A 72,089-nucleotide genomic window follows, 5' to 3' on the forward strand; every position below is an offset into this window, starting at 1 on the left:
GGGTGACTGGACTCGTCGGGATGTTGACGTCCGTGGGTGGGGTGGAATCGGGGCCCCCCGTGTGACGCCCCCTCGTCCCGTCGGTCGGTGTGTCGGGGAGGGTGGTTACCAGCCTTAAATCGTCCCGATGTACCTTGGCCGGACGTCCGCTCGGGGTACGCACGGCGTAGGTGGACGGCCCCGTCTTCCACAGCACCTGCCGCGGCGGGGACCACTTCGGGGCCAGCCCGGCGCAGAAGTTCTTTGCCCCCGCCGAAAGGTGGTGTTGGCGAACGTATACCCACTGTCCGGGCGTGAGGGGGGCAGGGGCGTGCGTGGTGGCGGGTGTCTTGTGGGCGAGGAACTGGGCCTGTCTCTCCCGCGCCTGCTCTCGCATGGCCTCGATCTGGGGCTGCAGCTCCTCTCCCCACCAGTCCTCGGTGGCTGTGTTGGCTACTCGGCACTCTCCCGGGAGTGCCAGGTTTTGCCCCTGTACGAGCTCCGCGGGAGAGTGGCCGGTAACGGCGTTGACGCGCCGCCTCAGGCAATACAGGATTTTAGGCAAGTGCACGTCCCACTTAGTGTGGTCATCCCCCAGGCGTAGCCGGAGCTGGGCCTTGATGTCCTGATTTCTCCTCTCCGTAGGGTTGGCACGAGGATGGTACGTGGGGGTAGTATGGTGGGTGATGCCCCAACGGCGACAGTCCGCCCGCCATTGCTTGCCCATGAATTGGCTGCCGTTGTCCGTCAGGAGGACCTTCGGGAAGCCGTACCGGGAGTAGACCTCCCCCTCCAACAGGTTGGTGATCGTCCGCGCCCGGACGTTCGACGCCGGAAACGCCTCCACCCATCGCGTGAATAGGTCGGTGACTACCACCAGGAAGCGCTTCCCCCTGGGTGTCCTTTGGTACGGGCCCATGACGTCCAATGCCAGCGTGTGGAAGGGTGCCTGGGGCCTGCGGGGCTGTTGTTGTTCTACCCCGTCGGCCCTCCGGGCCTTACGTTGTTGGCACGGCTGACAGCCCCGGACGTACTCCCGGACGTCTCGCGCTACCCCGGGCCAGTGGAAGGTGTGTCGCAGCGCCTCCTGGGTCTGTTCCGCCCCGGGATGCCCCGCCAGATCGTGATCGTGGTAGAAGTGCATTACCGCCGGACGGGCGGCGGCGGGCACGTATGTGCGCCAGCTCTCCATGTCACCGGGGGCGCATGTCTGCAGTTCGCCGTCCAGACACCGCTGGAAGGAGCGGTGCCCGGCCGCGCACGCGGCCACGTCGGCGAGCGCCGTCGCGTCCGTCAGCTGTGCGCGACGCACGACCTGGACGAGGCGGGCCAGGTTGTCGGGCTGGGGGAATTCCGGTGTAGCGGGGTGTTGAGTGGCGTACAGGGCGGCTGTCTCCCCCCCCTCGGGCTGTTCATGGGAAGTTCCAGGTGGCGGCAACAACTCCTCCCACGTCCCCTCGTCCTCGAACTCCGTGCACGGGTCGGGATGGCGGGACAACTCGTCGGCCAGTTGATTCTCCCGACCCGGCACGTGTTCTACATGGAAGTCAAAGGTTTGTAAGGTGAGAGCCCACCGGGTGAACTTGGACTTCCGCCCCTGCACCGAATCCAGCCACTTTAGGCACTGGCTGTCGGTCCGCAAGGTGAAGGGTCGACCCTCGAGGTGGTGCCGGTAGCGCCCCACGGCCCACACGACCGCCAGACACTCCTGCTCGTTTACGTGGTAGCGGCGCGCCGCCGGCCCAAATTTGGAACTGGCGTACTCCACGACGCGCCGCTCCCCGTCGGGACCCAGCTGGTACAGGACCGCGCCCATGCCTTCCTGGCTGGCGTCGGTCTGCAGGTAGATGTGCTCTGCGGGTAGTAGGCGAGCAAGGGTGTGACATTCCCGGAACAGACGCTTGACGGCGTTCAGGGCGTGGTCGGCCTCCGGGGTCCACCGGAACCGGTACTTGGGTGACAGAAGGTCGGTCAGGGGGGCGGTGACGATGGCAAAGTCGGGTATGAAGCTCCTGAGCCAGTTGAGCAGCCCCACCAGCTGTTGCAACTGCTTCCGGGTACGTGGGGGAGGCTTGGACTCGATCAGATCGAGCTGGGCTGGCAGAGGCCGGCACCCGTCCGCGCTCACCAGGTGCCCCAGGTAGGCAAGCTCCACCGCGCCGACATGGCACTTGCGGGGCGCGCAGGTCAGGCCGTGGCGGGCCAGCCGTTCGAGGACCATGGCGAGGTGGTGCGCATGGTCCTCCCACGTCCGCGACCAGATGATGACGTCATCCAGGTAGGCCGCGGCAAACTTGCCCACGAACCCATCCAGGACGCGCACCATCATGGTCTGAAAAGTCGCGGGGGCGTCCATCAGCCGTCGGGCGCGGTAAAGGCGGTCTTCGGTCGGTCCTCGGGGCGAACGGGTACCTGTCAGTACCCTGACTTGAGGTCCAGTGAGGTGAATATGCCTGCCTCCCCCAGTCCCGCTAGTGCGTCAGTGATGTTGATGATCGGTGGAGGGGCGGGGATGGTGACTGCGTTAATGGGCTTGAAGTTTACGCAGAACCGGAGTGAGCCGTCCTTCTTCTTGGCCATTACCACCAAGCAATTGTACGGCGACTCACTCGGTTCGATTACCCCGTCCTGCAACATCTCCGCGATCTGGGTCTGGATCGCCTCTCGTTCTCTGGGTCCGAACCCGAAGGGCTTGACAAAGCGGGGCTCGTGTGGTCGTGTCGGGATGGCGTGTTGAGTGACCGTGGTCCGCCGCAGCATGTCCGCAGCAGCGAACACCTGCGCTTGTTCTGCCAGTACCCCATTGAACATGTCCCTGTACTCCGGGGGCACCTCGTTCTGCAGGTCCGCTAGGGTGACGACGGGGGCTGGCGGGGCTGTCCCCCTCTGGTTGACACTGTACAGCGTCCTCCTTCCCCGACGTCCGACATGAATCCTACCCTCACCTACGTCGATGGCGGCGTCCTCCTGCACGAGCCACGGTAGTCCCAGGATCAGGTCATCTCTCAGCTCCGGCACCACCAGGGCTGTTGTCCGACTGCACATGTCCCTGATGTCGATTCTTACCTGGGCGCGCCCCGTCGTGAGCGCGCTAGCTCCCCAGGTGGCCAGCTGGACACCTCCCTCCTGCTGCTCCAGGTCTGCCTCGGGCACCAGGTGGGCCGCGACGTAGGTGTGGCTCGCCGCGGTGTCCACCAGGGCGTGGACGGGCTGGCCATTCAGCAGGACGGGCACCCGCATCAGCTTGTCCGTGTTGTTTCCCGCTCGCCCCAGCCGCGGCGATGGTGCTTGGTCAGGTCCCGCAGGCGGCGCTGGGTGCGTCGGGGGCGCCAGTGACACGGCGCCGCTCGCCGACGACCCGGGGCAGGACGTTGACGGGTGCTGGGGCACACCACCGCCTGGTCTGACGGGCGGCGATGGTGCCTGGTCAGGTCCCGCAGGCGGCGCTGGGTGCGTCGGGGGCGCCAGTGACACGGCGCCGCTCGCCGACGACCCGGGGCGGGACATTGACGGGTGCTGGGGCACACCACCGCCTGGTCTGACGGGCGGCGATGGTGCCTGGTCAGGTCCCGCAGGTGGCGTCGGGTGCGTCGGGGGCGCCCGTGACACGGCGCCGCTCGCCGACGACCCGGTGCGGGACGTTGACGGGTGCTGGGGCACACCACCGCCTGGTCTGACGGGCGGCGATGGTGCCTGGTCAGGTCCCGCAGGTGGCGTCGGGTGCGTCGGGGGCGCCCGTGACACGGCGCCGCTCGCCGACGACCCGGTGCGGGACGTTGACGGGTGCTGGGGCACACCACCGCCTGGTCTGACGGGCGGCGATGGTGCCTGGTCAGGTCCCGCAGGTGGCGTCGGGTGCGTCGGGGGCGCCCGTGACACGGTGCCGCTCGCCGACGACCCGGTGCGGGACGTTGACGGGTGTTGGGGCACACCACCGCCTGGTCTGACGGGCGGCGATGGTGCCTGGTCAGGTCCCGCAGGTGGCGTCGGGTGCGTCGGGGGCGCCCGTGACACGGCGCCGCTCGCCGACGACCCGGTGCGGGACGTTGACGGGTACTGGGGCACACCACCGCCCGGTCTGACGGGCGGCGATGGTGCCTGGTCAGGTCCCGCAGGTGGCGTCGGGTGCGTCGGGGGCGCCCGTGACACGGCGCCGCTCGCCGACGACCCGGGGCGGGACGTTGACGGGTGCTGGGGCACACCACCGCCTGGTCTGACGGGCGGCGATGTTATGCGGACTGGCCTCGTAGCTGGTGCGTTGGCCGTGATCCTGTTCCCTAGCGGGCGTTTCCCGACTGCGTTGCGCCGGGCCGGCGATCCTGCCATAGCGCGGCCCGTGTGGGGCACACCTCGTGCCAGTGGTAGGCCTCCTCCCTGCAGTAGCGGCATCGTGGGGGCCGGTCTCGCTGCCCCTCGGCCCGCGGGTTAGCGCGCGCGGCCCGCGGCGTGGTGGTGTTGGCCGCGGGCGCGGCGGGTTGCGTCGAGGGCCCTCTCTCCCTCACCTCGCCCCCCCGACAAGTGGCGCCGGAAGGGGGAGGGGGGTTCACGTACGGTACTACCGCCCACTCGTCCTCCGGGGCCGTCGTGGGTGGCGGGGACGCCCCTCGGCGGCGAGCTGCTGTGTCTCGCGGGCGCGGCGACAGGCGTAGGTCCCGCTCTATTTCCTTCGCCAGCTGGACGAAGTCCTCGAGCTCCCGGTCCACGGCCCCCCGCAGGCGCGGGCGCAGCTCCCTCTTAATCAGCTCTACCGTCACATCAAGCGCCGCGTTAACTGGTCCGCCGGTGTCCAGACGTCGGTGTAGCCTCATCTTGGACCAGATGAAGGTTTCCACGTCCTCGTCCGCCCTTTGCGGTTCGCAGAACAGGGCGCGTTGGCACTGGGCGCGTGCGCGGGCGGCATTGAATCGGGCCTCCAGACGTGGCGCGAAGTCCTCCCACTCCACGCCGTATTCGCCCGTCATGGACCACCAGTCCGTCGCTGGCCCCCTAAGCTGTTCCGTGACGCGTTCCGTCCACTCCTCATTGGGTACGCCGTACCTGGCCAGGCGGTCCTGGCACGCCCGTGTGAATCTCTCCGGGTCTTCATAGGGGTGCCCGGAGAATTCGGGCAGCTTGACCCGGATGTTATCCCGTCGGGTTTCACTTACTATGGTCACGGGTGTGGGCGGGTTGACTTTGTTCTCGCACGCCGCGCACATGAATAGGCCGTCGCGAAAGTTCAGGATTTCTCTAGCTTCCGTGCACGTGCGGTGCCTCGTGGTGCCGCACTGGTGGCAGTATGCTACTTCCTCGAGCTGTCCGTGGCACTCTCCGGCGTGGCAGCGTCGCGCCGACGCGACCCTGACTTCCCTCTTGATCTGGGCCATCGCTTCCCGCGCGCCGCCTTCCCGTGTCGTTCTTTCCGCCCCGCCTGTCAAGAAGTCCGTGTTCCACCACTCCCCCATGTTAATCGTGACGTCGGTCCGTATCGCGCCGCGGCTGGACGACCCGGGCGGCGGGTCGTGTTGTCGCTGTCCCGACTCCATGGTGGTGTGGCCGCGTGACGTCACCCCTCACAGCTGGTCGGAGGTGGAGCGTTTAGGGGAGGGGTGGTGAGCGGAGCGATGTGCGGGCTGAGGGGTGGTATCGGGCGGAGGAGGGGAGGGGATGATGAGCGGAGTGACGTGCGGGCTGAGGGGTGGTTTCGGGCGGAGGAGGGGAGGGGTGTTGCGCGACAGGAATGCGGGGGCGGGGGTTGTCCGGCTGGCGCGGCGCCGCTCCGTCGCGCGGTGTTGCCACGCTGCGCGCTGTTGCACTGTCCCTACTCGAGCCCTTTGTCTGCTAATTTTTCCGTTTCGTTTTCTTGGCCTGTTCGTCGAAAGAGTTTGGTGATGTTCTAGCCACACTAGTTGGGCGCCATTTTGACGCCGTCCCCGTTGCCTAATCTGAATTTACGTAAATTTAAGCTGGTAAGTTAATTTGGAATCTCAAGGGGGGGTTCCTGGCCTCGTGGCGGTAGGCAGGGATGCGGCGACAAAGGACTCCCCGGGCTGTTATGGCCTCCCAGGACGCCTTATTAATGAAACACACGAGTTCTTTTGGTGATTTATTGCGGAGCACACTCTACAGGTCACACGTTCACGTGACTGGCCGCTTCACCGTCGACCTAAGCTCCGCGCACCTGGACCTGCTAGGGTCACTGCGAGAGTATACGGACGTGGCGTGGCGAGTGAGGACGAACGGTCCCGCGACTTAATTAAGGGAACACATGACACTAATTACTGTGGTTAGTCCGCACAAGAGAATGATTGGCTTATTAAAACACGTTACCCTAAGTTACTGCGATTAGTCCCGCACAGGAGAATAAGCCACTTATTAAAACACGTTACACTGAATTACTGCGATTGGTCCGCACAGGAGAATAAGTTACTTACTAAAACACGTTACACTGAATTACTGCGATTAGTCCCGCACAGGAGAATATGCCTGAGCGGATAGTCCGCGGGGTGGCGAAGGCCACGTTAAGCTGGGTACGGACACGGTGGAATCTAGCGCGATATCACACACGTGGCCGTGGCACGTCCCAGGTGAATACTCGTCCGAAAGTTTTGGTCGCGTTCGGCGCAGTGCCGTCCTGCGTGGGCAAAGAACTATGTCCCGTGGTGGGACGTGAAAGCGTGAGGCGCAGGTGCCACGACGGGTCACCTAATTGCTTACGTAAAATATAAAAATCCCTGATGGGATACACATGTTATTAAAAGACCGTGCGTGATTGCTAACGGCCGATTTGGGCCGACCGGGGAGCTGATATAAAACGTTTGGACTATATTTACCTATTGCAGTTATATGGCGTTGGTGCAAAAATTGAAGGCTCCCCGTACGTGGGCTGCCGGCCCGGGCGAGTGCTGGATGGCGACTGCCTAACCTCCCTGGCCGCCGGGGCCAGGGAGGGGGAAAATTCCGCGGGAAAACTGCGGAGCGCGGGAAGGTGACTTCGGCCAGTTTTATGAATTATACCCTTTTAACATATGATCATTTAATTAACATTAATTATTGAATGGTTTAGATTTCTTAGTTTTTGTTTATATTATGAAATGCTTGAGAAACAATACCCTTGCGCAGTGCCACACCCGGCCGGGCGCTTTGCACACGTAGGAGGCCGTGACTGACGTCACGCCGTTCGGGGCACTGCACTACGTTGCGCGCGCGGGCGCGTTCGGGGCGCGGCACTTATCAGGTGTTGGGGACACATAACGGCCTGTGCTCTCAGAGGGAGCACTGACGGCGGCGTCAACCGCACCACGTATGCGCAAACAACTACAGCAGCTCATAGGCCTACTCAATTGGCTGAGGGGCTTCATCCCCCACTTCGCCACAGTCACGGCACCGATGACAGCCCTTCTCTCCCCCAATAACTGGTTCGAGTGGACAGATCGGGCGGACCACGCGCTGGCTGACGTGAAGCGATTGTTCCGGGAGTGCCACAAGCTCGCCCGCCTCCGCCCCGAGGAGCACGTGTTCTTGCAGACTGATGCCAGTCAGGAGGGGATGGGGACTGTGTTGTACCAAGTAGGTCCAGAGGGGGAACGGCGCGTAGTGGAATATGCGAGCGCCAAGTTCAGCCCGGCAGCATGCCACTATCATGTCAATGAACAGGAGTGCCTCGCGGTTGTTTGGGAGCTGTAGGGCGCTACAGACACCACCTGGAGGGTAGGCCCTTTACCCTTTGTACCGATAGTCAGTGTCTCAAGTGGCTCTATTCGGTACAGGGCCGCAAGTCGAAATTCACACAATGGGCCCTGATACTACAAAGCTTTGACTTCCACATCGAGCATGTTCCAGGGTGCAAGAACCAACTGGCTGACAAACTATCACGACACCCTGACCCTAACACCGAGTACCACGACGAGGGCATCCGGGAGGAACTGCTACCACCAGTGGGACACACTGCGCACACTCTGGGGACAGGCGAATCCGCGGTTATATACGCCCCTGTTTCCAACGCGAGTCTAGGCACGTGTCTCCCCGACACGCTCACGGACCTACATCGTGTTATGCTGGGGGCGCAGTAAAACGAAGAGTCAGTGGGGGAGTGGGTGGCCAGATGCGGGGAACAGGTGCAGCCGTACCACAGATGTGTTGACGGGGAGCTGCAGACACGGGTACCGGGGGACATGGAAACCTGGAGGACGTACGTACCCGCTGCTGCCCGTTCAGCTGTCCTGGGCTTTTACCACGACCATGACCTGGCTGGCCACCCAGGCGCGGCACAGACTGAAGGGGCACTGCGCCTGAAGTTTCATTGGCCCGGCATTGCCAGGGATGTCCGCGACTACGTGCGGAGGTGCCAGCTGTGTCAGCAGCGCAAGTTGCGGCGGGCCGACGGAGTAGAGCAACAGCAGCCCCACAGACCAAGTGAACTGTACACAAACGTGTACTTGAAGAAATTAAGCTTTTCTTTTTTTTAAATTACTCGTGAACGCTATCTCAGGAATTAACAATAGGGCGCCAGAGGTAATCAAGAAGTAACAACAAAATAACACTATCAATAATTATTTTTATTGCTTTAACCATAATATGAGAAACCTCGAGTCATGGATGATAACAAACAAACAAATATTAAATACAGTCTATGGGATGTCGTAGATAACCTGACTCTTGAATAAAATAAAATAAAATAAATAAAGTTCCTGAAATTGTTTACTAAGTAAAAAGTTTTGGGGTTCGCTCCGGCTTGCTCGAGCATGAAACGCCTAACCTTAAGACCTCTGAACTCGTGTACGTAAATTTGTGCTATTTTAAGTGTTTTTGCCGATAATCGCCGAAAGTCAATATTAAATTAATTTGATGATTATCCAAAGTTTATACTAATACAGTTCGCATACGTTGACGGTAAAATTTACGTCAGTGTTCCAATATAACTATGATGCAGACCATACCTTAACTCTGGATGATTAAGGTCGTTCGTAAATTACGTCGTCACTCACGTAATTTGATAGTAATTCTTCTGCATTCAATTACAGGGCGTCGCTTACTATTGCCCAGTATTTTGACATAATTTTCAGACCAGTAATGCCGAAATTATCCTCGCCACGGATAAAATACTCCCCGAGGGAATACACATCCACACGCACTAAATGGCGTCATTATCACTCTCTTTCTTCTCTCTTGCCGAAATTAAATTGTTAATTGAAAACGGCCAATCACGGCCGCGACACGTTAGCGTCCTTTTTAATTAAGCCAATGAAATGTCATTATTACTCAAGCATAGGCTCATTAAAGCTGTTCCAAACGCCGCGCGATTATTTATTTTAGCAGTTGTCATGACGACGCAGCACGAGCTGCGCGCGCCGCCAGGCGTGAAACAAAACAAAACACTGCCGAAAGTCCGGGAAGCGGTATTAACCTCGAACGTAAAACAATAACAAACAGTTTCAGTTAGTCTGATAATACCGTAGTATTACAGAACCTTTTCACACACTAGCCTTAGACATCATGGGGCCGTACCCCCGCACATCACGCGGGAAAAGGTTTTTAGTTGTAATAACCGACCTTTTTACCTGCTGGGTCGAAGCTTTCCCAGTCTCCAATGTCAGGTCGGGCACCATCTTGTCCCTACTAGAAACTGAGGTCTACCCGCGATTCGGCTTCCCGAAGATACTGCCAACAGACAATGGATGCCAGTTCATCGGGGGGCACTTGTGGGCCGGATGCCGCCGGTGGGGAATTTCCGATAACACCACACCCACATACCATCCCTGGGTGAATCCCACGGAACGGAGGAACCAGGATATAAAGGTTGATCTCCGCCTCCATCTTGGGGAGGACCATTCAAAGTGGGACATATACCTGCCCAAATTATTGTACTGTCTGCGCCGACGCACCAATGTAGTCACGGGCCACTCCCCGGCCGAACTGCTCCTGGGACAGAACCTGGCCCTCCCGGGGGAATGTCGGGTAGATGCGGCGGCTACCGAGGACCTATAGGGAGAGGAATTCGCAGCTATGAGGGAGCAGGCACGTGTTCAACAAGAACAATTCCTGGCTCAAAAAACACCACAGTCTACCCGTCCTCCGGTACAGCTTGAACCCAGCCAGTGGGTGTATGTGCGGCAGCACCACTTATCTTCTGGAAAACACAACTTCTGCATGGGGCTGGCCCCAAGTGGTCTGAACCATGCCAAATTCTTAGGCGAACCGGTCCATCCACATACACCGTTCGCACCCCTAGCTGGCGACCGGCCAAAGTGCATCGAGACGACTTGCGCCTCGCAGTCAACGACCTGACCCCAACAGGGGCGGGACCCCCGGGTGATAAGCCACCAGAGACACCTCTGAGCCCGACTCCGGGCTCCCCCGACCCGGACGTGGCTGGCCCGCACGGACACAACGATGGCCACGCAACTGCCCCATCACCTACACCAATGTCAGATACTGTTTGTTCCGTACCAGGGACTCCACCCGAGTCCACAAATATCATGGACTCCCCATTTCCCGACTGCCCTTCACCCAGCAACCATCCTCTTGCAGCGGACACTAGCTTGCCGATGACCAACCTAGCACCAACCCCTCAGGCTGAGGAGGAGACAGCTCACCTTGTCTGGCAGCCGGATGATGATGACTTGAACAGTGTAGCGGACGATGTCGACGAGCACTGGTGGCCACTGGATGTTAGCCTGAGCAAGTCCACTTTCAAAATGTCCGTTGAGGATACTATGTCAGAGGGGGAGGAGGAAGTAGCGCAGAGGCGGTATCCGCAGAGGCGGCGGCGGCTGATGACCCGCACGTGCTGCTCGCAGCAACAGCTGCAAGCTAATGGCTCGACAGGCCCTGGGGAAGGGCGCGCGTCTGATAATACCTTGACCAGGGGTGAGGGGGAGAACCAAGCCATTCCAGATATCAATGCTAGTGCTAACACCATGTAATAGGTGGGGGCCTATTAGGAATTGAAGGAAGACCAGAGCCTGGCTAGGACTGTGGATTACGTGATTGGAGCTGTTCAATAATCATATATTGTGAAATATGTCATTAAGTCCAAAACTGGTCAGAGCTGTTTTCCCACGCTTCACGTGTCGCGGCGCGAGGCCGCAGGGCGGTCTCGTGTCAGTTGCCGTCGGGGACTCGCAGGGGTCGGTCGCTCCGTAACGCAGAGCCTTCAGATTTCGTACCTCATACAAGTCTCAGCAATAGTGTAAGTTCTTCAAATCCTTTAATCAGCTCTGCGCCGACCCCACTCAGTTGCACGTCTTTTCGTGCGACTCGTTAACTAATTATTTAACCCAACAGGGAGTTTTGCATTTATTACGTAATTTTCATGTCCAGAGTTTAAGGACAGCGTAAATGAGTTACGCAGTTTCCGGCTTCAAAGCCAAGTAATCGTTATCGTCGAAGGCTCCTAGCCAGCCAAGTGTGTCGAGTTCTTACTCGTTAATCTACATATTTAACTTTCATTTAATTTAAATGTGGTACTTCTACGTGTAGTCAAACCACATCATAACTGTTTAATTAGTGACTGTAGTATGTATGTTTGTATCTAACCGGACCTACGTACTTTTCGGGACTTTTATGTTTTGCAACAGGTTAGATTGCAACTAACTGTAGAACATTCATTCGTATGTGCTGTCTTGCATACTAACATCAACCTCTGCATAAGCTGTTGCAGCATTGCAACCCCGCGATTATCCGCCGCATCTTTTACGTTGATAACGGCCACAGTATAAGTCTGCACATACCATTTTGCCAACTATCCTGGTCGCGCGCTTCGTCTACGCATAGAGACTCGCATGCCGCGACGGTCAGACAACCAGTGGCGTAGCCAGGATTTGTGTATGGGGGGTGTTAAGAAGCATGGCACCTCCCCCCCCCCCCCCCCAACCTCCTAATAAAGCGGTGGTTCCGGTGGTCCTCCCCCGGGAAAATTTGGATTTTGAGGTGTACAACAGTGCTATTTTAGCAATTTTCGTTACTTAAATTTAAATATTGTAATGTTAAAAATTTTATTAATTTTAATATGAAATTTGTTTCAGTGATGAATAAGAAATTAATTAAAGATTTTGCTAAGGGGGGGGGGGACGGTTGAACCCCTAATACCCCCCCCCCCCCTGGCTATGCCCCTGCAGACAACAGACGCGGCCAGTACTTGGACCAGTATATGTAACGGTTCTTAATAAAGTGCAGTGTCGTGTCAACCAGTTTACTATTTATTTATAAGGCGTCCTGGATGGCCTGAACAGCCCGGGAAGATTCCAATCCGCGACGCGCTCCAGCCTGCAGCCACGAGGCCGAACTCCGGTTATTGCCCCTGAGATCACTTTTCAAACTACCAATTACTTAAAAAACTTAGACAGGCAGCGAGAGTGGCGTCAATGTAACAAAACAAGTCAGTGGTTGCCAATTGGTTTTTCTTTACCTGAAAATTAAATATTTAATTGCACTTACCTACTTTTCATTCTATACACCTCAATTCCTCCACAACTGTTTCATCTCCTGCTCAAGCACTGCCTTATATGTGCCCTAAAATATGCATGGGGTGAACCATTGTTATATAGGCCTTTTCCTTTAAGACACTGTTGCCTCACCCAAAGACTCGCCTTAGCATGCCCAGGGCCTGTCTGTTATTCTTAACAATATTCTCCACTTGTTTCTTCCACCCTATAATTGTCTTGCATCACTACCCCTAGGTATTTATAGGTTAAGGCCTCACTTATCACAACTCCCTTGAAGTGTTGTCTTGTTAACATTATTCCTCCTAGTAAATCTTACCACTTTCGTCTTGCCAACATTTATCTTCCTGCTATTCCTTTATACCACTATTCCAGTCTATTAAATTCATTCTGAAAACTTCCGTCCCCAGCAACTCCATACACTACACAGTGTTCTGCAATGAGTCTTATGTGCCCTTTTATTTTCTCTCGTAAATCGTTTACCATGATGGTGAAGAGCAGTGAGCTGAGCAACTGCCCTGACAGGACACTTCCCTCCTCAGACATATCATCCATGACTCGAACCCTCTGTATCCTTTTCATTAGTAAATCCCCAATTCACTCCACAAACCTTCTGTTTTATACCACCGCCTCCATTTTCTTCTTAAATTTCTCATGGAGAATCTTATGGAAGGCCTTTTCAAAATCAATGAAACAGACATCGATATTTTTTCTGGCATCTACTCTTTTTACCAATTCCTCTATTAGGCCTGCCAGTTGTGTTTCATATGAGTAACCCCTCCGATATCCATGCTGTCTGTTTTCTAGCCACTGCCTCCTTTATATCTCCCCTACTACATTCACTACCATTTCCATGATCTTTCCTACTGCTGATGTAGTGTTCCTTCCTACTATAGTGAGTATGAAACCTCCCCAGGAGATAGTGATTGTCGCTTGAGATGTCGGAGCTGTTGCCAGGGCTAGTATTCGAGACATGATCCAATAGAAACATGGAATGAATGCATGGATGCAAATATATAGTCTCTCTGTGCCTAGGCCAACTCACTACCTCCACATGGAACCAATGTTCTCGACAAAAGTGAAGCTCTATCCGGGTGTCCTCGTTCCGACACCCAAAGCCGTATCTGGTGAGGTTGAAACCCCTATTCTCCATTCACTCTTACCTGAGTTTTGGAATAAACAAAGCCTCTTGTAAACAAACATTTTCATTGGCTGCTGGCCGCTGCTTACATTATTCGTGCGCAAGAAATAGTCCCTTGGTTACGTACCATTTGTAAGTATTTTTAAACTGCCTTTTTTATAACAATTGTTGTTATATAGCATTATAGCATTTCACCATTAATATTCAATACAGTTTAATGTGTCAGAAAGTATTTACTTACAATTATGTTAGCAGACACCGTGTGTACGGTGTACAGTTGATGCCCGGCGCAACAGTTGTATTTCGGATTCGTGCGCGCACGGTTTGTTATGGTTGATGCCGGACCGAGTTTTTTCAAGCACAGAACGGGAAAGCCTTTGAAAAGTGCACAGAAAAATATAGTGTTGAATGTTTTTAAAACATTTTCAGACAAATATCTGGATTGTCGTGTGAACGATATCGCGAGTTTAACTGTGGAAGTTGCGGGTGTTTCGAAGAGCAGTGTGCTTCGTGCGAGGAAAGAATTACAGGACACTGGGACATTAACAACTCCCAGGAAGAAAAGGAAACGAGTATCCTGTTATCAAAACTTGTGATGATTTTGTGAAAATGGCTATTAGGCGAAGGTGCATAGTTTTTTCTTCGCAATTGAACCACTTTGTTATTTTATTAGCACCGACTGTACTCAAGTGTGTGTGTTGCAACTAGTGCTTGGCACGCAAGATGAATTCAGTCTATCAATTGCTGACACGGAGCAGTGATACGACGGTGTTTGTTTATTTCAAAACTCAGCTAAGAGTGAATGGAGAATAGCTGCGGGAACAGCAGAAGGGATAGAAAGTTCATTGGTGGTTCAGCACTGCTGGGCCCTTAGGCCATGGGTCCCAAAGGCCTGCTTATCAACGTGTGATTTGCAAGGTGCAATTGTAGAGGCCAGAAAGGGATGTGGCTAATGGCTTTGACGAGCTCTACAACTGGGCTGTAAAAGCTGTAGAATCTGGGGAGCCGGAGTTGTTGGGACAACCAAAGATCTGGTGTTGTGGGTCTCCATTTCCTGAGATAATTCTTTATGTGAGCAGACCTGGGACAGTTACCCCTCTGACGTACTGTTCAACCATGTTGGATAAGCATTAAGTAAGGTGAAAAATCTAGGCAGTATTGCGAGAAGACAAATTGTAGCCTTCTCCGATGCCTCTGAGCCGCGATGAAACGCATATCCATTTATCTCGCCATATGGGGCTGCGCCATGTTCCGGCAGATCAGCTCCACTGGGGAGTACTTACCTGCCTTTAAGTGTTTAGGAACGTCTGCATTATAAGCATGCAGAGCAAAAGCTTTGGTTATCATACTGATATAATATTACTGTTCTATAGTTTGCTGGGTTCTTTTTATTTTCACACTCACACACAGATACATACATGAGATATTTAAATACATACAGATATTTACATACACACACACACAACCTTGCCTTCTTCCATTCCTGCAGTAATTTACCCTCATCTAGTGATCTGCTGAGTAATGCCATCTTGCATTTTGCCATAGCTTTTACCCGTAGCTTTACCAGTCCATTCCCTAAATAAATTTAAAGTAATATCTCTTATATTATTTATTTAAATTAAATAGTTTTGTCATTTCTTTAGCTGCCATGTTATTTTAATTTTTTTTTTGTGGCTTCGAAACGAGAATTCCACACGGTGACAAAAAAACGGATATTTCTTTCTCTTTGGAATTCTATTTTTTTTTATACCAGATCTGTTCTGTACTTGTTTTGGTTAGGTTCGCTGTGTTGAAAATAATGGCGGAGGTTTGTATTTTTAAGTAATCCAATGTATAATATAACATCTCTTTAAGTCGCTCGCTATTGATAGTATGTATATATTATGTATTTTGCTGTGAACCCAAGTGAGTAACTAGTTTGTGTAGGTTTTAGAAATTTGTCCTCGACATCAACGTATGTAATTTCTGTTTATGAATACATTGCATGTTGTAAATATACAAGGCGCAAAATCAACATACAATTCTTAAAGCATTGCGTTAAGCATGTATGAGATCCACGAAGACATAGTGCACGTTTAAAGGGCCGTCTACAATTGTGAAATTGTTTTCTAGATACACTGATAGCTCCATGTGATCCTCTGACGTCATTTGTGATATGGGCGATGGCCTGAATATGCAATAGATCTAGTAAAGAGTTACCAAATGCAGAGAAAGAGCTAAAGGTTTTAAGTGAAGTGGTTGTATGGTTGTGGGTAGCATGTTTTTCATGTACTGAATTGACAAAATAAAAAGGGATAATGAGGCTGGTACAGATTATCAGGCATGCACTGTGAGATGATTCAGGTATTATTTTTCTCTCCATTTTCTTAAAGCCTGGTTCAAACTTTGAATTAATCATTATTTTAATTTGAGAAAACAGTTATTAGAAATTCTAATGGGAAACTGTTAACTAATTAATTTTAATTTCCTTGCAGTGAGTTAAAGAATTATTTGTAGTGTTTTGTCACTTTAAATTTAAAATCTTGCAAATGTATGTTAAGCCCAACTCTTATCATTTTTTTCAGTTGTACATATATTGATCCAATGTGTGTGAACTAGTAGTAACTACAAACACATTCTTGGTGTTGCTAATAACTTGTTAAGTAAGATGTTTCAAATTTTGTAACATTATGCAATAGATAAGTAGGAGCATTCCTTAAAGTCCAGTAAATGCCCTAGGATATAGAAATTTGGCCTACCGTTGTGTGGCCAACACGGTTGAATGTACGGCTTGAACACTCAGGTGAAGTTAGATTCGAATCTCAGATTCGTTTTCCAGCGCGTACCATAATTATAGTACAGCACGATAAAACCGAACGAAAATGATCCACGGCTTCAGTGCAAGAAGGACATAAAGAAATTATATAGTAAATGTGCATTTTTAACAAGAAAAATTATTTATAAACATCTGTTTCTGCCTCTTTTACAGCCCCCCGAACTTGACACTTTTAAACACCAATAGGTAAAAATCGCCAGGTTTAAGGTGATTTAAAATGAAAAACGAATTTTCTACCTTATCACGAATAACACCACCTTAAACTACGCTACTCTGGGTACAACACAGTATACCAGATTCAGATTCATATCTGTTTCTGCCTCTTTTACAGCCCCCCGAACTTGGCAAATTTAAACACCCATAGGTCAAAATCGCCCAGTTTAAGGTGATTTAAAATGAAAACCGAATTTTCTACCTTATCACGAATAACACGACCTTAAAATATGCTACTCTGGGTACATCACAGTATACCAGATTCAGATTCATATCTGTTGCTGCCTCTTTTACAGCCCTCCGAACTTGGCACATTTAAACACCAATTGGTCAAAATCGCCATGTTTAAGGTGATTTAAAATGAAAACCGAATTTTCTACCTATATACCAATAACACCATCTTAAACTACGCTACTCTGGGTACAACACAGTATACCAGATTCAGATTCATATCTGTTTCTGCCTCTTTTACAGCCCTCCGAACTTGGCACATTTAAACACCAATTGGTCAAAATCGCCAAGTTTAAGGTGATTTAAAATGAAAACCGAATTTTCTACCTTATCACGAATAACACCACCTTAAACTATGCTACTCTGGGTACATCACAGTATATCAGATTCAGATTCATATCTGTTGCTGCCTCTTTTACAGCCCTCCGAACTTGGCACATTTAAACACCAATTGGTCAAAATCGCCATGTTTAAGGTGATTTAAAATGAAAACCGAATTTTCTACCTATATACCAATAACACCACCTTAAACTACGCTACTCTGGGTACAACACAGTATACCAGATTCAGATTCATATCTGTTTCTGCCTCTTTTACAGCCCTCCGAACTTGGCACATTTAAACACCAATTGGTCAAAATCGCCAAGTTTAAGGTGATTTAAAATGAAAACCGAATTTTCTACCTTATCACGAATAACACGACCTTAAACTATGCTACTCTGGGTACATCACAGTATACCAGATTCAGATTCATATCTGTTTCTGCCTCTTTTACAGCCCTCCGAACTTGGCACATTTAAACACCTATAGGTAAAATCGCCAGGTTTAAGGTGATTTAAAATGAAAAACGAATTTTCTACCTTATCACGAATAACACCACCTTAAACTACGCTACTCTGGGTACAACTGAGTATACCAGATTCAGATTCATATCTGTTGCTGCCTCTTTTACAGCCCTCCGAAATTGGCACATTTAAACACCAATTGGTCAAAATCGCCAAGTTTAAGGTGATTTAAAATGAAAACCGAATTTTCTACCTTATCACGAATAACACCACCTTAAACTACGCTACTCTGGGTACAACACAGTATACCAGATTCAGATTCATATCTGTTTCTGCCTCTTTTACAGCCCCCCGAACTTGGTAAATTTAAACACCCATAGGTCAAAATCGCCCAGTTTAAGGTGATTTAAAATGAAAACCGAATTTTCTACCTTATCACGAATAACACGACCTTAAAATATGCTACTCTGGGTACATCACAGTATACCAGATTCAGATTCATATCTGTTTCTGCCTCTTTTACAGCCCTCCGAACTTGGCACATTTAAACACCAATTGGTCAAAATCGCCAAGTTTAAGGTGATTTAAAATGAAAACCGAATTTTCTACCTTATCACGAATAACACGACCTTAAACTATGCTACTCTGGGTACATCACAGTATACCAGATTCAGATTCATATCTGTTTCTGCCTCTTTTACAGCCCTCCGAACTTGGCACATTTAAACACCTATAGGTAAAATCGCCAGGTTTAAGGTGATTTAAAATGAAAAACGAATCTTCTACCTTATCACGAATAACACCACCTTAAACTACGCTACTCTGGGTACAAATGAGTATACCAGATTCAGATTCATATCTGTTGCTGCCTCTTTTACAGCCCTCCGAAATTGGCACATTTAAACACCAATTGGTCAAAATCGCCAAGTTTATGGTGATTTAAAATGAAAACCGAATTTTCTACCTTATCACGAATAACACCACCTTAAACTACGCTACTCTGGGTACAACACAGTATACCAGATTCAGATTCATATCTGTTTCTGCCTCTTTTACAGCCCCCCGAACTTGGCAAATTTAAACACCCATAGGTCAAAATCGCCCAGTTTAAGGTGATTTAAAATGAAAACCGAATTTTCTACCTTATCACGAATAACACGACCTTAAAATATGCTACTCTGGGTACATCACAGTATACCAGATTCAGATTCATATCTGTTGCTGCCTCTTTTACAGCCCTCCGAAATTGGCACATTTAAACACCAATTGGTCAAAATCGCCAGGTTTAAGGTGATTTAAAATGAAAAACGAATTTACTACCTTATCACGAATAACACCACCTTAAACTACGCTACTCTGGGTACAACACAGTATACCAGATTCAGATTCATATCTGTTTCTGCCTCTTTTACAGCCCCCCGAACTTGGCAAATTTAAACACCCATAGGTCAAAATCGCCCAGTTTAAGGTGATTTAAAATGAAAACCGAATTTTCTACCTTATCACGAATAACACGACCTTAAAATATGCTACTCTGGGTACATCACAGTATACCAGATTCAGATTCATATCTGTTGCTGCCTCTTTTACAGCCCTCCGAACTTGGCACATTTAAACACCAATTGGTCAAAATCGCCATGTTTAAGGTGATTTAAAATGAAAACCGAATTTTCTACCTATATACCAATAACACCACCTTAAACTACGCTACTCTGGGTACAACACAGTATACCAGATTCAGATTCATATCTGTTTCTGCCTCTTTTACAGCCCTCCGAACTTGGCACATTTAAACACCAATTGGTCAAAATCGCCAAGTTTAAGGTGATTTAAAATGAAAACCGAATTTTCTACCTTATCACGAATAACACGACCTTAAACTATGCTACTCTGGGTACATCACAGTATACCAGATTCAGATTCATATCTGTTTCTGCCTCTTTTACAGCCCTCCGAACTTGGCACATTTAAACACCTATAGGTAAAATCGCCAGGTTTCAGGTGATTTAAAATGAAAAACGAATCTTCTACCTTATCACGAATAACACCACCTTAAACTACGCTACTCTGGGTACAAATGAGTATACCAGATTCAGATTCATATCTGTTGCTGCCTCTTTTACAGCCCTCCGAACTTGGCACATTTAAACACGAATTGGTCAAAATCGCAATGTTTAAGGTGATTTAAAATGAAAACCGAATTTTCTACCTATATACCAATAACACCACCTTAAACTACGCTACTCTGGGTACAACACAGTATACCAGATTCAGATTCATATCTGTTTCTGCCTCTTCTACAGCCCTCCGAACTTGGCACATTTAAACACCAATTGGTCAAAATCGCAATGTTTAAGGTGATTTAAAATGAAAACCGAATTTTCTACCTTATCACGAATAACACCACCTTAAACTACGCTACTCTGGGTACAACACAGTATACCAGATTCAGATTCATATCTGTTTCTGCCTCTTTTACAGCCCCCCGAACTTGGCAAATTTAAACACCCATAGGTCAAAATCGCCAAGTTTAAGGTGATTTAAAATGAAAACCGAATTTTCTACCTTATCACGAATAACACGACCTTAAAATATGCTACTCTGGGTACATCACAGTATACCAGATTCAGATTCATATCTGTTGCTGCCTCTTTTACAGCCCTCCGAACTTGGCACATTTAAACACCAATTGGTCAAAATCGCCATGTTTAAGGTGATTTAAAATGAAAACCGAATTTTCTACTTATATACCAATAACACCACCTTAAACTACGCTACTCTGGGTACAACACAGTATACCAGATTCAGATTCATATCTGTTTCTGCCTCTTTTACAGCCCCCCGAACTTGGCAGTTTTAAACACCCATAGGTAAAAATCGCAATGTTTATGGTGATTTAAAATGAAAACCGAATTTTCTACCTATATACCAATAACACCACCTTAAACTACGCTACTCTGGGTACATCACAGTATACCAGATTCAGATTCATATCTGTTTCTGCCTCTTTTACAGCCCTCCGAACTTGGCACATTTAAACACCAATTGGTCAAAATCGCAATGTTTAAGGTGATTTAAAATGAAAACCGAATTTTCTACCTTATCACGAATAACACCACCTTAAACTACGCTACTCTGGGTACAACACAGTATACCAGATTCAGATTAATATCTGTTTCTGCCTCTTTTACAGCCCTCCGAACTTGGCACATTTAAACACCAATTGGTCAAAATCGCAATGTTTAAGGTGATTTAAAATGAAAACCGAATTTTCTACCTATATACCAATAACACCAACTTTAACTACGCTACTCTGGGTACAACTCAGTATACCAGATTCAGAGTCATATCTGTTTCTGCCTCTTTTACAGCCCTCCGAACTTGGTACATTTAAACACCCATATGTCAATATTGCCAAGTTTAAAGTGATTTAAAATGAAAACCGAATTTTCTACCTCATTACCAATAACACCACCTTAAACTACGCTACTCTGGGTACAACACAGTATACCAGATTCAGTTTTATATCTGTTTCTGCCTCTTTTACAGCTCTCCGAACTTGGCACATTTAAACACCAATTGGTCAAAATCGCCAAGTTTAAGGTGATTTAAAATGAACACCGAAGTTTCTACCTAATTAACAATAACACCACCTTAAACTACGCTACGCTGGGTACAACTCAGTATACCAGATTCAGATTCATATCTGTTTCCGCCTCTTTTACAGCCCTCCGAATCTTTAATTAATTTCTTATTCATCACTTAAACAAATTTCATTTTAAAATTAATAAAATTTTTACCATTACAATATTTAAATTTAAGTACCGAAAACTGCTAAAATAGCACTATTTTACACCTTAAAATCCAAATTTTCCCGGGGGTGGACCCCCGGACCTCCCGCTGCACAAGTTTATGAATGTTACGTGGAGATGCGTTGCACAAGTTTACGAATGTTACGTATTAGCGTGGCACTAGGCGTTTCTGAGCCTGGATACTTATACGAGGGGTGACGGTGATTGGTGGCGGCCAATCCCGTAAGTCTACGTATCAAGGCGGTGCTCGCGTCCACGTTAGTGGAGCGTGGACCGCAGCTAAATTCGTTCAAAGATCCCTTGCGGGTGGTGTCAGTGCCGGAGCGACTGATTTTAACTAAAGTTCTGTTCCTCGGGAGACGGCCAGTGCCGGATACTGAACCTGCCCTGCGGACCAAGTGTGGTACAAGGGGGTTTTTAAATTTATGCGGCCGGATTAGGTCCTGGACCGAAAATTGGACCGGGTACGCACGGAGAGGTTAGTAGAAGAGATTTTAAGAAGTGACTATATTTACCAGAAGTGAACTCGGTGTGGACAAAGAATGATGTCTCTCCGTGGGATGTGCGTCCGCCCCGGTCCACGAGTCGCGCTGTACTGGCGTCATGTCATGGCGCCCGGCCGAGTCTCGGTGGCCTTTGCGCCAGGGTTGACCTCATTACGTTAGTTTCCACTGTGGCATGTTAACTAAGAGAATTTAAGGACATTAAATTCTTACATTAATTATTAAAGCTGAATCAAGATCATTCGACCCTTCTACAAATTGAAGTTATTATGTTTAGGAATTATTTCATTTAAATTTTACGTCACACCAGGGACTGTTCGTCTCTTGCCGGATTGTTCTGGTGGGGGTAATAACGTAACACGTGGGTGAATAATTATGTCATAAGGTTTCATTGATTAATTCATGCAGAAGGCCGCCAGGGGAACACTCACACACGTATCGACGTACTACACACGTGAGTGCCCGGGCACTCCTACATCGCACTTTCGTTAACCAACTTTAATTTAATACGTAATACTGCTTAATAATCTGTGTTTGTTTTTATAACATGGTTGGTTGTAACGACAGTCTGTTTATTTGGAGGGGGGGGGCCGGGTTCTACCTTGGTTGCTGGTGGCTCGCCTGACTAGGGTGGGCCATGGCTAGGGGCGCGTTCCGTTAGCGGGGTTGAATACTGGCGGTTGCAGGTCGGGCTTTAGGGTGGCCTTCGGTCGGACGACGTCAACACAAATGCCGGGTAGGAAAGGTGGTGGGAAAGGGAACAGAGGATGATCAGGCTCGTGGGGCGAAGCCCCGGCTGACGTCAATACTTCACTGCAAGTCTAAACAGAGTAACTAAACCTGTATGCTACACTACGAAGAAGTTTATTATACAGTTGTGGTTATGAAACGCCAGTGAAGCCAGAAGATCATTTTTTTAGGCCTTGTAGACCAGATCCTTGTGGTGCAGGTTTTTGTAACTCATGTTGTATAACATGCACCAGAGGAATAATCAAAAGTTGAAAAAAAAAGAAATGACAAGAAATGTGCCATTGTTGGTTGGCAGGTCACATGTTTTTGTCTACTAGTACTGGGCTGTGCAGAAAAAGGTACAATATTTAGACAGGGTTCTTTGACAGGCCATAATGCAGATAACTCAACATTTTTGTACAAAATGGGTTCAAAGGTAGCACTACTTATTTTTATGGTACCTTTTGACTTGGTTGGTGACAGTGCAGTGTTTTATTGTTAGTAATGTGTGCCGGGATTTCAAATGGTTCATTAAATTAGTTGTAGATTTAGAAGTACCGCCCCCTAAAATTTGTACACTACAAATATTACAAATTGCATATTTGATGTTTTCACTATTGATGCGAAAATGTTCCCAAACTTTAGACATGTTGATACAATATCTGACCATTCGCCACGTAATTTGAAACGACAGTCGGCGAACATTCGTTTTACTAACAAACTAGCAAAGCAAAACAATATTTGTGCCAAATAAATAAAATAAATAAGTGAAACAATTCATAGTAACCTCAATAGCACGACGGTGAATTACTGTTTACCTTTGCAAGTAATAAACACGAGCCTCTGTTGGTGGTATGGCCAGAGAATTCTGTAAAATCGATTGTTGCTTTCATTATACAATTTGTCCCGTACGCAACGAATCGATACGTTTCGACTTGACTTTTATGTTTTATGGCCACCAGATGTTTTGTGGAGGCCATCATCAGTGAATGGATCACAACCAAGGTCATTAGATACCAGGTCATCTCATCCCGCTATTTTACTGTTATTGGTCAATCGCGTTTGATGTACATGCTAGACCATATTTCCGCGGGAATTCAAATTATTCACGTGTCTAAATGGCACTTTCTTAAATTTTCCTATTCACATAGACTGATGTAATTTATGTACAGGTTAAATGTATCACGTGTTTCCGCTAGTAATATATTTAATCTTTGTTATGTTGTGAGTTATTTAATCGTAAATTAGCTGAAATGTGTATTTTAAAATCTAAAATGGTGTTGGTAAACATTGTGATGCGTGCTGTTCTTGCAATATTCACATATTGTGTTATTTAATGCTAATTTGTTTATGCTTGTTACCAGTGATAAGTAATTATATTCAATATTACATTTAGCTTCCTTGCTAGATGTTTAAGTGTCAACATGTTATGTTCATTTGCAGTAGTAAACAAACTTTGTACGTGTATTAAGAATATCATACAATATAACAAGTAATGACTATCCTCCAAAAAATATTCTAAGAATATTTAATGGCCCTTTAACTACCAAATTTCATATTTGTATGCAGTAATATGATTTTGTCTAATCCATTGCATTCTAACATGTGGATCTTCCACATGTGATCCCTCTGCCCTTTACCTATCTCTCAGCTTTCCAAAATCCCCTCCCTTTAATTACCTTATTTCACCATTCTTTCTTTCTCCTCCCTTAATAGTGTTTCCCACACAAGCTCCATCATCATCACTGATGGTCTATGCATCTTCCTTCTTCCATCATTGTTTCTCCTCCGATATTTGTCACTTATCTCACTACATTGCATTGTACCTTTATAACTCTTAAATGTCCATCGCTAGGTACGGGTCCCAAATTCCTGTGGCATATTCCATATCTGGTTATCACCAGCATGGAAGATGCCTTTTCATTGACTTTTATTTCTCTCCTTTAGTGTCATAGCAGTTAACCCCAGACCCCTACTCCCTTCTTCTCCGTCCGCTTTTTTTTTTTCCAGTCTAGGTATCTCTGTAGTGTTAATCCCAGATACTTGAACACATCTTTTGCTTACAGAATCTCCTGCAAAATATTCCAGTAATATACTTGCTTGTCTATGTTTCTATTTCTTGTGAATCTAACCAACTATTTTTGTTTACATTTATCCCCATTTCATTATTCCTTGACCAACACTCTTATTTCATCTTATAGATGTACCACTCCTCCCAAGGTGTTGTATATCACAGTCACCTACGAACAATCTTAATCTACTCATCATGCTTTCCCAGACATCTTTCATTATAAACAGCAAGGGCCCCATGGCACCAGTAGCGTAGCCAGGATTGGTGTATGAGGGGGGGGGGGGTTAAGAAGCATGCCGCCCCCCAACCCCCTGTAGTAAAGCGGGAGGTCCGGGGGTCCACCCCCGGGAAAATTTGGATTTTAAGGTGTAAAATAGTGCTATTTTAGCAGTTTTCGGTACTTAAATTTAAATATTGTAATGGTAAAAATTTTATTAATTTTAAAATGAAATTTGTTTAAGTGATGAATAAGAAATTAATTAAAGATTCGGAGGGCTGTAAAAGAGGCGGAAACAGATATGAATCTGAATCTGGTATACTGAGTTGTACCCAGCGTAGCGTAGTTTAAGGTGGTGTTATTGTTAATTAGGTAGAAACTTCGGTGTTCATTTTAAATCACCTTAAACTTGGCGATTTTGACCAATTGGTGTTTAAATGTGCCAAGTTCGGAGAGCTGTAAAAGAGGCAGGAACAGATATGAATCTGAATCTGGTATACTGTGTTGTACCCAGAGTAGCGTAGTTTAAGGTGGTGTTATTGGTAATTAGGTAGAAAATTCTGTTTTCATTTTAAATCACTTTAAACTTGGCGATTTTGACCAATTGGTGTTTAAATGTGCCAATTTCGGAGGGCTGTAAAAGAGGCAGCAACAGATATGAATCTGAATCTGGTATACTCAGTTGTACCCAGAGTAGCGTAGTTTAAGGTGGTGTTATTCGTGATAAGGTAGAAAATTCGTTTTTCATTTTAAATCACCTTAAACCTGGCGATTTTACCTATAGGTGTTTAAATGTGCCAATTTCGGAGGGCTGTAAAAGAGGCAGCAACAGATATGAATCTGAATCTGGTATACTCAGTTGTACCCAGAGTAGCGTAGTTTAAGGTGGTGTTATTCGTGATAAGGTAGAAAATTCGTTTTTCATTTTAAATCACCTTAAACCTGGCGATTTTACCTATAGGTGTTTAAATGTGCCAAGTTCGGAGGGCTGTAAAAGAGGCAGAAACAGATATGAATCTGAATCTGGTATACTGTGATGTACCCAGAGTAGAATAGTTTAAGGTCGTGTTATTCGTGATAAGGTAGAAAATTCGGTTTTCATTTTAAATCACCTTAAACTGGGCGATTTTGACCTATGGGTGTTTAAATTTACCAAGTTCGGGGGGCTGTAAAAGAGGCAGAAACAGATATGAATCTGAATCTGGTATACTGTGTTGTACCCAGAGTAGCATATTTTAAGGTCGTGTTATTCGTGATAAGGTAGAAAATTCGGTTTTCATTTTAAATCACCTTAAACATGGCGATTTTGACCAATTGGTGTTTAAATGTGCCAAGTTCGGAGGGCTGTAAAAGAGGCAGCAACAGATATGAATCTGAATCTGGTATACTGTGATGTACCCAGAGTAGCATATTTTAAGGTCGTGTTATTCGTGATAAGGTAGAAAATTCGGTTTTCATTTTAAATCACCTTAAACTGGGCGATTTTGACCTATGGGTGTTTAAATTTGCCAAGTTCGGGGGGCTGTAAAAGAGGCAGAAACAGATATGAATCTGAATCTGGTATACTGTGTTGTACCCAGAGTAGCGTAGTTTAAGGTGGTGTTATTCGTGATAAGGTAGAAAATTCGGTTTTCATTTTAAATCACCTTAAACTTGGCGATTTTGACCAATTGGTGTTTAAATGTGCCAATTTCGGAGGGCTGTAAAAGAGGCAGCAACAGATATGAATCTGAATCTGGTATACTGTGTTGTACCCAGAGTAGCGTAGTTTAAGGTGGTGTTATTCGTGATAAGGTAGAAAATTCGGTTTTCATTTTAAATCACCTTAAACTTGGCGATTTTGACCAATTGGTGTTTAAATGTGCCAATTTCGGAGGGCTGTAAAAGAGGCAGCAACAGATATGAATCTGAATCTGGTATACTCAGTTGTACCCAGAGTAGCGTAGTTTAAGGTGGTGTTATTCGTGATAAGGTAGAAAATTCGTTTTTCATTTTAAATCACCTTAAACCTGGCGATTTTACCTATAGGTGTTTAAATGTGCCAAGTTCGGAGGGCTGTAAAAGAGGCAGAAACAGATATGAATCTGAATCTGGTATACTCAGTTGTACCCAGAGTAGCGTAGTTTAAGGTGGTGTTATTCGTGATAAGGTAGAAAATTCGTTTTTCATTTTAAATCGCCTTAAACCTGGCGATTTTACCTATAGGTGTTTAAATGTGCCAAGTTCGGGGGGCTGTAAAAGAGGCAGAAACAGATATGAATCTGAATCTGGTATACTGTGTTGTACCCAGAGTAGCGTAGTTTAAGGTGGTGTTATTCGTGATAAGGTAGAAAATTCGGTTTTCATTTTAAATCACCTTAAACTTGGCGATTTTGACCAATTGGTGTTTAAATGTGCCAATTTCGGAGGGCTGTAAAAGAGGCAGCAACAGATTGAATCTGAATCTGGTATACTCAGTTGTACCCAGAGTAGCATATTTTAAGGTCGTGTTATTCGTGATAAGGTAGAAAATTCGGTTTTCATTTTAAATCACCTTAAACTGGGCGATTTTACCTATAGGTGTTTAAATGTGCCAAGTTCGGAGGGCTGTAAAAGAGGCAGAAACAGATATGAATCTGAATCTGGTATACTGTGATGTACCCAGAGTAGAATAGTTTAAGGTCGTGTTATTCGTGATAAGGTAGAAAATTCGGTTTTCATTTTAAATCACCTTAAACTGGGCGATTTTGACCTATGGGTGTTTAAATTTGCCAAGTTCGGGGGGCTGTAAAAGAGGCAGAAACAGATATGAATCTGAATCTGGTATACTGTGTTGTACCCAGAGTAGCGTAGTTTAAGGTGGTGTTATTCGTGATAAGGTAGAAAATTTGGTGTTCATTTTAAATCACCTTAAACTTGGCGATTTTGACCAATTGGTGTTAAAATGTGCCAAGTTCGGAGGGCTGTAAAAGAGGCAGAATCAGATATGAATCTGAATCTGGTATACTGTGTTGTACCCAGAGTAGCGTAGTTTAAGGTGGTGTTATTGGTATATAGGTAGAAAATTCGGTTTTCATTTTAAATCACCTTAAACATGGCGATTTTGACCAATTGGTGTTTAAATGTGCCAAGTTCGGAGGGCTGTAAAAGAGGCAGCAACAGATATGAATCTGAATCTGGTATACTGTGATGTACCCAGAGTAGCATATTTTAAGGTCGTGTTATTCGTGATAAGGTAGAAAATTCGGTTTTCATTTTAAATCACCTTAAACTTGGCGATTTTGACCTATGGGTGTTTAAATTTGCCAAGTTCGGAGGGCTGTAAAAGAGGCAGAAACAGATATGAATCTGAATCTGGTATACTGTGTTGTACCCAGAGTAGCGTAGTTTAAGGTGGTGTTATTGGTATATAGGTAGAAAATTCGGTTTTCATTTTAAATCACCTTAAACATGGCGATTTTGACCAATTGGTGTTTAAATGTGCCAAGTTCGGAGGGCTGTAAAAGAGGCAGCAACAGATATGAATCTGAATCTGGTATACTGTGATGTACCCAGAGTAGCATATTTTAAGGTCGTGTTATTCGTGATAAGGTAGAAAATTCGGTTTTCATTTTAAATCACCTTAAACTGGGCGATTTTGACCTATGGGTGTTTAAATTTGCCAAGTTCGGGGGGCTGTAAAAGAGGCAGAAACAGATATGAATCTGAATCTGGTATACTGTGTTGTACCCAGAGTAGCGTAGTTTAAGGTCGTGTTATTCGTGATAAGGTAGAAAATTCGGTTTTCATTTTAAATCACCTTAAACTTGGCGATTTTGACCAATTGGTGTTTATATGTGCCAATTTCGGAGGGCTGTAAAAGAGGCAGCAACAGATATGAATTTGAATCTGGTATACTCAGTTGTACCCAGAGTAGCGTAGTTTAAGGTGGTGTTATTCGTGATAAGGTAGAAAATTCGTTTTTCATTTTAAATCACCTTAAACCTGGCGATTTTACCTATAGGTGTTTAAATGTGCCAAGTTCGGAGGGCTGTAAAAGAGGCAGAAACAGATATGAATCTGAATCTGGTATACTGTGATGTACCCAGAGTAGCATAGTTTAAGGTCGTGTTATTCGTGATAAGGTAGAAAATTCGGTTTTCATTTTTAATCACCTTAAACTTGGCGATTTTGACCAATTGGTGTTTAAATGTGCCAAGTTCGGAGGGCTGTAAAAGAGGCAGAAACAGATATGATTCTGAATCTGGTATACTGTGTTGTACCCAGAGTAGCGTAGTTTAAGGTGGTGTTATTGGTATATAGGTAGAAAATTCGGTTTTCATTTTAAATCACCTTAAACATGGCGATTTTGACCAATTGGTGTTTAAATGTGCCAAGTTCGGAGGGCTGTAAAAGAGGCAGCAACAGATATGAATCTGAATCTGGTATACTGTGATGTACCCAGAGTAGCATATTTTAAGGTCGTGTTATTCGTGATAAGGTAGAAAATTCGGTTTTCATTTTAAATCACCTTAAACTGGGCGATTTTGACCTATGGGTGTTTAAATTTGCCAAGTTCGGGGGGCTGTAAAAGAGGCAGAAACAGATATGAATCTGAATCTGGTATACTGTGTTGTACCCAGAGTAGCGTAGTTTAAGGTGGTGTTATTCGTGATAAGGTAGAAAATTCGGTTTTCATTTTAAATCACCTTAAACCTGGCGATTTTACCTATAGGTGTTTAAATGTGCCAAGTTCGGAGGGCTGTAAAAGAGGCAGAAACAGATATGAATCTGAATCTGGTATACTGTGATGTACCCAGAGTAGCATAGTTTAAGGTCGTGTTATTCTTGATAAGGTAGAAAATTCGGTTTTCATTTTAAATCACCTTAAACTTGGCGATTTTGACCAATTGGTGTTTAAATGTGCCAAGTTCGGAGGGCTGTAAAAGAGGCAGAAACAGATATGAATCTGAATCTGGTATACTGTGTTGTACCCAGAGTAGCGTAGTTTAAGGTGGTGTTATTGGTATATAGGTAGAAAATTCGGTTTTCATTTTAAATCACTTTAAACATGGCGATTTTGACCAATTGGTGTTTAAATGTGCCAAGTTCGGAGGGCTGTAAAAGAGGCAGCAACAGATATGAATCTGAATCTGGTATACTGTGATGTACCCAGAGTAGCATATTTTAAGGTCGTGTTATTCGTGATAAGGTAGAAAATTCGGTTTTCATTTTAAATCACCTTAAACTGGGCGATTTTGACCTATGGGTGTTTAAATTTGCCAAGTTCGGGGGGCTGTAAAAGAGGCAGAAACAGATATGAATCTGAATCTGGTATACTGTGTTGTACCCAGAGTAGCGTAGTTTAAGGTGGTGTTATTCGTGATAAGGTAGAAAATTCGTTTTTCATTTTAAATCACCTTAAACCTGGCGATTTTTACCTATGGGTGTTTAAAAGTGCCAAGTTCGGGGGGCTGTAAAAGAGGCAGAAACAGATGTTTATAAAAATTTTTCTTGTTAAATGCACATTTACCATTTAATTTCTTTATGTCCTTCTTGCACTGAAGCCGTGGATCATTTTCGTTCGGTTTTATCGTGCTGTACTATAATTATGGTACGCGCTGGAAAACGAATCTGAGATTCGAATCTAACTTCACCTGAGTGGCTTGAACGTGGTGGGACAGGTCATTTCAATATTAACTTATGCATAGACTTGAAACATTATTAAACTGAAATATCTCAGGGCATCATGAAAGGTTTCTTTAATCATAGAAAATTGTTAACAGTCAAATAGACATGAATGTTTATTTTCAGGTAGAAGAAACCCAGAAGAAAAAGAGGACTTTTAGGAAGTTTACTTACCGAGGTGTGGACTTGGATCAGCTGCTGGACATGCCTGTGTATGTACCGACATTGTACAAACACCACTGTTGGACAATGGTTCTACCTGCAGCGGTAAATATGTAGAGTCACGGTATATGCAAAAAAAAAATGCTAAAAATCCGAAAATACTTTTATTCTATGCTCTTTCACTTCCTCTTTTCAAATCAACCGGCGGAGATAAGAAATTCCAATTACTTTAGGAGATAACAAATTTTTTAATTTTCATCACAATACCTGTGTATTCATGCGGCGATCACAATTGTTTCTGGTTTACGAGTATCTATTATGTTTCTTATTGGACAATTTTCACGTGACAGTTCCGTGATTGGCCAGTATTCAAATGAACCAATACGTGATTATTTATTTATTTATTTATTAATGTTCCGTCGGAGGTATTGCGACGTAGGTGAATGACTACATTTCCTTCTAATGGCAAAGGAAATTTACCCGCCTCCAACTTAGGTGGGTTTTTAACATTTATAATTTTAAAGTCTTATTTTTTATTTGGATATTGTTGCGCAAGTAATAAGTAACAAAAAAATTTTACATGAGTTGTTAATGTTCATCATTTGTCCGGGTTTGTTATGCCAGGTCAGTTACATTATAAATACTTTAAAACTAAAGAACCATTGAAATTAAATCATATTATTTTTAATGTACGCTTAGTTTGAAAGTATTCATAATGTAACTGACCTGACCTAATCGACCATTTTAGTTCCTACTGTTCATCCTTTGTCCCGGTTTGTATGGTCAGGTCAGTTACATTATAAATATTTAAAAACTAAACAGCCATTAAAATTAATTCACATTATTTTTTATGCCCGCTTAGTTTGAAAGTATTAATAATGTTACTGACCTGACCTAATGGACCATTTCATTTATTACGCATTCACGAACACACTGCAAAATAACAAAAATGGCGGCTGTCGAATGGTTTTGTACAGGTGTTGTATTGCAAAATTAAAAAATTTGATAACTCCTAAAGTATATGGAATTTCTTATCTCCGTCGGTTTTAATGAAAAGAGGAAGTGAAAGAGCATATAATAAAAGTAATTTCAGATTTTTAGAAATTTTTTTTCACAAATACTGCTACTCTACATGTTCAAAATTAAAATAGTCTATATCTCCTAAAGTATTTGGAATTTCTTATCTCCGCCGGTTGATTTGAAAAGAGGAAGTGAAAGAGCATAGAATAAAAGTATTTTCGGATTTTTAGCATTTTTTTTTCCGCGTGTACCGCTACTCTCCATATTTACCCCTGCAGCAATCTGCTGAAGCTGTGTATTGATAGCAGGGTTGAGCCCAGATGGTTTGCTAGTGAGGAACATGGCAGAGGTGCTCTCATTTCGCCCACTCGTGCATTATCAATGTACAGTACTCATCATTCCTCATATGAAATCTTGTCCACTAGTGTATTGTGTGTTCGGAAATGCCTATTTAGATTCTCGTGGTTGCAACTTACACCTAACCTAATGCAAAATATCAATAAAATTTGTGTAAGTATGCAAAATGTGCTGATTTACTGCTAAGCTCTCTAAGGAAGCAAGGGTGCATACACTTCATCATTGCTTATGTTGATGTGCTACATCTCCTGTCTTGCACGGCATAGACATAGGCACAAGACGCACTGTCAGCCAGGACCATGTGGTTAGATTTTAAATAGGGGAGAACAAAGGGAGGGCATTACCTGGGAAATTCACTTCGGGAGGAGAATTGGTATATAGATAGTTACCTCGTTATGGTGTTCAACCCTCAAAACAAGAAACTGCAATGGCCAGCCAATTTTGACACTTCATCATTGCTTATGTTGATGTGCTACATCTCCTGTCTTGCACGGCATAGACATAGGCACAAGACGCACTGTCAGCCAGGACCATGTGGTTATATTTTAAATAGGGGAGAACAAAGGGAGGGCATTACCTGGGAAATTCACTTCGGGAGGAGAATTGGTATATAGATAGTTACCTCGTTATGGTGTTCAACCCTCAAAACAAGAAACTGCAATGGCCAGTCAATTTTGAGAAAAAAGCCTTCAAACATTTAACTTAAGCTTACTAATAAGTATCACTTCGTCGGCAGCCGCTGAGCAGCTTAGTCGAGAGATTTTTTTGGCTACCGCCAAGTCTTTCAGGGTTCAAATCTCAGTCGTGATAAATTTTTTTTAAAAAAAAATTTTAATTAAATAAATATTAAAATAATAAAATAATTTCATTAAAGAACAAATGAAACATGTTGAATACTTATTACATGTTTTCTTTCACGCTTTCTATGCCAGTTTACCCCTTACAAATTACAAGTCGAGGTTTGAATTGCAAAAGAAGTTTCTCTTCTATCACATGTACCGAGTTACATGTGCTCTTTTTTTATTAATTTTTATTAAAAAGAGGTGGTAAGTTGGGAAAACAGTAAAAAATTTAGGTTACATTTGTCCCAGTGTAACTACTCATAAATCCCTAGTATGTAGCATTTTAATTTTAATACAATGCATGTGTTGTATTATCTTGAAAAAAAAAACTTCTTAAGGATTAGCATTTAATAGATTTACATTAAAATAATTTTAAATCATCAAACATTCTCTTACATGTGTGTGCAGGAAGCAGAAGGAAATCTTAATGAAAAAACTTATTATTTTTCAGTTGCTTTAAAAAATTCACTACACCTGTTACAGAGTAGTTGTGTACAATTTTTCAGTCACCCCAACTAATGGTAATTAATAAAAGTTTTTTTTTTTTAGTTTTATGCTGCTATTTATAATAACTGCAATATTTGGATATTCTTGGGGTGATTTTATGTCAGTTTTTTATAATTGAAACACCTTTAAATTACCTACTTAAACCATTTTATTATTGAGCAGTATCTAGCTGGTTCAACAAGTTTTTTTAAAGAAATGTTTATGAGTGTTTGCAAAGAATTGCTTTTGTTTGTATATATCTCAATAATACTTAGCATGGATTGTAGATTTATTTAAATTTCATTTTGTGATCATATAAATTACAATGTTTAAAGTATTTGCTTCATTTTGTTTTGCTGCTGCCTTACCCAGGGTTATCTTCTTACTGTAGGGATCTTGAGGGGAATAAGACCAGGAAAGGTTGGACATTAACTTTACTACCATGTTTTCTCTATTTACTACAGTTGTCACCCGGTCTGGTTATTACCCTAGCACACATAATAAAGCGAAAACCTAACCGCCTCCCTATCATGATTATTAATGTCTCACCTTGGTGCTGCTTGACGCGGCCGCGGCAGTCCTCTCATTGAGGAGGGATGTAGCGCACCGGGTCTCCATCGTCACGACCTCCCATAAAGCCCCCTCTGGGTGGAAACAGTGGCTGGCAAGTGATCGTGAGGTGCTGTCCCACTGTTTCCAGCTTGCTGGTGTTGATGCATTTGTGCTAACAATGTACTTTTTTTTTTTAAGTTTGCCTACAGAAACATAGACATCACAACATTTTCTAGTAGAATGCTGGAAAATTTTCTCCTTGTAACAGATGTGTTTTTTTTTGTTGTTAATGTTATATCGTAGCACTGTTGTTTTACAGCGAGCAGCTGATGGAACTGATGCATTCACGAGCACGGAGGCGCTTCTCCAGAGGTTTGAAGCGCAAGCCCATGGCTCTGGTCAAGAAGTTACGAAAAGCAAAGAAAGAAGCTCCTCCAAATGAGAAACCAGAAATTGTCAAGACTCATCTTCGAAACATGATCATTGTGCCAGAGATGGTTGGCAGTATTGTTGGCGTTTACAACGGTAAAACTTTCAATCAAGTGGAAATTAAGGTATGTTTATCCATGTATCTTTTAAACAAGTACCCTTCTTAGTGATTTGTACTAAAATATTTTAAATATTATGTAGATGAAAATAATTTTAATTTCATCTGTTTACATGGTGCATAACTTAAAAAAGTATTTTGTCACATTTGCTTGTATCTCCCTTGCCATAATACTGGAAAGGGTTTGTTCTAATTTAGTGTGACGAGGTAATTTAAGTATGGCATTTTTTTGGCCATATTTATTGGTAACATAAACAATGACAAACATTCTTTAAAGATTTTTACGTGGAACATCTTGAAACATACGGATACCTATCACCCTAATAAATTCCTATTAGCCTTGGAGATGCAAGTGCGGTGTTGTTTCATAGCATTTATAGTCGGCTTACCATTACGGCCTTGAATTATCAGAAAGTCGGCCTTGGTTTTGGGGGGCAGCAGCGTTAATTGTTCAAACCTGGCCCTCTGTCCTTTTCATTCAGTCTAATTCATAGTCGTAACCCAGAAATTGTAGCACTATGATTCTAGTTTCTGTATTAAGTTCATTGAGATCAATTGCCTTGAGTAATAAGTGTACTTTGAGTAACGTTCCAAAAAAAAAATCAGTATAGCCGCAGCCTGCTCAAAAGTCAGTCATAAATATAGATGACTTATATAATTGAATTTTAAGAAGCTTGCCACATACATACAGGCACTACAATGATATACTTGCCAATATCATAGTGTAAAGATTTTACGAAACTTACAAATGTAATACAAATACGTATTTTCACTTTGCATGAGGTATGCATGCGCACACACATCTTTTACGAGTTGTGGAAGTATCCAAATAGTTAGGGATGGTGATTTTTCGTTTTCGCGAAATAGATGCGAAAATATGCTAAATTATATTTTTTCCGCTATAAAATGCGATATCTAGACTATTCCGAGATAAATGCGAAATCAAGGTAAAAAAAAAACGTAGATTCGTCTTCACTCTACAAAATTTATTTACCAATTGTATTTCGTTTCAGTTCAGCATCAAAAGAAACCATCATTTTATGGCGTATTCAGCACAAGTATCTTATTGTCACGTCATTCACAACACTATTGTTCGTAAATATTGAATGAAAAATGGCCATCCGTGACTCGCGATTCTAAACAAAGCAAAGAACAACTAGCTGGAAGAGTGTCCGTCATCTTGCAGAGTACAAGTTTTTAGGCCACCATATTGCGACATCTCTGCTTCACCGCGCCCATTTTCTGTCTGTGTTTCACGTGAAAGCCGCGTTCTTGTGTAGTCTGTGGAAGGTGGTGTGTTTACAAATACGTGCATACTTGTGAATGTGTTGTATACTGTTATTTCTCGTGGTAAAAATGGGACGAAATGTAATTTCCATTCGCGATAGCATAAACGAATACAAAAATGAACAGTTCTACGAAAGTGATACAAATATTTTAATGTGCAATTTATGTAATCGCCGTCTGGAGTGGAAAAAAAAGATGTACTTGAAAAGCACATTAAATCTGAGGGACATCAGGCTGCAAAAAAAAGATTCACCGAGAAATCGGATGAAGAAAAAAGTCGGTAAAACTGCAAGCAACGGTTTCTGGCATGATCGAAAACCAAAAGAAGGCGAAAATTGGAAAAAACGAGTTTCAATTAACATTATTTGTGCACTCTACATCAACTATGGCCATGAACACGGCTAAAAAATATTTATTGTAATTTTAAGTTCAATTTATTGCACTCATAAGTGCTAAAAAGTTTTTGGAAACCTGCCAAGATAGGCTATCTTTGTAGTTGTGTTAGATCTTTATTTCTGTGGTTGTTAATAATTAATATGTGTATTATTTAATGCTTTTTAAAAATATACTTTTCTTCAGTAATGTAAAATGAGAGAATTGGCTAAATCTTGTTTTTTAAAATGCTACAAAATGCTAAATTTCAAATTCAAAATGCTAAATATTATTATTTTCAATGCTATAAATCACCATCTCTACAAATAGTGTATCTAAATCGATTGATGCGATAGATTGTTATCTGTTCTCTTTCTTCTCATATCGTTTTGAAGGTGTTGATTTAACTGTTAGTCGTCATTATATATATATAGTCCTTAATTTATCTTTATTTGAATGAGGGCCCTTGAAAGTACTTTGATTTTGCGCTGTTTCCTTAAAATCTCCTTAATAAAGGCTGCGAATAAGTAATGGATAAATACAGGTACGTTTGTATCTGACTTGGCAGCAAACAATGCTTTGTGCACTGAAATTGGCGAAGTTTAGGTTAAGTGATTACGTATGTGTGTTAGTGAAGTGGGATGATAAATGCTACGCTCGCTGGTATTTCTAGTGCAGTATAGCCTCTTAATCACAAGGCTCTGAACTGGCGCACAGTCTTCTCGTCACAGAAAAACTTAAATTTGAGCAGTGACCATAACATATGGTGGAGAATTGTAGATAAAGGTGTAATACAAGTCCCTTACGCTTTCAAGAATCTGTACCGGTTGTTTTACGTCTAAAAATTACTCTGAAATCGTGCCTTTTAGCCATTTTTATTCTTCTAAAACACAGTTTGAAAATCTGAAATCAAAAGTACTTTTCGGCTCTCATTGAATTCTTAAATGCTTTTCATAAACATACCCCACTCTGATATCTTGAGTAGTTTAAATCACGTTTTTCCTGAAGCTCTGTACACCATATGTTTGCCCGGGCAGACGGTGCCCTTAAACTAAAAAAAACTTGTTTTACTGTTTTAATTTGAACTTATGAAGTGAATTTAATTAGTGGTCAAAGTATATTTTAGGGCTACGAATTTCAGATGAGCCCTATGCTTGGGTAGATATGTGTTCCAGTGATAATTTTGAACAATAAGGGCTTATCTGTAAGAATTGATCTTTCAATAAATGTTTTTGTAGGTCTCAGACCTGCCAACTTTTACGGTTTTTCCGTAATTTGTACGGAAAATAATTTATTTTATGGTTATACGGAAATAATCAATATCTTACGCTTTTCAAATTTACGACCTTTTTTTCGGTATTGGAGTACGTTTCGTTTGTTTTTCAATATGGCAGCGTATTACATGCGTATTCTGTCTCTTAAACAAGAAAAGGTGAAAAATACGGGATGGAAAAATCGAGTTCACCAACTGGAAAGATGTACAATTCCTGCGAGTAGTGTATAATTTCCATTTTTTCTCCCCGGAATACAAACGGTAAGAAAATATTTTCCCATGATTTTGACTTCTAGTTCCGTGGCAGAAATGCCGGCGTGTGCTGTTTCTATTGCTGTTGGGTTATATTCTGTACATATTTTTTTAATTACCGTGACATGGGGTGAGATTGATATCAAGGGGTGAATTTGATCACTCATGCATTGGAGAAGTTTTAAATTTTTATTTTTTTGTATGTCTTTCTGGGAAAACATTTCAAATTTTAAAATGGTTGAAGAATGTATATAGTAACCAAACACATAAATGCCCAAAACAAAAAGCCAAACAAGTCTAAAATAATTTTTAAATGTAGGTAATAAAAATTGCATTAATTTTAAGTCTTAAAACTTTACAGCCGAGACTGTTAGCTTATTTTCATTTCGTAACAACTGATTAATAACACAAATGTCTGACATGTCTGCAATGTATGCAAGTTTTCCTGCCTCTTTGCAACCTTTTAGGTTAGGAGATACAAACCATGTTTTACCATGGGGTGTGATTGATAGATGGTGTGGTGTTGAAATGATTTGTGTGTCTTGTATGAAATATTGTCAAAATTTTAATGTGTAACTTTCTCTGGCAGTTTATAATGGCCGTTTTCCATAAAATATAACTGCAATGCTAGCCACCAACATTAATTTATTTATATAGTTATTTACAAGAGTGAACACATGTGGCAACAATGGACTGAAAATGGACCAAAGGGAAGCCCATGCTGTGCTGAACCATGCTGTTCATTGGGTGCACGATATAACCGTAAAATTCATGGGTGGATAGATGCCCAGACATTTACTGAATGGTTTGTAAAATGCTTCCTTCCACATGCTCGGCGACTTGAAGGTAGAAAGGTACTTGTTGGAGATAACCTAGCCTCGCACTTTACAGACAAAGTCATTCAACTGTGTCAGGAAAATGAAATTTCTTTTGTGTGCGCTTAACACTACCCATCTCACCCAGCCTCTTGATGTGTGTTTTTTTTAGACCACTTAAGTCATCATGGTGTACTGAACTTAACTGTTCAAAATGAGAAGTTTGAGATCAACCAGAATCCCTAAGCAAGAATATCCTGAAATGCTTAATTCCACTTTTAAAAGAATGAATGGAACACAGAACTCCATTAGCAAAAATTTAGTTAGTGGCTTCAAAGCAACTGGTCTCTGCCCTTTAAACCCAGACCAAGTTCTGCGAAAGCTACCAGGGCAATCGGTATGTGATGAAGCCATACATGACTCCCTTGTGAAGTACCTCAGCACTCAGCGACACCACGGAGACGGCAGTGTACGCCAGCGAAAAAGAAAGAGGCTTAATATAACAGCAGGGGCAAGTGTAACAGCTGCTGCAAGAGTAGATTCCGACGTAGATGATCTCAATGCAAAAAATTACAATGAAGCATAGCCATTAGTGTATATTCAACCAAGTTCTGAAGTGCTGAATACGGGAACTTTTGTTTTAGTTAAAGTTTTGTCTGGTAGGTGAAAATCAACAAATTTTCAGTATGCTGCTATAATTCAGCACCAAATCGACGAGACTGAGTTCAGAGTTATGGGACTTAAATCTATCGACACACAGAAAACAGTGTTTAAGAGTGTCGAGGAAGATGTGTTCTCGGTTACAACTTCTGACATTATAGCTGTTCTACCTTCTACCTGAGCCTATTGTAGAACGGTCAGGCAACAGGTTACGGTACAAATTCAGTGGACAAATAGAAGTTCATGAGTGTTAAATCAAGTGTCACTATGTTATTGAAATAATTTCTAGTGAAACTTTTTTTTAAGTTATCTCCTAGAATTTTAGTGAAAAAACTTAATTTTTTAAAATCTTTGTAAACATGCCACGTTAAACTGTTAGACTTGATTATTAGAAGCTATGATTTTTTTTGTCCTTTTACTTCACTATCTTTTTAACTTTCAACAATGCTAAAGTAAACAAAAACTGTACACAGTTCATTCGCTAACATGCATGTGCTATACTAGGGGATCAATCTCACCCCAACCTATACAGAAATCAAATGTATATCTTGTAAACGGCTGAACCAATTTCCTTGTGGGTTCAGAATGATTCTTCGGATGTTACAGGCTTCAATTCTATGTAGTTTCAAGTGGGGTATCAAACTCACCCCAACCCATGGGGTGAGTTTGATCCGCCATATAATATTTTTTTTATGTAATATTAAAAAATAAAAAATACTTTTCAGAACATCTCATTATGTCACTGAAATATCTACGTAACCATGACATTTTGTTATTGGTTTTAAAAAAATTATCAAAACAAATATGACCCCAAAAGCATAGCAAGCATATCAAACTCACCCCACGTTACGGTAAATGGTTGTGTGTGTAGATAGTTAGAACTTGGTGATGTTTTTTATGCCGTCGTAATGTCCATGAAGAATAAAAAACTGTATGGACAGGTGTTTAGGTCGGCCTATTCGGAACTGTTCCCATGCATAACCAAAAGTGAAAAAGACCAGAACCACGCATTTTGCATCGTGTGCTGTTGCAACATATTGTTTCGCATGGTGGGAAGAAAGATGGTTCCAAGTCTTTGAAACATGTTAATAATATGAAATCTGCTGAGGATAACAAAAAAATCAACAGTTTTTTTTTCAACGAGCCGTACGAGTGATCGAAGTGGAATGCAATTTTGCCAGTTTTTTGATAGAACATAATATTCCCTTTAGTGTAGCAGATCACGCGGGAAGTTTGTTCCGAAAAATGTTCCCAGATTCCGACACGGCGAAAAAGTATAGTTGCGGGCGCACAAAGACTTCTGTGATAGTCAAAGAAATGGCATCCAGCAGGACTATCACTGTTGTTAAGCATTTGCAAGGTGGACCATTTTCTTTGTCAACTGATGGGAACAATGATACAAATAATAAGCTGTACCCTCCTGTAGTAACATATTGTGACTTCGTGTGGTTCAATTGTTAGTTGGCTATTCCATCTTTACAAGGTGCTTCAACTGGCAAAAATATTGGCCAACTTTTATTTACAGAACTCAAAAAGTTGAATATGCTTTTTTCAGAACTTAATCTATTAGCATTAAGCTCTGGATTTTCTTTAATTTTCTTTGTAATGTGTAGCATTTTAATCGGCCATTTAGGTATTTAGTAGTACTTTTTAGATATGCATGCATTAAATATTATTGCATTTAGAATGTTTTTGGACTTGGGGAACATATTTGAGTAACACTGATTCAATCATCGCGTTGGATTTACGGCAAAATTTAGTGTTTTTTCAAATCTTACTGATGGTGTCCTTGCCAAGTTGGCAGGTATGGGTAGTGGTAGTTGAGCTATAAAGTGAATGTTCTGCATAATAATACATATAAGTATTAATCGTGCCTAGCAAGATTTTATTGTATACAAATTGTCTCCTAAAAGGTGGTAGGTACACTGATTTATAATGCATACACCAATCCCTCACTTAGCACGCTAATGCGTTCCTAAAAATGTGCGTCTTATCCAAAATCACATATTCTGAAGTACTGGTCTCCATAAATACAGTAAAACCTCGGTATAACAAACTTGAAGGGACTGATATTATGTGTGTTTGTTATAGCGTGGTTTCTTTATAATGAGGTTAATTAAAAACCAACAAGCAAATGATTTGTGATACAAAGGGTTTTTTCTGTAGCCATAATTATTTAAAAAAACACAGAAGTAATAGTAGGTAGGTACTCAGTATATAGATACAGTATACACAAAGTACCTACTTAAGCTTACCTTCTTTTTAATACATGCTACAGTCCTCCAGCAGAGCAAATGAAGATTAAGCAAAAAAATCTGATTTGATTACAGTACATAAGTATATTGTATATTATTGTTGACAGCGTTGAATTTGGAATGCCAAATCTTTTAGCTATTTCTGCTTTTTTGCCTCCCTGATCTACTGCATATAGAATTTCCAGTTTCGTTGTAAGAGAAATTGTGTTCCGTTTTTTTTATCCATTTTATAACACTAACAATAAATTATTGAAAGTTAAGTCTCATTTATTACCCCATGAGATTTGTTCAACCATAACCTATTTACAAGCGAACAAATTTAACCCAGAAAAACTTAACCTCTAAACATGATACATAACTGGTTAAATAATTTATTTCCCCCTACAACATGGAACAAAAACAACTTTCTAAACCTACAGATTTTAATTAAGAAACACTTCCACAGAATCTATCGGTTATCGGCATTCATTACAACACGGATAAACGATCACACATTTTCACAGAACAATGATGTAAATTGTTCACGTGATGAAATTTTCTAGGCAGTTTCAGAAGATCGATTAATCGAAGTACAATATTTATCTTGGTAGTGAAAGTGCGTTTCAGTACGTCCGTAACTCTTCTATGGCCAATCAGTTGTAAGATGGCGGCAGTATTGTTTACTTGCCGAAGCGTAATTTATTTACGAAGCAAAATTAAAAATTTATGACAATCCTACAAAAATATTTTGAAGATTTTTCCGTTTTACCTTCGCTGTAGCGGGTGTTTTTGGCGTTGCATCCCAAAAATGCTTCGTTATTTAGAGGTATAAATACATAGGATTACATAGCGATTTGGCGGGACTTAACAGTTGCTTTGTTATATACCGAGGATTTATGAGTCTACCATCGAATACTTTGTATGACAAATTCAACACCATGTAATGGGAGATACTTATCATTAATTGGCTGGTTGACTTGCCCACCCTGGTGACCTTCATCTTACGTCGCGTACCTTTCCGCGAACTTTCCAAACCATCCTTTACTGGCAATGAAAATGATATTACTGTCCGGATGTTTACGTTTTCATTTTTCAGAAATTAAAGTGCTTATTCGTGTATCACCGCTTGGTTCACATCAATCCTGTCAGGCCCATGTTTTTTTTTCATTGCACCATTCATTTAACAACCTTTTCCACGTGAATAATCTGTTCATTTCTGTACTGGTATCTATGTCGTTTATATTCCCGCTAGTACAACCAACAGCATCAGACTTATATAAAAGTGTGATAGAGCCCATATTCTGTACGATTGTACGCATAGTTGACTTGCTTAAAACTAAAGTGCGACCAACATAAGTGTGGCCTTCATGACATTCTGCACCTCGTAATACTTCTTTCTAGTTTTGTCTCAAAAGCATGAATACGATGCATTATGCTTCACTTGGATGTCATGATTCCACTATAATTCCCACTGCAGGTGCTTGCGCACGTACAGTTACCAGCAGACGAATGGACAGACATTGCTTTGTGTTGTGCGAGTTCCCTGCCACTGGCTAGACTGAAATTAATCATGGCCCGGTCTGTAGCTGGGCAACAACGGTACGGTACGGAGGCTTGCGAGGACGTAAAAACATTTGGTCCTTTACACTCCATAGCTGCAACCTTGCCATAGTTGATGTTTGTACAACAGCTGATAGCGTAGTCAGATCTGCGCGCGCATCTCTTCCCCCCCTGTATGGCTAACTGTATGCCACAGCATATCTGTTGTTTACAGAAGTTGAAACAGACTTTGTGACGTCATACCCAAATTTTTTTTTTTTGCCTGTGGAGATTTCGCGCTAACTGAAATTTACAGGCGTGCTATTAAGACATTGCGCTAAACGAATTCGCGCAATCTGAAGACGTGCTAAGTAAGGGATTGGTGTATGCAAGTATGTATTTTATTTTTCTTCAAACTTTTTTAAAATTATTTTTATTAGGAAATATGTTTACACATTTGTAAAATAGTAGTTATATTGATATGGTGTGATGAAAGTGAATGATTAGTTACCTCTACTGGTTAAATTGTTTCATGCTATTGAGACTGAAATAAAATATAGGCTGTGTCATAGATTATAAGTTCTGGAATGTAAAATTTAATATTTATCATACAAAAAAATAGCACATGTAGAAATTTTCAGTAGAAATTTGCAGCGTACTGATTACTTTATATTTTAAAATATCAGACATTCTTAGTAATTTGAAATGTTTGAAGATGACAAGTATGCAGTGATCGACTTGGAGCGAGCAAAGTGGTTCAGAAATGTTGCAAAGTTGACACATGCTTGGTGAACGATGACACAAGCTCCTCTACTGCTGCTGTATCTGAACTAATGGACGTACTGAGTGAAGACCACTCAAATCATTCAGTGTATGTCTTTTATCTATACTAATATTATAAAGCTGAAGAGTTGTTTGTTTGATTGTTTGTTTGTTTGAACGCGCTAATCTCAGGAACCACTGGTCCGATTTGAACAATTCTTTCAGTGTTGGATAGTACATTTATCGAGGAAGGCTATAGGCTATATTATATTATCAATAACATTAGGGATTCTTACTAAAAGTACAATTTAGAATCAAATGTGTTGGAGGGGGTTAGATACAACATGCAGTACACGTACGAAGTGTGTGTTGACAATGCCGCAGGTGCTAGAAGTTTATTTCCTATTGCATATTAACATTGTTGCCACGCACTAGATGCCTTATAATTCTTAATTTTCCCATACAAGTAAAAAACACCCGTGTGACATTAACAACGAAGCAATCAGTACCCTCATAAGAGTTCAATTAGTATTTAAATACTTTTTATCACTTTAAATCGCAAACCTAAACTATTGTTTTTTTTTTTTTCCTCTTTCTGTGTTTAATTAGTTTTTTTATTGCCCTTTTTTTTTTTTTTTTTTTCGAAGTATATATATTTTACAGACTTGAAACTTCACAGTAATGTTCCTTATGTTACGCAGGATGACATTTTCTGAAAATTAGATCCCATGGGTGGTTAAAATCAGGCAACAGTGGGTACTTTGTCTGCATGAGAACAGGATTTTGCATTGTTCATGCCTTATGCGTCTCCATGACAACGGGCATCGCGCGGCAGTGGAGGGGCATGTATAATGAGCGGCGCAAGAGTGATCTGCCTGTAGACTGCCGTAGCGAAGTACGGGTACATCAGTTACATCAGTTGTACATTGCGTGCACGAGTCAGGAAACCATCGGTGCTATTCATTTTCTCTCCGGTACATTATACAGCATTGTAATAAATTTTCACTGAATTTTTTTTATTTACCATTACTGTAAATGGGAGATGTGGCTTAATTTTTTCCCATTAGTATAGCCGTGCGAAGCCGGGTCGGGCAGCTAGTATTAAAATAAAATTCTGTATGCTGTCAATGTTTCACTTTAATTTCAATCCATTATGCTAAAAGTGACTTGTCAGATATGTTTCACGCTAAACCATTGGACTTGTGCCCGATAGAGTCCCAATTGATCTAAAAAAATATATAAGCATAGCTAACAGTTATCTTCAGATCAGTAACTGTTATTTAATTTTCATAAATGCTGTTTATTGTGAAGCTAGTGCAATATTAAACATGAGGTAGTAAAAAATTACCCAGTGGTTTTTTTCCACAAGACCTGTGTAATTTTGACCCTGATAAAACCTGCAATTTGAAAATAGAATATTGGTTATATAAAGTCTAAGGAAAAGTAACTGGGGAAAAAATATCAAGCCAGAATCTAATGTAAAAATAAGGTAATATGAGGGGTGTAATCAATTTTGGAACATGATTAAATTTAACAATCCACTTGGTCTGCAATTTTTTTAGAAACTACACTAAAATGGTGGTATTCGTTGAATTTTAATGTCACTTGATAAAATTTTGGTGTTAAATTTTGATATTCTGCAATATGCTTTGATTTCATGCTTCACTCTGTGCTAGTACAGTAGTAAAGAGAATGGTGAACTATAATTATTTTTGTTTGTTCCATCGTTGCTTAGCTACCAGCTGTGGAAATGCTTTGTTTACCTTTGTAAACAAGATTTATATTTTTTTTTTTGTTTTTTGAATATTATTTTTTATTTGGAGCATTCAATAGCAGTCCACATAATTACATAACTTGGGTTTATGTAATCAGAGGCCGTTTAGGTCTCTGGCGGTGTTCCTGAAATGTATCATGTGATTGTTCGTCGCTCCGGCAGCACGGCGCTTCAGACTCGAACAATTACCCTCTTTTATCGCATAATCGTCGCACTGTTATTTTAGGATGTCAAAATTTGGATAAAATAAACCTCTCTCGTAAACGTTGCATGATGTTTTTGGTCCCGCTATTTGACTCCGAGCATTTTGTGTAGATATTTTTTCAGTATAAAACAATGTCCCTATTTTAAAGTCAAAATCTAATATTTATTCGGACATTACCACTAGTTAATTAACGGAAATATGAAGCTGTCTGATGTGTAAATTTTCTTTTAAAGACTTTTTAAACGTTATAACCTTCATTTGTTTGTCTGCGTCGCCGCAGTGTACTGCTTATAAAAATGTAGCTAGCGCTAGTTGTCATCATTCATGTTTGGTTATGATGCTTCCTGTATAGAGCGTGCACGCGTCAAATATTGATATTGTTTTTCTATTTAAAGTTGAAGAAAGCTTTTTGTCGCGTGACATATTAATTTAACCCTTTGGTGAGCAGATATTTGCTGTACATGTAAATACCCCTCAGAGCAAGGTTTTTCCTGAAATTTTTTTTTATTAATTTAATAAATTAAAAATTGTTTCTAACAATATTCTTTTCCAAAATAATAAAAAAAAATGTATTAAGTAATTTTTTATTAACCTTTTAAAATTAATATTATGAAAATAAAAATATTATTTTTTCGCTTTAGGATCGCCTATTAGTTGATTCAGGTACAAAAAAACTCAAATATATTCTATACTTTTAATTTCTAAGAAATTGTTTCATGTGAGAAAGTTATTTCATCATTGCATTAAAGCATTATTTGTTTACAGTGCAGTTTTGTATAGTTTAATAATAGTGTCAATGTAAAAAAAATCAGTTAACCAAGAAATTACAATTTTTTATGGCTAACTTTGCACACAAACAAATAAACTAATGACTTATTCAGTTTCATGCTTTTCAATGTTTTCTAGGAAACACAATTTTTTTATTTAGTATTCAAATTTTTTTTATATCATGCAGTAAACACGAAATGCACACAATTTGATAACTATAAAATAATTACAACAATTTTCCATTTAGAAACATTCCTATTAGGGATGGGCCGGTCGAATCCTCGAATCCTACCGAATCTCTAGTATTCGAAAGATTCGAAATTCGAGGGAAAAGATTCGGGATTCGAGGAAAAATATTGATGTAAATGTAGGTAGTACTTTAAAAACTTAAATGCTTACAATTTCCTTGGCCTGTTTACGTTTTCCTTGGAACACATCCTATTGAGGTACAGTAGAACCTCGTTAATACGTGATGGTCAGGACCGAGATAATCACGGATTACCGAATTTCACGGACTAGCGATTAAAAGCCCGGAAGGTCTTGTCAAGCTTCTCAGACACCGGCGTGCAGCTGGGTTAAGGCCGTTCACGGTAAGGGCCGGCCGTCTTCGAATTAGTGTCTCGGCTTAAAAAAATACAGCACTGCCTAGCCATTAGTTCACGGTCACTTACAACAGCCGAAGAGAGAAAGATAAGATCGTGCTGACCTTGCACCCTCCCCCCCTCCACCTCGTACAGCCGAATGCCAGCCAGACACGTCACTCGCCAGGCGCCTGCCGTGCGTTGGCGGGTGGAAACAAACAAAGGGAGACGGGAAGCAGAAGTCAGGACATCCCCCTCAAGTTTAAAGAGTGACAAATGTGACAGCTGAAAGGGGGGCGACACAAAGGGTCGGTACAAACAGCGTTGCAGAGTTTGGCGGCCCATGGGATGGCTTGTAGTGTTTGCCAGCCGCCGGCCCGCGTGACGTTAATTTTAAGCACTGACAATTTTTACTTCTCTTTTTTTCCTGCTCTTTTAAATCGTCCCGGATTATCAGATTCCCGAATTAGCGCATCACGGATTAACGAGGTTCTACTGTATTGTACTTTTAATTCGTTATTATATTAAAAAAATTATGAAGCATGTACTGATTTGGGAAACTTACTTTATATTCATGAACATGGATGCATTGGCATTAAATAAGGCATAAATCACATATGTATTCTCAGAATATGCTAAAAAATAAAATAAAGCACATTTAGGATCTAGAATAAATATGAAACTTTTTTTTTTTTTTTTTTTTTAAATAACTTTACCGAGAAATCTGTTACTTAGTAATACAACAATAATGCCGACTTTCATCACATGTTACGGTCGCACATGTAATAATAACAATGAAATAGTGAATGACAAAAATTAATACATTATACAATTATTATTTTAATCGCAATTCAATTTTAAATATTCTGATACACGTTCTATTTATGAATTTTTTAGGACCAAGTTTGGTTTGTGTAGACTACCAACATTAAAATATGTATTATCTGAGAATTCCATGATGGCCAACCAATGAATTTGTTAGCCAATCATTTTGAGCAACATAAAAAATAACTAATATTAATATAAAGAATTTTAATGGGTTAACTAGAGAAAACACCCCGTCACTTTTAACTTCGGGCATATTAATCACTATGCTTTAGTGAGACTTAATTTTAAAAGACGCACGACAATATTTTTTATGGCCTAAAACCATTGAAGCCAAGATGGCGCCTTTCAGTTTCCATTAAATATTTCAGGAAAGCGTTTACCTTCATTTGGGACTTTAAACAAATCGTCGGTCTAATTAGCAAACCTCGTAACTCCACTTTTTGTCAAAAATTGTTTTTTGGTACTATTATATACTCAGTTATGTGTTCTATTACCATTCCAAAGATCATAACAATAAACAATCCCTATGGGCTACAATCCTATTTTCAGAAAACCTCTTATCTCCAGCTGTCGATTTTCTGCATATTAGCATACCTCGTAACTCCATTTTGTTAGTAAACAAACACAGTGTTATTGTTGCACTGTCTATTAATTTTTTAAAAATATTATTCTAATTGTTTCGATATTGTTTGAACGTATGGAGCAGGTACATTTTATTATTATCTCACACTTTAACTATTGTCCATCGGTTATTTATGCGTGCAAAACACTTATTGCAATAAATTATACTTTTCAAACTTTTGTAATACAGGCCATAATATCAAATGTTTTTGGAGGTAATGTCTAAACTATTTTATACAATTTAGCTATCCATTCTTCATTTCAGAATGTCAAGAGCCAATAATGATTTCGGCATGGATCTCATGAGTATTCCTTGTAGAACATCATACATTCTTTACGATATTGGCACTTTCATTGTTTTCTTTTACTGTTTTCGATTTGAAAGCCAAAGATGGCTTCTGTTATCTGTGGAACGAGACTGAGATGGGCCTTGGTTCAAATGAGTTTGCTACAATAATTTGCAACTTCATCTTGTCGCAACTACCTTTGAGGAACGATGCCGACAAATTGATACTGTATAGTGATGGTTGCTGCTATCAGAACAGAAATGTGACTATCGCCAATGCACTCTTACAGATATCGGTGACAAAGTGTGTAACGATAAAGAAAAAGTTTCTGGAGGTCGGACACACACAAATGGAGGCAGACTCCATGCACTCGAAGAAAAAAAAAAGCTGAAAAACAAGAAGATTAATGTTCCAGCTGACTACATTGCAACTTTCAGGGAAGCACACAGAAATCCACGTCCATATGAAGTTCATTATTCGACTCACAGTTTTTTTTTTAAATTTGATCATGCTCATGTGTATAGCTCTATCAGACCAGGCAGAATAACTGGGGATCCATGTGTTACCGACATCAGAGCCTTGAAGTACACTCCAGATGGGGTTATTTCCTACAAGTTGGGTTTCACAGAAGAGTGGAAGAACTTGCCTATTCTCAAAAAGAACATTACTGATAAGCCATTTAATCATTTGCCAGCACTGTACACTGAGAGGCTGAAGATAAAGAAAACTAAATACGACCATTTGCAGTCCCTGAAAACAACTATGGAGTCAGACTATCACTTATTTTATGATAGCCTTCCTTTTCAAAACTGAAGCATTGATTTCTGAGGGGTAATTTTTTTTTTACAATTTATTGGAGTAATATTTATTGCCTCAGTTATCAGTATTTAAAAGCTAGTTTTATCTTGATGTTCTTTCAAACGAATTCATAGTCAATGTTGATTTTATGTACTATACAATATTGCTGTTGTGTATTGTATACTGTCCTTACTGTTCAATATCGGAAATAACCCTTGTATTGTTAGAGATACTTTTTTATAATACACGAATAAATTTAGTGCTATAACTATTCATCTCAAAATTGTTCTAATATCAACATTAAGTTTACGCTAATAAGAAGATTTATATCTTATCAAACCTCGTATCTCCATATTTAGTTTGAATTTATGATTGTGAAACCTCGTAACTCCATTAAAAAAAGGTTTAATAATTAAAAACTGACACAGAGTTTGTTGACAAACGTCAGAGGGTGTTTTAACTTTTATGTGATGAATTAAACACATATTTAGTACAAACAAAAAAGTTATTCAGTTTTTTGCTTCTCTTGTAAAATTTGTCTTCAGGGAGTTACGAGGTTTGCTAATTAGACCGACGAAATGTCAAGTTGGTAACAACAAAATATTGTTCCGTCGGATGTTGAATTTTGTTTTCCGATTTCCGTGGATACATGAATCACTGTACTCACAGATAATGCCTGAATGCCCTAAATCCACCAAGTCGGATTATACAGCAATTGATGAAGTGACCAGATTCTTACGTGATCCTACAGTTAACCCAGAAATAAACATCCTCGAATACTGGAAAACTCAGTCTGCGTGTTCACCCAGGCTACATAAACTGTCCAAAAAATATTTGTGTTCACCACCTGCGACAGTGTTCTCTGAACGTTTGTTCAGCACTGCAGGAAACATATGTGACCAAAAACGGAATCGTCTTGATCCAGACAGTGTCAAAATCCTTGTTTTTTTAAATGAAAATTTAAAGGGTTAAATAATTCTGCATAATGTTTAATTTTTTCTCTTAACTTATAAATTATTTTATAATTAACCCTTGAAAACTGGATTCGGATTCGAGGGGTGGATTCGAGGTACTGTTTGGGATTCGGATTCGAGAAAAATGGGATTCGAACCATCACTAATTCCTATTCAATTGTTTTGCATTTCGTAACTGTGTAAACGAAACACTAAAACATAATAACATGGATAACCCATTATAAACATGGAATGATTTCTTTTCAGAAATTTTTAACGGTGTGATAGTTGCGGAAGCACGGAAATATACATAATCCAACATTGCAAGCACTAAAAAACCAACGTGTCTCTTTCCTCGCTTTACTGTGTGCTTGCATACAAAGCACTGTCTCTGCGGCATCTTCTTCATAGCTGTGGAGGGGACAACCTCAGGAAAATGCCTGCCTGTAAGTCTCAATGGGTCTGGCATAGCTGGGATTACAGCAGATGGGCGACCACCTCTGAGAGGCGTTCTTGTGACAAAATCTTCCAAGAGTTGCCTAATGAGGTTGATTCTGAAATCTACAAGTCTCATTTTCTTCTTTTCAGTTTGTACAAAATACAGGAGTTGTACACAATCATGTCTAAAATGTGAGGGGAAAAAAAGGAAAAAAGTTTTTTGTACCTTGCCACTTTATAGAGTTTTTCGTGTACTATCCAAGAAGCTTATTTGCATATCAGTACGGTCGACAATGCCCATGTTCTTGTTGTACAGCAGGACAGATGCTGGTTTCTTGATCATTTCCCCAGTTTTGTGGTCTTTTTTGTGTGTGTGTAGCATTTCGTGGCTGTTGATGGTTGACAACATGCACACATCGCATCGATCATGCCACTTTTCCGCAAGCATTGTTGCAGTATGGCACACAACACAATCCCCTTTTACAACTTTCTGTGGGAATTTCGGCATACACTTTCTTCTCTCTCGTACAGTACTGCAAGCACCGGTTTTGTTTTCTAACAAAAACTGAAACAGTTGTGGGCTAGAGTACCAGTTGTCAGTAAATAAAGAATGCCCCTTACCCAAAAACAGAGCTAGGAGAGTCGTGAAAACTGATCCTGAAATACTTAAACTGCAATTTTCATCAAAATTGGTAGTAGCTCCAGTGTAAATCATAAAATCAAGAATGTATCCCGTTTCACAATCACACAAAACAAACAGATTTATGCGAAACCTATGCCGCTTTGGGTGGATGTACTGTTGTTTGAAGCACAGTCGGCCTTTCCATACCATAATACATTCGTCGATACAAATATTGTAAGGCACGAAAGAATATTTGAATTTTACCTTCACAGACTCGACAATAGAACTTATCTTGTCAAGTCGGTCACCATGGGGCTGGTTTAGGCTGTCTGAGAAGTGCAGAAGTCGGAGGATGAGTAAAAACTCGTTTTGTGAAGATATTTTACCAAAAATCGGAGAGGACAGAACTGGTTCTGTTGACCAATAATCTTTGAGCTTATTTTTATCAGTATGAGGCATCAACAGAGAAACTGCTAAAAAGCTATATATATCAGCTACAGAAGGTTTTGTGTAACTATTCAATTTAGAATGACCTTTCACATTATTTTGCATTACATACGACTAGTACTTGTCAGTTTCGTAGGCAATGTGTTACGCTAAATCAGCATCAAAAAAATGTCTGAAAACTTCTGATTCTGTGGGATTTTCTGAGAATACTACATCATCTGTAATACCACATTTACTGTTGTCAAAGTCTAGTACATTTAGAAAAAAAATCAGAATCATTTTTCCAGTCAAAAATATTTTTGTCACTAACCTGAATTGCTGTGTCATTTTCCAAGGTGGAATTATGTGGTTCGCAGTCACCAAATTTGCAAAACTTGTATCACTAGTTACTGAATTTTCATCACTTATATCACTTTGGTCACTATCTGCCGATTCCCAATTGGTAATAATTTCCTCAAGTTCTTTTTCGGAAAGTTTTATTCTTTTCCGAGCTGAAGCGATGTCTAGTCGAATCTCAAATAACTACATAAGTACAACTTTGTGATTGTTTTCACTGTCAAGAAAGACTATTTTAGCGGGAAAACATTTACAAAGAATTTTCAGACAACTACCGCAACCTATGTAATATTTATTTAAATAAATACAACTTTGAAATAGATTGATCTCATCGTAGCCTAGGAAAAACGCAGGATATTGAAGTTCATATACATGACGCAAGATAGCATCACAGTACATTGTTATTACTAGCACTTTGCCGGCTATAATAACTACGCAAACGTTTCCTTTGACATTACATAGATGGCACTAGGTGTGGACTACCGAAACGTACATAGACAGGCATGCTCTTCAAAACAAAGCTAAAAACGTATATGTACGAGCATGCTCTACCAGGCATAAAAAAAATTTGCACGAAAATGTACGAGCATGCACGCCAAAGGGTTAATTGTTTGGCATGCTCTTGTATACTCCACTTTTTAAATAAACGTACTTTCCATGCAGGGGTTTTGTTTTTATGAATAACTTTACCTTTAAAAAAAAATTTCCTCATAAATGTAGTACCCCTACTTTTCAATATTGATTTTAGTATAAAATGTATGATGATTATGCAATAAAACACTGTACATTGTTGAATCTTTGAGGTGTTCTGCGGATTGCACGAGTGGTTTTAGAACAGTCAGAAAAGTTTTTGGTCCATCCCAGATGGAGAGCCTGTCTCACCTGAGTGTGGCAATTAATGTCCTAAATTACTGCAAAAAGTGTGCAAAGAGAGACAAAATGTGTGTGATAAATTGCAGTAACATATACATGTGAAATATACATAAAAAGTGTGATGTATTCAATAACAGCACACTATTTATTACTATAAACAGAATGCTTCAGATCGTGGCTGAAAAGGTGTGCCGATATTGGACAACCATCCAAAAATATTTTAGTGATGCTGATTGTATTTAAGGCATTTTTCACCTTTAAGCACACATGAAATTGTGTTCTAACCCCAATATACTATTTGACATCCAAGATTAATGAATATTCAGGTTATTTATCTATTAACCGTAGATATAAATCAACATGCACAAACCTGCAGGACTAGAGTTCTGAGACGCAACCTCTTGTGCAGCTACCAATTTGATTTAGCTTCTAAACAGTTTTAAATCATTAATAATATTGAGTTAAATGATTTAAATAACATTTTTTTTTATATATACATACCTGCATGCAGACATCCGCGAAAAAGAATTTTTGTTGTGTTGTGTTCAGTTATTTGCAACACTAGATAAAATATTTAAAATTACATCTTTATAAGGATACCTTTACTCAAGTCCATCCTTTATTGGGGAAAATTTATTATAATCTCCCATAAGGCATATAGTCTTTTGTGTCTGAGAGATGCTGTTACATGTTCTTACTGCAGTAATTATTTTATTTTGGAGCTAGGATGTAGTGTAGTCAATATGTACATATTTTAAAAGTATTCCAATGAGTTGCATGTTTCAAGGACTAAATGTGTGTTTCAGCCTGAAATGATTGGCCACTACCTGGGCGAGTTCAGTGTGACGTACAAGCCGGTGAAGCACGGTAGACCTGGAATTGGTGCTACCCACAGTTCACGTTTCATTCCTCTGAAATAACATGTAATGGTTCAAATAAATTTCTGAAAGTGTTTTCGATTTTTGCTTCATTTACTTCAAGTTAATGATATAAGTTAATATATTTACTGAAATAAACCATATTCAATTTCTGTAAAATGTGTGTTGAAAAAGCATGGCTTATTCAAAACTTTTCAACCCTTCATAGCACAAGTTTTATAAGCTCCATGGTTGGTTAACCTGCTATGGCTTAGATATATTGTGTTTTTTTTTGTGAACAAAGTAGCAATATTACGTAGTGTTTGCTGTTGCTGAAAAATAAAAAGATTTACATGCTCATCAAATGGAAAATCTTGCTAAGGGAGATAATACATTATCACAGAAATTTGTGTGAATTACTGAAGAGAAAAAAAAATATTTTTGTGGGTAATGGTGCTTTGCAATGAAAGTTTTCTACAAAAGATGAGAATTTCCCAATTTATTTTGTCTATTTTTGTAAGCCAGTATTGACTTTGTCATTTGTGGTTGAGATACTGGAAAAACTGAGATCCCACCCAGCTCTACCAACTGTATCACTTATAGTTTAAGATCCCGATATAAAATGACCTTCACCGAGATGTTTATTTCATGAAACATATTTTATATTTAATTTAATATGTCAATAAATATATTTCATATGGGTTGCCTTACAAATTTTAGTCCAGGGTATTTTTAATTAATAATTAAAAAAAATATTTTTTTGAAACATTCCACCGGTGTGATTATTAGATAAACTCTATACCAATCAAAAGTATGAAGCCCATAGAATATGCAAACGTTAGGTTGCCTAATTTTTCCGGTCACAACTATCGGGTAGCCAGGTATAAACAGGTAAATCTATACTAGCATTTTGCAACGGTCTGCTTATTGAATTGAACTTAAATAAAATTAAAGATTATTTAATTATGAACACGGTGGTATAGGGTTGCCTGCGAAAAATCAGTCCCTAATTCCGGTTGTCGAATTTTAAAAAGTAAAATATCGCTGCGAGTGAATGTGTGCGACTGAGAGGTCCCAACCAACCATCCCATGCGATAGAAGAGGACACAGCATAACAGCTGTTTAAGGTCCGCCCATTTAAAGAAAGAGAGTGTGCATGCTATTTGTGCTTGAAAATGAAAAGGATAGCGATAGACGCGTATATGCTGTGCATCATTTTGGAGTAGATTGTTGCTATAGATACAAGTGAAAAAACGTGCTACTATTTATTGTTTGAAAACATGGCCAAAAAGTGTTTTTTGTGTGATTCGGATGACGAAATAATTGATTTTAATGATGAAACTTTTAAAAACTGTATATTAAAGTTAGCTTTACGTAAAAAAAAAAAAAAAAACTTTAAATACAACTTTGTTGAGCTATCCAGTGCGTCACTCCAATTTGTAGGTTATCATACCACGTGCCACGTGACTAAAATTTGTTAGGCAACCCATATTCAATATATTTATTGACATATTAAATTAAATATAATATACGTTTCATGGAATAAACATCTCGGTGAAGGTCGTTTTATATCGGGATCCTATACTATTATATGCCATTTTTGAGTGCTGTATGCCTTTCCTTGTTGATTGCTGCTTAAAGCTTAGCTGAAAAACTTCACGCCATACCTATGAACCGTCACTTATACTATTTTTGAGCTAACCTCGGCAGGGGATATGATATATGTGACATTTGTTAAGATAACACTATAGGTTGTGGGGTGGTAAGCTATAGGGAGTGGAAGTCTCTACTCAATGTCTTTTCATTATTACTATTATTTTTTTTAAATCTGAAGATTTTCTCTTGGGTAATAAACAGAACACACAGCCGAAAACTGTTACATATCTCAATTATTGGGGCCCCGAATTATCCTGTTTTCAGGTTACCCGTGCTTACATTTAGAAGAATAACTTGCTGCTGAGGGGACAAAAAATTAAATTTAAAGAAGGGTCCATGGAGGGGGTGAGGGAATAAGAGAATGGAAGAGTGGGTGACTGCCGTCTCTGCAGCGGACAGAAAAACTGCATGGTAAAACAGTGCCGTATTGTTTGTGTTCCAAAGAGCTGAGAGACAGTACACAAAGACTTCACTTGTGCTCAGAATTCTATTGATGACAAACATATGGTTCGACCCCAATTTGAGGGCTGGCCCTTAAACCTGAAACGGAATCCAGGTATATTTTACAGGATTTAAATTATCTGGGCATCAGTAGGTCCCATTTAATTTAGATAATTGGGAGTTTGACGTGACAAATCTAAGTACAATAAAGACTGGAGGCTAGACTAGCGTATGGTGCCGTAAGACAAGGGTATGAGCATTGATAAATGCAGGAAATCAAGCAGTTAATATTACAAATCCCTTGTTGCTAGCAGCATGAATTGTTCATGCTTATGTGGATAGCTTGGAGGAAAAGGAAAAACAAATTGACCAATTGTGATAAAATGCAGCTAGAGAGATGAGGGAATTGGAGACAAAAAAATTTTTACTGCTCAGTTAAGGGGCCCGCCTCGTCAGGGGTGTGTGTGTGTTAGTGAGGCGGGATGAAAAGTGCGACACTCGCTGGTGTTTCCAGCGCGGTATAGCCTCTAAGCGCAAGTCTCTGAACTGGCGCGCATTCGTCTCGTCGTCACAGGTTAACTGTGAAATTTGAGCGGTGACCGTAACATTATATGGCGGAGAAATTAAGATAAAGGTGTTATGCAAGCCCCTTAAGTGCTTTCAAGAATCTGTACTGATTGTTTTATGCCTAAAAATTACTCTGAAAACACGCGTTTTAGGCATTTTAACGCTTCTAAAAATACAGTTTAAAAACTTAATCTGAAATTAAAAGTACTTTTCGGTCCTCAGCGAACTCTTAAATGCTATTCGTAAATAGGCCCCACTCGGATATCATGAGTAGTTTTAAAATCGCGTTGTTTTTCCTGAAGCTCTGCACACCGTATGTGTGCCCAGGTAGGCGGGCCCCTTAAGAAAGAGGTAGAATTAATATATGAGCACATAAAAAGTTCTAAATGTTGTAGTTTTTAAAACTTGTAATTTATTGTCAAAATATTTTCTTAAACAATATATATTGTGTACATAAAACATATATAACAATCTTATCTCTTTAATTAATTAATTTTTACAAAATTAAGTTGCTTGTTTTACTCCTAATGTCTTCTTGGAATATCTTATGAGTATGCATAATGACAAGAAGTGTTCTTAAGAAATTTAAAACAAGAGATAAATTCTTATGGTGGTTTTGAATGCAATACAAGCCCGACATCAACAAATAATCTACTTGTTAAAGTTTTTAAATTACTCAATTTTTTTTTTCCAGCAGAACTTGTTTTTAAATAATGGAAGATGAAACCTGGATTTTTTTAATTCAGAGCCTTTAAAACCTGGAAATAACCAGGAATTTATAATTCCATGTAGAGTGGCCACCCTGTCTTGATTGAATCTGTCGTTCAGTGTTTTAAATCTTTGCATCACAACTGAAGCTTCAAATAAAACAAATAGCAAATTTCAAGGCAAAGTCGAACAAAAATTACAGGCAAAACAAGGAGAGCTGATTTTAGCTATATTTGGGGCGCTGAATTTAATTATTAAATTAGTTTTTTTCTATTAACTCTACTTTTTGAGGTAAGTGCGGAAAAAAAAAAGTAAAACCACCTGCTTGACTCAAGCCACTTAATCACAGGGATACCCCAGGATGGGAATCCCATCATTCATTTCAATGTTTCAACTAAATTTGAAGTCAGTTTGTGAGATTTGGCCATGCAGGATAGATAGAAGTTGATAAAAAATTAGTTCCAATAGAAGAAGTGTAAATCATCCTGAGGTGTTTTGCTACATCTCCAAGAAAACACATTAAAAGATAACAGAAAGAGCTTAACATGGATACTTTGGTTTTAAGCTCTGTGATCAGGATAAATCCTGGGTACCGCATCAGGTTTGTAAAACTTGTACAGAACATTTATGCCAACTGACTAGCAGGAAACAAAAAAGTTTGAATTTCTGTGTACTGATGGTTTAGAGAGTACCCAAAAACCACATCGAAGACTTATTTCGGTCTAGTAAATATTACTGGAATCAATCAAAACAACCGTAGTAAATGGCCTGATTTAGTCTCTGCAAGACACCTGGTCCCTCACTTGGAGGAAATACTGATCCCAGCATTTCACCAGCTTCCAAAGCTTTCTGAGGACGAGTGTTGTCTATATAACCAACCTTCTGAAACTAAAGAAAATCTTTTATTTTGTCATCATATTAGAGAACAACTGGTTTGCACCTATTTATTGATAGCTCAAAGCGAAGTTTGAAATATGTTCTACACAATGGGAACATTATGGTTCATTACCAACTACTCACTCAACGACAATGAAAGAAACATATAGCACCATAGCTTTGGTCTTAGAGAAGATAAGGTATCGCGAACATAAACAGGTGATTTGTGTGGACTTAAAAATGGTGAACTTTCTCCTCGGGACAGCAAAGTGGCCACACCAAGTATCCTCTTTTCTTGTGCCTCTGGGCTAGCAGAGACAAAACACACCACTGCGTTAGACAAGAGTGGCCTAAGAGAGAAGACATGGTCGTTGGAGAAAAAAACCATCATTAATGAACCCTTAGTTGAACAAGAGAAAATCATCTTTCCTCCACTGCATATCAAGTTGGTCCTTATGAAGCAGTCCGTAAAGGCTTTTGATAAGGATGGATCCTGCTTTGTATTTATAATGGGGAAAAAATGCCTCACTTAAGTAAGAAATTAAAGCAGGAATATTTAACAGCCCAGAAATAAGAAAATTCATTAAGGACCAAGCCTTCGTAAATTCCATTAATGGGGCTGAGCGAATCTCCTGAACTTCATTCGTTGCAGTTGTCAAAAAATTTCGGGGCCAACGAAAAGTATAAAACCATGAACTGGTAAATTATATGCCAAAAAATTTCAAATCCCTTAGGTGCAACATGAGTATTAAGGTGCACTATTTACACAGCTACCTGGACAGTTTTCATAAAAATTTTGGAAATAGTGACGAGTAAGGTGAAAGATTTCATGGAGCTATTAAAGTTATGGAGGACCGCTATCAAGGAAGATGGGATAAGCACATTATGGCAGATTATTGCTGGTTTTTAAAAAGGGGCTGTTCATGATAAATTCAGGAATTTCCCAAAAAAGCAGCTTCCAAAGTGTCGAGTGACTAGTTGGTTCCATCGATGACTTGGTACTTACTATCTTTGTGTATTATAATCATATTAGTATATACTAATAATATTTGTTTAATATAATATTTGTGTAATTGTATAATAAGAATTTAATTTTTAGATTTGATTCAGAGATTTAATCTAAAATAATGTAAAAAGTACATTTCACTAAAATGTTATATCTTATAAATTTGACCTAGGCAAAAACTAATACCATATTTGAATTCAGGGCACCATATTCATATTAAATCAGCTCCATATACCCCAGCACAAAAACTATTGTTGGCCTTGTTATTCTTGACAAAAGTTTATGGCATTACATTTACGAGATACAATAATGTTACAATGCAGCTAGCAACAAGGCTGGCCAGCCTGGGGGAAGAAACAGCACTTCTACCTTTCTCTTAATAGTTCAGCATGTTCCCGAAGCACCATCTGCATGAAATGGAGTAACTAGGTTGCCATGTTCTCGCAGCTTCAAGTGCTAAGTTGGGGGATTCTGATGATTTGACACTTATAAGGGCATAAGACCTTTCCAAGGCAGAACTTTACAGGTACACCTGTCCCTCACTCAGCACGACTACTTTGTTCCTAAAAATACTCGTGTTATTCGAAATCGCGTATTCTGAAGCATTAGTTTCCTTAAATAGCTAATTTATTTAATGTTTTCCAAAATTGTGTAGGAAAATATACTATATGTAATATAAAGAATAAAACTGAACTATAAATATGTCACACCATTAATCATTATATGCCTCCCATCGCACTATGTATGACAAATACAACACCGCGTAACGGGAGATATGTGGTTATTTACTTTATCGTCAGTCGGCTGGCTGACTTGCCCACCCGGGCATAACCTTTCGCGTACCTTTCCAAGCCATCCTTTACTGACAGTGAAACTGATATTACTGTCAAGATGATAACATTTTACTTTTTCAAAAATTAAAGTTCTTATTTGAAAATCACCACCTGGTTCACACCAATCCTGTCAGGTCAATGGTTATTTTTTCCATTGCAGTATTCATTAAACAGCCTTTTCCATGTGAATCATCTGTTTATTTCTGTGTTCCGGTATCTAATGTCAATTATATTCCCGCTAGTACAACAAACAGCATCAGACTTATATAAACTTTTTATAAGAGTCCTTATTTCATACGATTATGCGCAAAGTTGACTTGCTTAAAACTAAAGTGCAACTAACATAAGCGTGACCTTCATGATAATCTGCGTGCCGTAATACTTCTAGTTTTGTCTCAAATACTTGAACACGATGCATGAGTGATCAAGCACGTACAGTTACCGGCAGCTGAATGGGCAGACGTTGCTTTTGTTATAGTGAATTTCCTGCCACTGGCTAGACAAAGTTCACGGCTTGGTTTGTGGCCAGGCGACAACAGTACGGCAGGGCACGGCGCGGCGCGGATGTAAAAACATTTGGTCCTTTGCACTCCATAGCCGCAATTTAACTTTCCATAGCTGATGTTTTGTACAACTGCCGAAAGCTTAGTCAGACCTGCGCGCGCATCTCTTCCCCCCTTGTTTGGCTGACTGTATCCCACGGCACATCTATTGTTCACAGAAGTTGAAACACACTTTGTGGCGGTGTCCGACTTTTTTTTTGCCTGCGGAGATTTCGCGCCAACTGAAATTTACAGACATGCTATTCAAGACTGGGGAAGTAAAATTAACATCGCGCTAAATGAATCTGCACAATCTGAAGACTTGCTAAGTGAGGGATAGGTGTATATAAGATGATGCCAACCTCTGGCAGAGTGACGGAGGCATGTGGCGACACCAGTAAGTGTGAGTGTGTGCTAGGCTGGTAAGAATTCTGGTGGATCCTTGTGCACTGAAGTGAAGAGGGTGAATGACCCCTTTTGGCAAGCAGCAGCAGGTGACAAGATAAAAATCTAGGATCAGAGCATCTGAGAATGGTGTTGCGACACAGCAGTGCAAGACTGAGGTGCATGGTAAGAAATGAACTGTAGAGAGTCACTGTGGAGTCAAATTCCAGTGGGAAGAGTAAAAAAGCAAACTTACAATGGTATGATTAATTTGTGAACGGACATTTAGATTGATGTAATTTAAGAAATGGTGAATTATTAATTAGTAAAACTGACTATATTTAATTGGGCTACCCTTTTGGACCAGTTTTCCCACTTGTAACAGTACCTACTTAATATGGATTAAAATTTGTCATTAAATTAAATATAGAGATTTTCCAGTTTTCAAAAATCTTTCCCATCTCTTCCCCTTTGGTGTGATTTTGCCATTAAAGAACTTAAATGAGATTTTTCATCTCTGTATTTTAAGTATCAGTTTGGATGTGGTTTGTGGAAAATTATGGCAGTTATAATATGCATAATTAAGTGATTATATATATACATCAGATAAATGTATATAACTTTCGAGATGACTATGGTATTGGGGGTCTATGGACCACAAACTTAAAACTAAAAAAAAAATTCTGAAAGTCACACAAAGGTAACCATTGTAACAGACAGTTTTTCTGGAACTGACAGGAGTTGCAAGCAAATAAATGGTGCATTAATTTATTTTAATGGAACTCACTAAAACACACTGTCCAAAATAAGTTACTTTTACTTTTTTTTAAATATAAAAATACAGCAGAGTTTTATAAAATAAACTTGATGTGAAACCAGGCCCACAGGACACTGTTCTGCCCACTGTTGGTTATGCTGGTTTGTTCCAAGCAACTTATGGCTCAGCTCGAAAGAATTCTGGCCTGTACTTAATATATTTTTTGTACTTGATAATTCTCCGAAATTTTTTTATATAAAGTAGCGAGCTAAATGCAAACAAACGATTTAAGTTTTAAGTACAATCTAAGGTAGGAAGCAAACAATAGTTGTGTGCAGTGTGAAACACTTATTTTAAAACCAGGAACCATCACAGCATTAGAAAGTATCAAAGACAAAAGTACAAATAACTTTGTGAAAGTAAAACTGATAAACAAATAGAACCAAGATATAAATCCCAAAACTTACAAAGAAAATCTTTACTGTACAGTTGAAGTAAAAGTATATAGTTTGCACTTATTCATTTGCAGATGTCTTCCTGATTTACAATTTTGTTTTGCTGAAGTTAATATGTACAGTTATTACTAGTTTACTATAGTAATACTGGCTAGCAAAATAATTAATAATAATGGCTCTCTGTGACTAAGTAACATTGCCAGGTACTTCAAAATTGGCATGAGCATACCATTTATATAGTACTACAGTAGAACACCCCTCAACCGGAATCATTGGGGGGAGGTCTATTCCGGTTATGGGAAAATTCTGGGTAAGGGGAGTTGCGGTAGGGCCGGCCTCCGGGCCGGTTGAATGACCTTCATTCAAGCAAGCTGGCAGGCACGTGTTTCTTATCTCTGTGGATGGGTGCGTGTGTGAGCGAAGAGGACGATGAAGAGGGTTCGGGGGAAGTAGTACGACTACAGCTGCAGTGTTGTGTTACTGTGTTGACGTTGACGCCAACCGCCGGTGCTCCCTCTGGTCCGCAAAGGTCGTTATTAGAGCCAGTGGCGAGGCGTGAGGTTTACATGAGGGGAAGCAATAACTCCGTTCACACCAAAACATGATGAGGTTGGGGGGGGGGGGGGTCTGGGGGCCCTCCGCCGGGAAAATATGGATTTCAAGGTACAAAATGGTGCTATTTAAGTAGTTTTCTTAACTGAACATTGACTATTCCACAGGTAGAAAAATTGACATTTTTTTTAAATACATTATTTTTGAAAAATAATGATTGACTTACATTATTCTGATAGTAAAATACCTACTCTACATTACTTATATACTAAGTGGGAGTGTAGTATCATCGTACGCCCACAAATCCCCCACGCACTGCCAGCCAACAGCCCGCGGGAGAGATGCGCGCGCCCCGAGAGACGACCGCCGACTGAAACGCGACATCGCCACCTGCCCTGCCGAACTGTGGCGGACATAGCCGAAGCAGTCGGCGGAAAAATTCCACAGTCTGCTTCGGCCATGTTCGCTCCAGTTCGGCAAGAAAGCGTTACCTTCGTAGCTTCTACCGCGTATTTTTCCAGCCAATCCCCTCCCTGAACCTTTGTACCATGCCACCCCCCTTCCGAAAGGAAACTACTGCGGCAGCCTTCCTGCTGAAAGCGGTCCTGCCAGCGCTTCTAAACCTAGCAACGCTTCTAAAACAGCATGTTTTTGTGTCAACGAGTTCTTTTTTTATAGCGCACAGCGCACAGTATTGGGTCCCAAGAAGATAGTGTAAAAAATACATACACCTAACTGCACGAGCCAAAGTAAAATACTATTCTGAATAAAATATTTATTTAAAAAATACAATGTCTGGAAACTGCCTGGGCAAGCACTGCTTGCCTTGCTTGCCCTGACGAGACGCCACTGATTAGAGCTGTAGCAAACCGTATGTATTCGTTACTGAGTAACGGGTACGGCATCTAGTAACGAGTAACGAAACGTTACACACGAATGCATTTCGTTACTCGCATCTTTCGTATGTTTTACGCATGCGCGCGCTTATTCGTTACAAATAACGATGTTTGTTTATTAATAAAAGTATAATTTGGAAATTCGTCGTCAAGTTTTTTACTGTTTATTAAAGGTATTGTGTGTGTAGACAAAGTTTTAGATTCGAACAGAAACAACGTAAGAAAGTATTTTTTACAAATTATAAATATGTATGTTTTTGTTTTTTATTATCGCGTATTTTCACGTTTTATGTTCTTATCTTAAAAGATATATTATAATAAAGCCGCTCTAATGAGAGTTAATTGTTTCTTGGTTAACAAAAGCTGTTAATTATCAAATATTTTTAATCGTTTATATATTCGATTTATTTTTATTTACGCGACGTCATACTGTACGCGTACGAAATACGACTCGATTCGATGCTGTTACATAACATAGCATGTGCCATGTCATGCGGTATCAGAAGTAACGAGTAACGATACGAAAGTAACGAGCACTAATTGTTATAGTAACGAATACATACGGGTACACATTTTTTCGTTACTTTTACACCTCTAGTCGTTATGCCACAACACTGGCTCCGAAGTGCGACGAACACGCCCGAGCGTGATCTTCACAAAGTGTAAGAAAGTGCACCGCAACGAACGCCGCGACGTCGACAGCGCCCGGCCGGGTGTGGCAATGCGCCTAATTAAACACTTGACTATTTTGTTAATTAGAACAACCAAATTAATAACAATTTAAAAGAAGGGTTCATGTAAGGGTAATTATGTCTAATTGTCTTATAAGCACATGTTGTATAATTTGTTTCTAAGTCCAAAACTGGTCGGGTCGGTTTTCCCGCGTTCCACGCGTTTAGGCGCGAGGCCGCCGGGCGGTCTTGCGCTCAGTCTTCAACAGGGGCTCTCAGGGGTCGGACGCTCCGCGAACGTCGGGCCAGCACTTCTAGTTTCTCTTCAATATTTCAGCAATAGTGTAAGTTTCTACAAACCTTTCAATTAGCTCGGCGCCGACCCCACTTAAGTCGCACGATACTTCGTGCGACACTTAACTTAATATTTTATTCCCTATAGGGATTTTTAACGTAATACGTTGACACCGTCCCCGCTACCTCTGATTATTTAGACGTGATTTTGTTAGGTTCGTGTTCTCAGGGAAGGTTCGGCCTTGTGGCTAGAGGTAGGGGTCAACGCAGTAGGGCCCCCCGAGCTGTTGAGGCCACTCGGGACGCCTGAATAATAACACAAAACCTCTTCAGATAGTTGGTGAATTTAATACAGCACAGCCCAATACATGGTGCTGCCCGTTCTGGCCGTAACGGTTTGCCCGACGCGACTAGTCACACGCGCAGCTCACTTCCTCAGTGGCGGCTCACGATTCTTATGCGCGTGAGGGGCAGACTCGTATACGTGACGCGAAAGTTACAAAAAACACTCTGACATGGCACACGATATTTTGAAGCACAATACACTACACTAATACCTAGCTCTGGATAAACTGGGCTAGCAACACGTAGGCCCGTGTCTCCGGCGACTCTACGTGGTGTCTAGGTGTGTCCCAGGGACTGAATCGTTATTAAGTTTGGTGGCGCACTGCCGTACGACGGTGATACATAAGCCCTGACATGACGAATTACACTTAGGCGAACAACTATTCCACTAACACATTACACTTGATAAACTGGGCTAGCAACACGTAGGCCCGTGTCTCCGGCGACTCTACGTGGTGTCTAGGTGTGTCCCAGGGACTGAATCGTTATAAAGTTGGATGGCACGTGTCGCCTGCTGGCTGCCCCGTGCGGGCCAAAACTAAGTAGCCTGTAGGCTAGGTTGGGCGTGAAGCGCCGACGTAACACCACATACTCTCCCCACAGTACTTACGTATGACGTAAAACACTCATCTCGGAGCACTGATTGAATTAAGTTAAGTACCTCATGGTAAATTTAGGCCGACCGCGGAACTGTACAAAAGGTTGAAAAGAAATTACACTATGGAAAACTACATGTCGGTGAATGCAAAGGATGAAGGTTCCGCGTTGCGCGCAGGCTGCCGGCCTGGTTGAGCACTCGAAGGACACTAGCGGTGTCGCCGCGCACGACCCCCCCTCCCCCGCCAGCCCTCCCGCGGAAACGTGTGAATTTCGCGGGAAACTGAACCGGCCAGGTTCGGGACAAATCGCACATTGAAACATGATTTTGCAAAGACTTAATTATTAATTAATAAAAAATAATGTTTAATAAAATCCTGTGGAAAAACATAATTATAACAATTTGTTGTAGTGCGGCGGAAGGATATGCCACACCCGGCCGGATCCTTGCGCCGGTGTAGCACTCGTTGTATGGCGTTCGCCTCTTCGCACGAACTGCACTTTGCTGTGCGCACGGGCGCGTTCGGTGCACACGCTTTTGCGAGACGTTGATGAGGCATAGCGGTCTATGCGACAGAGGGGCATTGGCGGTCGGCGTCAACGTAAGGCCATGTCCAGTTTAAGGACCGCGTAATATTGGCACGCAGTTTTCGGCTCCAGTAGCCAATTAATTGTTATCGTCGAGAATCTTGTGAAATACTGACTAACTTTCGTATTGTAACTGTCTTTTTATTTTACTGCAATTTGTAACGTGTGTTCAAGTGACTATCTTGCCATTCATTGAAGTTTTACGTATACGTCGCACTCTGACGTGATCACGTAATTTTTCGAGACTTTAGTTTTGTCGCAGGTTAGACTGCAAACCACCCTAATCACAGGGACTCCGATATTCGTTTACTTTTCTATATAATTTGTTGCAACCACAACTCCGTGACTGTATGCTGAATCTTACTCAGAGACACGTAGCCACAGCTTCAACCCGTTGATTCACTTTGCAATCTATCCTGGTCGCGCGTATTATTCGCCGGCGTTTACGTGTGTCACAGCGGTACGACAACGGACGCGGCCAGTAACAGGACCATCCAGTGTATCGACGTTGAATAAAGTGCAGTGTTCTGATAATCTGTTTATTAATTATTTTCAAGGCGTCCTGGGTGGCCTAAACAGCCCAGGTAATTTCTGAACGTAATTTTCAAACTCCGAGACGCATTCCTGCCTGCAGCCACGAGGCCGAACCCCCGTTAAAAACCCTGAGATATTTTACAATACTAATAATAATTAAAAAGCTAAAACCAGGCAGCGGGAGTGGCGTCATTTGGCGCGCAACTAGTGGTGCTTTCGAAAACGAACTTTTGAACGTTTTTCAAACTTTGTAAAGAACATCAAAATTAATTCAGCACAAGTGAGTTTAAGGCCAGCAAGTGGCATTCAGTTTTCGTGACATTTTATCATTCCGGGACTATTCAATAAGGAACATTTATATTTTAAAGCATTTTAAATTTATTTTCATTACCCCGACGCGACGGTCTCACGCCAGGGCGACAGCGGAAGCTGGCGCGCCAGGACACGGGAGACGACGCCGCGAGATAGCGACGGGAGACGGCGCGGCGAGATAGTAACGGGAGACAAGGAGATCGGTTTCGCCGCGACGCGATAACGCCAACACCGCGGGATACGGCCGGGATCGGTTGCACGGCGTCTCACCGCGATCGGTTACGTCTCGGAACCTCGGGAACAGCGCGCCGCGACCGCGGAACACCTGCGCGGCGCAGAGTGACGTCACAGAGGCACAGCCGCGCACAGCCGCGCACGCATCACCGGGCTTCCGCGGGACAGGAGGCGTGCGAGCACGGGACACCGACTCGGGGGTGAGGGGAGGCGGTCCTCCCTACCGGCTCGCGCCCTGTCATCGGCGTCCTGATCCGTCGACCGGACAGTCAGCCGCGAACGCGTAACAGGTCACAAGCCAATATGAACGGGGACGACCCGTGGGAGATGTGCTTACGGGCGGGAAAGCACGCCGCGGAGACGGGCACCGCAAGACGTCCCGGGGACGAGAGGGACCAAGCCGCGAAACAGGAGCCACAGAAACTGGAATCGCGAGTAGGTGAGTGCGGGGCCACGCAGTGCCGCGGACGGGACGACGAGTTAGCCACGTGTTACCAGTGCGGCACGCTGCGTCACCGGACATGTACAGTCGCGCGGGAGTTTCTGACGTTTCGGGACGGACTATTCATGTGCCAAGCGTGCGAGAGCAGGGCGATCGCGCCGGCGCCAGTAGCAGTCATGCCCGGCCCAGTCCGCGCAGGCGCCGGAATAAGACTCCCCGAATTCGCTGGGCAAGCACACGAAGACCCGGGGGCATTCGGCCGCACCTGCCGAGACCGTTTGGCCCGTTACAGCGTCCCGCTCGATGAATGGACACAGCGGGTGAGTGAACAGCTGAGGGGAGCCGCACGGGACTGGTGGAACATGGTCGGAGAAGGAGAGATGCCCTGGGACGATTTCATGTCCCGACTGGAAAGCCGTTTCGACGACGCGCGGGCACGCGCGCAGTGTCGACGTTCCCTGTTTTGCACCCCACAAGGCGACGGAGAGGACGTGGAGGCGTTCATTCGGGCCAAGGTACGACTTCATCGCCGCCTAGCCACGGGCGGTTATCTAAGTGAGGCACTAGGGATAGTGGTCGAGCTGATGCGGCGGGAGCTGCGCCCTCACCTGAGGGGGGCCACTGGTCGGGACCTGGAGGACTTCGTACAGCTGGCCAGGGAGATCGAGCGGGACGTACAAGCATTGCCGCGGCATGTGGCGCCGGAGGATCGACTGGCGGTAGTGCCCTACAGGGCCCCTGCGCCTTCAGACGCTACACCGGCGGGCGAAAGACGGGACCGCACTCCTCCGACGGCCGCACGCCGGCCCGACCAGGCAGCCTAGCAGACCCGACGAACAGGCGAGCAACACACACGGCCACCTAAGTGCCGGTACTGCCAAGGGGTGGTGTATCATTGGCACGAAGTCTGCCCCACCCTCGCCGCGCTGCAGCAGGTTCAGCGCTCAGGAACGTCGCCGGCGGGAAATGCCAAGTAGGGGGCAGCGTACCAGCGGGCTACTGCCCCCAGCTCACGGCCTTGTCACCAGAGACCAGGCCCGCTCGCACCGACTCGCCAACCGCCACATCAGGCGGTGGTGCCTCGCACCACGTGTCACCGTCCCGCCCTGGGTCGCCGCCGCGCCACGCCGACTCGTCGGCGCACCCGGCGACTCCGGCACCACCTGCGGGGCGCGACCTCGCACCACCGCCACCTGTCACGTCAGGCGGTGGTGCCTCGCACCACGTGTCACCGTCCCGCCCCGGGTCGCCGCCGCGCCACGCCGACTCGTCGGCGCACCCGGCGACTCCGGTACCACCTGCGGGGCGCGACCACGCACCACCGCCACCTGTCACGTCAGGCGGTGGTGCCTCGCACCACGTGTCGCCGCCCCGCCCCGGGTCGCCGCCGCGCCACGCCGACTCGTCGGCGCACCCGGCGACTCAGGCAGAGCAGACGGCAACACCAAACCGGCTGGGGCGTGCAGGGGGTAACGCGGAGGCGCTGATCCGTGTGCCGGTCCTGGTCAACGGGCGACCTGTCCACGCACTGGTGGACACCGCGGCGAGCCATTCCTACATCGCCGCCCACCTGGTACCTGAGGCAGAGCTGGAGCCGGGGGAGGAGGACGTCCTCCTGGCCACTCGTGGGACCCGCGCTATCACGTCTGGGCGCGCACAGGTAACGATCACCATCAGAGATATGACTAGTCAGACCACTGCCCTGGTGCTGCGGGAGTTGAGGGACGACCTCATCCTGGGCCTCCCGTGGCTCGTCCAGGAGGACGCATCGATCGACGTAAGTGACGGTAAGGTAAACGTGGGACGTACGAGCCGCAGGACGGTGTACAGCGTCGGCGGGGACAGGCCCCTCGCGACCGCACCAGCCATTACCATAGGGGAGTTGCGTAATGAGGTACCGAAGGAACACGTAGGTCGGTTCAATGAGGTCCTAGCGCAGCAACCGCAGGTGTTCGCGGCCGCGGACATGCTTCGCTGCACCACGGTAACGCAGCACACGATCCCGACCCGTCCTTACGAACCTAAATTCGTAAAACCTTATAGTTTCGGACCCAAAGAACGTGAGGCCATACAGGTGCAGATAGCAGAGATGCTACGGGATGGGGTGATTGAGCCAAGCGAGTCGCCTTACAACTGTCTAGTGGTGATGGCGAAGAAAAAAGATGGCTCACTCAGATTTTGCGTTAACTTTAAGCCCATCAATTCCGTCACCATACCAGCACCTCCACCTCTCATCAACATAACCGACGCTCTGGCGGGGCTGGGGGACGCCCGCGTCTTCACCTCATTAGACCTGAAGTCAGGGTATTGGCAAGTCCCAGTGTGCCCGGAGGACAGACCCAAGACAGCCTTCACTGCCCCCGATGGCCGCAGGTTCCAGTTCTGCGCCATGCCGTTCGGGCTGATGGACGCCCCCGCGACATTCCAGACCATGATGGTCCGCATCCTGGATGGGTTCGTGGGCAAGTTTGCCGCGGCCTACCTGGACGACGTGATCATCTGGTCACGTACGTGGGAGGAGCATGCGCAGCATCTTGCCATGGTCCTCGAGCGGCTGGCCAGACATGGGCTGACCTGCGCGCCGCACAAATGCCACGTAGGCGCCACGGAACTTGAGTACCTAGGTCACATCGTGAGCGCGGACGGATGATACCGACCCCTGCCAGCGCAACTTGACCTAATTGAGTCCAAGACCGCACCACATACCCGCAAACAATTGCAGCAACTCATAGGCCTACTCAATTGGCTGAGGGGATTCATTCCCCACTTCGCCACTGTCACGGCGCCGATGACAGCCCTTCTCTCTCCCAAGAACAGGTTCAGGTGGACAGACGAGGCGGACCGCGCGCTGGCTGACGTGAAGCGTTTGTTCCAGGAGTGCCACACCCTCGCCCGCCTCCGCCCCGAGGAGCACGTGTTCCTGCAAACGGACGCTAGTCAGGAAGGGATGGGGGCGGTGCTGTACCAAGTAGGTCCGGAGGGGGAACGGCGCGTAGTGGAATACGCGAGCGCCAAGTTCAGCCCAGCGGCGCGCCGCTACCACGTCAACGAGCAAGAGTGCCTCGCGATCGTGTGGGCAGTGGGGCGCTACCGATATCACCTGGAGGGTAGGCCATTTACCCTAAGAACTGATAGCCAATGTCTCAAATGGCTCGACTCGGCACAGGGCCGGAAGTCGAAGTTCACGCGGTGGGCCCTGACACTCCAGAACTTCGACTTCCACGTCGAGCACGTTCCAGGGCGCGAAAACCAACTGGCGGACGAACTTTCACGACATCCCGACCCTAACACGGAGTATCACGACGAGGGCAGCTGGGAGGAGCTGCTACCGCCCGTAGGGCACCCCGCGCACACCCCTGGGACAGGCGAACCCGCAGTTCTGTACGCCACCAACTCCAACCCAGATCCAGACACGTCTTCCCCGGACACGCTCACGGCCCTACATCGTGTTGTGCTGGAGGCACAGCACGATGACGAGTCAACAAGGGGGTGGGTGGCCAGGTGCGGGGAGCAGGTGCAGCCGCACCACAGATGCGTGGACGGGACGCTGCTGACCCGGGTACCAGGGGACAGGGGGGCCTGGAGAACATACGTGCCCGTAGCGGCCCGTGCAGCTGTCATCAACTTCTACCACGATCATGACCTGGCCGGCCACCCGGGCGCGGAGCAGACACGAGAGGCGCTTAGTCGGGAGTTTCACTGGTCCGGTGTTACCGGGGATGTCCGCGACTACGTGCGGAGGTGCCAGTGTGTCAACAGCGCAAGTCGCGGCGAGCCGACGGAGTAGAGCAGCAGCAGCCCCGCAGACCAACGGAACACTTTCACACACTTGCCTTAGACATCATGGGACCATACCCCCGCACGTCACGCGGGAAGAGGTTCTTGGTCGTCATTACCGATCTTTTCACCCGCTGGGTGGAAGCCTTCCCGGTCTCCAACGTCAGGTCAGGCACCATTCTGTCCCTCCTTGAAACGGAAATTTACCCACGATTCGGCTTCCCGAAGGTACTTCTGACAGACAATGGGTGCCAGTTCACTGGGGGGCGCTGGCGAGCCGGATGCCGCCAGTGAGAAATTCTTCACCATACCACTCCTACGTACCACCCTCAGGCGAATCCCACCGAGCGGAGGAACCAGGAGATAAAGGTTTAGCTCCGCCTCGGGGAGGATCATTCAAAGTGGGACATACACCTACCAAAACTTCTGAATTGTCTGCGCCGACGTACCAATGTGGTCACGGGCCACTCTCCAGCCGAACTCCTCCTGGGGCAGAACCTGGCCTTACCT

The 72,089-nt window shown here is 42.8% G+C and overlaps 1 protein-coding gene across 1 annotated transcript; it reads left to right on the forward strand.

The window, feature by feature from the left end:
• Window positions 1-15,263: 15,263 nt before the first annotated feature.
• LOC134535182 (small ribosomal subunit protein uS19) lies at window positions 15,264-54,209 on the forward strand. The gene is made up of 4 exons (XM_063374202.1): window positions 15,264-15,349; window positions 30,691-30,776; window positions 34,303-34,537; window positions 54,062-54,209. Exons 1-4 carry the CDS (start codon window positions 15,341-15,343, stop codon window positions 54,173-54,175), a joined length of 444 nt encoding a protein of 147 aa, XP_063230272.1. The 5' UTR covers window positions 15,264-15,340; the 3' UTR covers window positions 54,176-54,209.
• Window positions 54,210-72,089: the final 17,880 nt, after the last annotated feature.

This window comes from Bacillus rossius, chromosome 1, assembly GCF_032445375.1.
Source record: "Bacillus rossius redtenbacheri isolate Brsri chromosome 1, Brsri_v3, whole genome shotgun sequence".
Taxonomy (NCBI): domain Eukaryota; kingdom Metazoa; phylum Arthropoda; class Insecta; order Phasmatodea; family Bacillidae; genus Bacillus; species Bacillus rossius.

Coding starts and splice junctions, on each gene's coding strand:
- LOC134535182 (XM_063374202.1), top strand. Junction 30,777..34,302: donor CAGCTGCTGGACATGCCTGT/GTATGTACCGAC, acceptor GTTGTTTTACAG/CGAGCAGCTGATGGAACTGA. Junction 34,538..54,061: donor TCAATCAAGTGGAAATTAAG/GTATGTTTATCC, acceptor TGTGTGTTTCAG/CCTGAAATGATTGGCCACTA.